Genomic DNA, 59882 nt, shown 5'->3' with positions numbered 1-59882 from the left:
TCACCAAAAATCTAATATTTCCCCATACTCATTTTGAGTATCGGGTATACAAATGTTAAAGAAAAATTATTTTTTTTTTTTTTATTTTTTTTTTTTTTAACTTTATAAAAACATTTGTTGCGGATGCATCTGCAGCTGGATTGGTACTCAGCCCCTTGGATATTCTCCATATGGACCGACAAATAAAAAAAAATACACTTATGGTAATCTCTTAGCATTAGGGACCATTAGGGTTCATGTATCCTTGCTGCACGTACAACGCAAAGGGCAATGAATCGCTCCAGCGTCATGGCAAAGTCTGATTCGATGTCGGTTTTTTTACACAATACCTTGCACACGGTTAGGAAGTATGTGCGCATTTTCTCTCCAAGATCACTTTCGAGAAACTCGTGACGATTAATCCACATATTTATGACGAGGAAAAACGAGCGCATCAGAATGAACATGTCATGGTATTGACCAGAGTTCGCCAGCTGCTGCCAGCTGACCAACTTTGCCATTTCGAATGCATTACGCGCATTTCCAGTCATTTGCAGTCTTGCTGGGACTTTGGTGTATCTGCTCAAGATGGTCAGAAGCAGGGCCAGGGCAACGTCACTGCCAGATCCAGATGAGAGCATTAAACGGGGAAAGGCCGCCTGCATATTCAAGAAATTTTCCAAACGCTTGTCTCCCACGCCTTGCACAAAGTTCTTATACAAGCCATTGGCAATAAATTCAATCTGGTCTGGATAAAGAATAGATACTAAATTGAAGACAGTATCTAACAGCGTGAAGCGTTTATTAATGACTATAAAATTATCCTGTTCGTATGTCATCATCATTATGGCCAGAATATATAAATCAAGCTTCTCTTCCAGATCAAAATCTGCCCAAACATATCTGGACAAAGTCGCCTGCAAATAGCTAAGCAGCTGATAGCAATCTGATATTTGCAGTGCACGTTGAAAGTAATCCTTTATAGTCGATTTGGCCAGGAATGTTTTCAAGTCCTCATGATCGTAGCTCTTTCGAATCTTATCCTCGTCTGATTCAATGGAAGAATCAAGTAATTCCGTCGGATTCATTGTAAAATTGTATAAAACGCGCCTCCCCTTGTAAACAAAACAAACGCAGCAGAAGAAGGATTAATGGCTGCATAAAATTTAAATATTTATATATCAGTAAAATCATTTTATTTTAATGCTTTATATGCTTATTTTGTTTAATAAAACATATATATGAATATAATGAGCGGACATACATGTGTTCAAATAAATCATGAAAAACGTGTTGAACCGTGCTTTGAATATTTTAACGGTGCGGGTAAGTGCGTGCTGGAACTTTTTACTTCAGTGCCACGATGAGTCGTGCCAAACTATTTCAGTCCTTGCCCATCTCTAGTACATATATATGTATGTGTGCTGCCCATAGCCCATTCCCATACACACACACATATACATACATTACGGCAAAGCAGAGGCTCCGCCATTTTGACGTGGCTACGTCGCCGACTGCTGCTTTTCCTATAAAAAGGCCGGCACCAAGCGCTCTCGGTCCATTATATCCATATTTTTGACCTGCTCGGACCACATCCTTTTCCTCTTACTTATTGTTATTTTTCTATTACTAATGGCATTCTTTAGCAGAGTGCTACGGCCATGTCGGAAGTATTTGCTTAAATTGAAATAAAATTAGTATCTGGTTGCGGCGGTTGCGACGGTTGCGGCGGTTGCGACGGCGGCAGCCGCCACCCAGGCTGGTGAGTTCTGCATCGTTATTAAGGGCCCCTCCGGAACACTGTGGTCTCTGGGACAGTGATTCCAGATTCTGAGCGTCAAAATATGCTATATCTTACAAAAATACAAGCTAGAACAAGCTACAAATAGATATATAGATTTCTAATTGTGTTATTATTTCATCTAATTCGCTATTACTCGAATCGGTATATTTATCGCTGGAACGTGTTGAATTTAAATATTTCCCGGTGATTGGTGGTTGTGGCAACATTTGGTATGACAGCGCAATCCATATTCGTTAAATTTCAAAAGAATTCTAGTCGTATACATCAAACAAGTAAATATTTCTAAAACAAACCATATATTTAATATTAAGTTTGATCTTAACGATATTCATTTGACTGAATACCCGTTCAATCACGGCATTTGACCACGGTAGACTTAAAATTCCAATGGAAAATAGAGCGATTTATTCGAAAGATTTGTTTTTGCCAGCACCTCCCCAACGCTTGACCATAGTGTTGGTATAATATTTAGAGCGATCGATTTTCTCATGGTAGTCGCACGCAATCCCTTCGGGAAATTCGGCTATGGGGTCGGATTTTATTTTATTTTAATGCTTTATATGCTTATTTTGTTTAATAAAACATATATATGAATATAATGAGCGGACATGCATGTGTTCAAATAAATCATGAAAAACGTGTTGAACCGTGCTTTGAATATTTTAACGGTGCGGGTTAGTGCGTGCTGGAACTTTTTACTTCAGTGCCACGATGAGTCGTGCCAAACTATTTCAGTCCTTGCCCATCTCTAGTACATATATATATGTATGTGTGCTGCCCATAGCCCATTCCCATACACACACACATATACATACATTACGGCAAGGTATGTATATGTGTGTGCATACCTTGCCGTCACAAGAAAAATTAGAATTACAGAAAACATTCGAGAAACAAACAAAAAAATCACAAAAATACAAATAAAAACCGAAATTTAATTAACTTTTTCAATGAAACGTAACACCTTTAGGGGGGTATAAAATGCATTAACAATTTGCATCTACTTGGGGGGTATAGGATGGTCTTTTAGTTCAACTTTCTCTCTTCCATCTTCATGCTCTTCTTTCTCCAAAACAAAATTGAATTTTGCATACGATTTCAGGGCACAAGGCATTGTTGGACAGAGTTGAGCGTTTTCAAGTGCGGTTGTTTTGAATCACGGGCTCCTGATTTTCCGTTTTTAGCATCCGCGCTGCGCGTGTTACCTGGAAGGGTTGCGGCGGTTGCGACGGTTGCGGCGGTTGCGACGGCGGCAGCCGCCACCCAGGCTGGTGAATTCTGCATCGTCCTATTCTCGATCTTGACCTAATAATTAACGCGTCAATTGCCCAAATCCTCGCCATCTAATGATTCATCCTGCACCGATGAGCTGTCGTCACCGCCGCCGCCGCCCCCACCACCGCCTCCTCCGCGCTTCGATGAAGGTGTGCCCGTGAGCCGGCTGGAGCTGAGGCCGCCGGTGCGTCTAAAGGAAAGGGAGACATACAAGTTTCAGGATTAGTATCAGGGTATACTATATATAGTATAGGATGGTTCTGGGTAGGATGGTAGACGTGCAGTGCATGGGGGAATACAGAAATAACAGAACAGAGATTGGAGTTGCACGAACTAAATTCTATTTAAAATAGGAGTTTGAACGGCATTAGTTCGCACTGTTGGATGAATTTGCTGGATGGTGTGTTCCTAACATGCAGAGAGATGTACACAGAGGTGTGGTTGCTAGGTTTTCTTTGGTTTGGAGTGGTTTCTGGTTCACATTCACTGGGTCTGGGTCTGGGTCTGGGTCTGAGGATCTGACTATGGATCTTGGCCAGCAGCACTTACAGCGCCTACGAGAAAGAAGCGAAAACAAACAAACATCCAAAACAATATAGGAAGAATCTGAATCCCGGAAGAGAGCGAAAGAGAGACATAGCGCTAGAGACTTCCCCCTTCCGTCACAAAACCCTTGATCGAACAGGGATCTGCACCTACCGTAGTTTAGTTTTGAGTGAGTTGATCTCACGGTTCATGGCCTCTGTGCGCTTCTGTGTCTTCTCCTTCTGCAGTTCCTCCTCCGTCTCGTCCAGATTGCGCTTGAGCAATTTGATGCGGCTATTCAGCTGTGGGAGCAAAACGAATCCTTTAGTATAACCATCCCACAGTCAGGAACGGTCGGGCTGCTTACCTTATCCATTTGCTCCTTGTGCTGGTCGACATGTCTCCGCTCGTCTTCGATGTTCATCGTCAGCTCCTTGATCTTCTTGTCCATCTTGCGGTTGGCCTTCTGCTGCAGCAGTCGCTCCTTGCCCTCGCTCTCCAGCTGCTCCTCCAGATTGGCGATTTTGGCCTCGAGCGTGGCGATGGTGGCCTTCACCTTGGTACGTTGTGCCGTCTCAATCTCGGCCAGCTTGGCCTTCAGCTCCTTGTTCTGGCGCTCGAGCAGGGCGCGTCCATTCTCGTTCTTGTGCGAGTTGGACTTCTCGTTGGCTAGCTCGGTGGTCAGCTGCTCGATCTGCAGCTGCGCCTTGCGGCTGCGGTCGAGCAGAACCTCCGAAATGGACTGCTCCTCCTCCAGCTCCTCCTCGAGTGTGGCAATGCGGGCCTCCAGTCGCCGCTTCTCGTCGACCATCAGCGATCCCTTGCTGGAACTGTTGGCAATCTCCTCGGCAAGCTCGTCGCGCTCCGTTTCGGCCGCCCGTCGGGCCCGCTCCGAGCTGGCTAAATCCTCGGTCAGCTGTAATACTTCTGCCTCCAAGGCCTTGACCTTGCGCTCGGCCTCCTTGCTCTGCGCCTGCAGCTCCTCCTTGGCCGCCTTGGCCTCCTCGGCGTCGCGAAGCGCATCCTTGACTTGTGCTTGCAGCTTCTTGGCGTGCTTCAGGGCATCCTCCTTCACCTTGTTATGCATCTCCATCGTGGTCTCGATCTCCTTGAGGTCGCCCTCCAGCTTCTTCTTCGATGCCACGGCGGCCGTTCGCTGCTTGCGCTGCTTGGGCGGTGGCCTTGGTGGCGGACTCCTCGTCAATGCGCATTAGGGTCTGGGTGAGCTCCTCCTCGCGCTTCAACAGCTGCGCCTGCATCTCCTCCACTTGGGTGCGTCGCTCATTCAGCTGCTCCCTAAGGTCCGCCACCTCGGTTTCCACCTTTCGCTTGGTGCGGTCCGTCTCCTGGCGCTGCTGCTGATCCTTGTGCATGCGCTCCTCGAGCTTGGCCTTCTCCTCCTCCTCGGCGAGCGTCTGGGAGAGATCGTTGGCCCGCTCTTCGAGCAGCTTCTTCTCCTTGAGCAGCTTTTGGTTCTGGTCGTCGGTGAGGGCGAGATCCTCCTCGTGCTTCTTGATCTTCCCGTCCAACTGGACCTTCTCCAGCTGCAGCTTCTGGCGCGCGGCCTCCTCCTCCTCCAGCTGCTCCTCGAGGTCCTGGATGTGCAGCTCCAGCTTTTTCTTCTCACCGCCCAGGGCCAATACACGCTCCTCCTCCTCCTGGACGCGCGTCTCCAGCTCCTGCATCATGTCCTCCAGCTCCTGTTTGCGAGCCATCAGACGCGAGCGCGACTCCTCCGCCTCGTCGCACAGCTCAGTCTCGGCCTGCAGATGTTCGGCTAGCCTGGTTTTCTCCACCAGCGTCTGCTGGTACTTGCGCTCGTACTCCTGGGTGTTCTTGGCCAGCGTGTCGAGCTTCTCGCGCACCTGCTTCAGCTCATCCTCCTTCTGGACGAGCTTCTCCTCCTGCTTGGTGACCTCCAGCAGGGGCTTAACCTTCGTGTAGAGGCGCCACCACTGCCAGTTGCGGAGCTTGAGGTAGGCGGCGCAGTTGCGCTGAATGATCCGGATGGCATGCAGCTGCTGGAGCCGCTTCTGGTAGTTGCGGCGGGCGAGGAAGCCGCGACAGAACGCCTGGAAGTTCACGATTAGGTCGGAGATCTTGAAGTCACGCTCCTCCTCGAGATGGGCGAGGACGCCCGCGCGGAAGAAGATCTTCGACTGACCGACTCGATACAGATTCGAGTCGAGTTCCAGCGCCTGGATCATCCTCTCGCAGGCCTTCTTGCCGTCCATGAAGCCCTTGGCGATGACGTTCGGAGTGAGCAGCTCGTACCGCTGGCGGAACTCCTGGAAGGGTATGCGATTGGGGAAGCCTTGGCGACAGATGCGTATGCCCTCGAGGACGCCGTTGCAACGCAACTGGTCGAGCACCAGGGGGGCATCGATCTTGCCGGCCCGCTTCTCGTGGTTCGGTATGATACAGCGCACAAAATTGGGATTCGTGTTGCGCAGCGTGTCCATCAGCTTCGCCAGCTGCTCCTTGAATAGGTGGGACACGGTACGGAACATGCCCTTGCGGGTGCGTGCCCCGAACGTGGTGTCGGTCAGGGCCTGCTGTGCCATGCCAACGATCTCCACATCCTTCCAGATGTTCACCACAAACGGATCCTGCGAGCCCTGCAGCAGCGACACAATGTTCTCGTTCAGCGGATCCATGTTCTTCATCAGCCACTTGGTCGCCGAGTAGTCCACCCGTCCGGCATAGTGGACGATGGCAAAATCGGCCACGCCCCGGAAGTCGGTCTTCATGAACTTCGGATGCATCGAGTGGGCCGAGACGAGCTTGTCGACAAACGTCTTGTCGGTGGCCTTGGGGAACCAGCACTCCTCGTCGAGCAGGGCCATGATGCCGCCCGGTTTGTCGATCAGGTCAATGGTGGGCTGCAGATCGAGCCCAAAATCAATGAACTTCCACTCGATGCCCTCGCGCTGGTACTCCTCCTGCTCCAGGATGAACATGGTGTGGTTGAAGAGCTGCTGCAGCTTCTCGTTCGTGTAGTTGATGCACAGCTGCTCGAACGAGTTGAGCTCAAAGATCTCGAAGCCAGCCATGTCGAGGATGCCGATGAAGGAGGCCCCCTGCCGCTTGGTGCGGTCCAGCGACCGATTGATGCGATTCACCACTTGAACCACTTGAGCCACTTGAACATCCGCTCGTAGCAGGCCTTGGCAATGGCCTCCACAGCGAGCTCCACCTGCTCCTTGGTCTGGGCCTTGCTCTACTGTACACCCCCCCCTAGACATTGCTAGATCTCTGAAGAACCTGCAATAATCCCATTCTCTTGTGTCCTCCCGCTACTCAGGGTGAACTGGAGCAACAACTGCTGCAAGCGAATCCCATACTGGAGGCCTTTGGCAATGCCAAGACCGTCAAGAACGATAATTCATCGCGTTTCGTAAGTCACACACACACACACGTTTCGATAGAGACTCTTCCAGTAATCCTTGTATTTGTGATCCTTTTTGTGCAGGGCAAATTCATACGGATCAATTTCGATGCCTCTGGTTTCATCTCGGGCGCCAACATCGAGACGTACCTGCTGGAGAAGTCGCGGGCCATCCGCCAAGCCAAGGACGAACGTACATTCCACATCTTCTATCAGTTGCTAGCGGGCGCCTCGCCGGAGCAGCGCGAGAAGTTCATACTCGATGATGTCAAGTCGTATGCATTCCTGTCGAACGGCAGCCTGCCAGTGCCCGGTGTGGATGACTATGCCGAGTTCCAGGCCACCGTCAAGTCGATGAACATCATGGGCATGACCTCAGAGGACTCGATATTCCGTATCGTGAGCGCCGTCCTGCTGTTCGGAAGCATGAAGTTCCGGCAGGAGCGCAACAACGACCAGGCCACGCTACCCGACAACACAGTGGCCCAGAAGATTGCCCATTTGCTCGGCCTGAGTGTGACGGACATGTCGCGGGCCTTCCTCACGCCGCGCATCAAGGTGGGCCGCGACTTTGTCACCAAGGCCCAGACCAAGGAGCAGGTGGAGTTCGCTGTGGAGGCCATTGCCAAGGCCTGCTACGAGCGGATGTTCAAGTGGCTCAAGTGGTTCAAGTGGTGAATCGCATCAATCGGTCGCTGGACCGCACCAAGCGGCAGGGGGCCTCCTTCATCGGCATCCTCGACATGGCTGGCTTCGAGATCTTCGAGCTCAACTCGTTCGAGCAGCTGTGCATCAACTACACGAACGAGAAGCTGCAGCAGCTCTTCAACCACACCATGTTCATCCTGGAGCAGGAGGAGTACCAGCGCGAGGGCATCGAGTGGAAGTTCATTGATTTTGGGCTCGATCTGCAGCCCACCATTGACCTGATCGACAAACCGGGCGGCATCATGGCCCTGCTCGACGAGGAGTGCTGGTTCCCCAAGGCCACCGACAAGACGTTTGTCGACAAGCTCGTCTCGGCCCACTCGATGCATCCGAAGTTCATGAAGACCGACTTCCGGGGCGTGGCCGATTTTGCCATCGTCCACTATGCCGGACGGGTGGACTACTCGGCGACCAAGTGGCTGATGAAGAACATGGATCCGCTGAACGAGAACATTGTGTCGCTGCTGCAGGGCTCGCAGGATCCGTTTGTGGTGAACATCTGGAAGGATGTGGAGATCGTTGGCATGGCACAGCAGGCCCTGACCGACACCACGTTCGGGGCACGCACCCGCAAGGGCATGTTCCGTACCGTGTCCCACCTATTCAAGGAGCAGCTGGCGAAGCTGATGGACACGCTGCGCAACACGAATCCCAATTTTGTGCGCTGTATCATACCGAACCACGAGAAGCGGGCCGGCAAGATCGATGCCCCCCTGGTGCTCGACCAGTTGCGTTGCAACGGCGTCCTCGAGGGCATACGCATCTGTCGCCAAGGCTTCCCCAATCGCATACCCTTCCAGGAGTTCCGCCAGCGGTACGAGCTGCTCACTCCGAACGTCATCGCCAAGGGCTTCATGGACGGCAAGAAGGCCTGCGAGAGGATGATCCAGGCGCTGGAACTCGACTCGAATCTGTATCGAGTCGGTCAGTCGAAGATCTTCTTCCGCGCGGGCGTCCTCGCCCATCTCGAGGAGGAGCGTGACTTCAAGATCTCCGACCTAATCGTGAACTTCCAGGCGTTCTGTCGCGGCTTCCTCGCCCGCCGCAACTACCAGAAGCGGCTCCAGCAGCTGCATGCCATCCGGATCATTCAGCGCAACTGCGCCGCCTACCTCAAGCTCCGCAACTGGCAGTGGTGGCGCCTCTACACGAAGGTTAAGCCCCTGCTGGAGGTCACCAAGCAGGAGGAGAAGCTCGTCCAGAAGGAGGATGAGCTGAAGCAGGTGCGCGAGAAGCTCGACACGCTGGCCAAGAACACCCAGGAGTACGAGCGCAAGTACCAGCAGACGCTGGTGGAGAAAACCAGGCTAGCCGAACATCTGCAGGCCGAGACTGAGCTGTGCGACGAGGCGGAGGAGTCGCGCTCGCGTCTGATGGCTCGCAAACAGGAGCTGGAGGACATGATGCAGGAGCTGGAGACGCGCGTCCAGGAGGAGGAGGAGCGTGTATTGGCCCTGGGCGGTGAGAAGAAAAAGCTGGAGCTGCACATCCAGGACCTCGAGGAGCAGCTGGAGGAGGAGGAGGCCGCGCGCCAGAAGCTGCAGCTGGAGAAGGTCCAGTTGGACGGGAAGATCAAGAAGCACGAGGAGGATCTCGCCCTCACCGACGACCAGAACCAAAAGCTGCTCAAGGAGAAGAAGCTGCTCGAAGAGCGGGCCAACGATCTCTCCCAGACGCTCGCCGAGGAGGAGGAGAAGGCCAAGCACCTGGCCAAACTGAAGGCCAAGCACGAGGCCACCATCGCCGAGCTCGAGGAGCGCATGCACAAGGATCAGCAGCAGCGCCAGGAGACGGACCGCACCAAGCGAAAGGTGGAAACCGAGGTGGCGGACCTTAGGGAGCAGCTGAATGAGCGACGCACCCAAGTGGAGGAGATGCAGGCGCAGCTGTTGAAGCGCGAGGAGGAGCTCACCCAGACCCTAATGCGCATTGACGAGGAGTCCGCCACCAAGGCCACCGCCCAGAAGGCCCAACGTGAACTCGAATCGCAGCTCGCCGAGATCCAGGAGGATCTCGAGGCCGAGAAGGCGGCCCGCGCCAAGGCCGAGAAGGTGCGACGCGACCTCAGCGAGGAGCTCGAAGCACTCAAGAACGAGCTTCTCGACTCCCTGGACACCACGGCCGCCCAACAAGAGCTGCGCTCCAAGCGCGAACAGGAGCTGGCCACGCTGAAGAAGTCGCTGGAGGAAGAGGGTGTGAACCACGAGGGCGTCCTGGCCGACATGCGGCACAAGCACTCGCAGGAGCTGAACGGCATCAACGATCAGTTGGAGAACCTGCGCAAGGCCAAGTCCGTGCTGGAGAAGGCCAAGGGTACGCTGGAGGCGGAGAACGCCGATCTGGCCATCGAATTGCGCAGCGTCATTCTGTTTGATTCTGTTTGCAGGTGAAATTGGCCGAGATCGAACGCGCACGATCGGAATTGCAGGAGAAGTGCACAAAGCTGCAGCAGGAGGCGGAGAATATCACCAATCAGCTGGAGGAGGCCGAGCTGAAGGCATCGGCAGCCGTCAAGTCGGCCAGCAATATGGAGTCGCAGCTGACGGAAGCGCAGCAGCAGCTGGAGGAGGAGACACGCCAGAAACTGGGCCTCAGCTCCAAGCTGCGCCAGATCGAGTCCGAGAAGGAGGCGCTGCAGGAGCAGCTCGAGGAGGATGAGGAGGCCAAGCGTAACTTTGAGCGCAAACTGGCCGAGGTCACCGGCCAGATGCAGGAGATCAAGAAGAAGGCTGAGGAGGATGCCGACCTGGCCAAGGAGCTGGAGGAGGGCAAGAAGCGGCTCAACAAGGAGATCGAGGTGTTGGAGCGACAGGTGAAGGAGCTGATTGCCCAGAACGATCGCCTGGACAAGAGCAAAAAGAAGATCCAATCGGAGCTGGAGGATGCCACCATCGAGCTGGAGACGCAACGCACGAAGGTAGGTCCCTGGCCCTCGTCATAGTTCCTTGAAGGACTCCCTTTGCTTATCCCCAATCCCAATCCCTCATAGGTGCTCGAGTTGGAGAAGAAGCAGAAGAACTTCGACAAGACCCTCGCCGAGGAGAAAGCCATATCAGAGCAGATCGCCCAGGAACGCGACACTGCAGAGCGGGAGGCGCGCAAGAAGGAGACCAAGGTGCTGTCGGTGTCCCGCGAGCTGGACGAGGCCTTCGACAAGATCGAAGATCTCGAGAACAAGCGCAAGACACTCCAGAACGAGCTAGACGACCTGGCCAACTCCCAAGGCACCGCCGACAAGAACGTCCACGAGCTTGAGAAGGCCAAGCGCGCCCTGGAGTCGCAGCTGGCCGAGCTGAAAGCACAAAACGAGGAGCTCGAGGACGACCTCCAGCTGACGGAGGATGCCAAGCTGCGTCTCGAGGTCAATATGCAGGCCCTGCGCTCCCAGTTTGAGCGCGACCTGCTGGCCAAGGAGGAGGGGGCGGAGGAGAAGCGGCGAGGACTGGTCAAGCAATTGCGCGCTCTGGAAGCGGAGCTCGATGAGGAGCGCAAGCAGCGAACGGCCGCCGTGGCATCGAAGAAGAAGCTGGAGGGCGACCTCAAGGAGATCGAGACCACGATGGAGATGCATAACAAGGTGAAGGAGGATGCCCTGAAGCACGCCAAGAAGCTGCAAGCACAAGTCAAGGATGCGCTTCGCGACGCCGAGGAGGCCAAGGCGGCCAAGGAGGAGCTGCAGGCGCAGAGCAAGGAGGCCGAGCGCAAGGTCAAGGCCTTGGAGGCAGAAGTATTACAGCTGACCGAGGATTTAGCCATCTCGGAGCGGGCCCGACGGGCGGCCGAAACGGAGCGCGACGAGCTTGCCGAGGAGATTGCCAACAGTTCCAGCAAGGGATCGCTGATGGTCGACGAGAAGCGGCGACTGGAGGCCCGCATTGCCACACTCGAGGAGGAGCTGGAGGAGGAGCAGTCCATTTCGGAGGTTCTGCTCGACCGCAGCCGCAAGGCGCAGCTGCAGATCGAGCAGCTGACCACCGAGCTAGCCAACGAGAAGTCCAACTCGCAGAAGAACGAGAATGGACGCGCCCTGCTCGAGCGCCAGAACAAGGAGCTGAAGGCCAAGCTGGCCGAGATTGAGACGGCACAACGTACCAAGGTGAAGGCCACCATCGCCACGCTCGAGGCCAAAATCGCCAATCTGGAGGAGCAGCTAGAGAGCGAGGGCAAGGAGCGACTGCTGCAGCAGAAGGCCAACCGCAAGATGGACAAGAAGATCAAGGAGCTGACGATGAACATCGAAGACGAGCGGAGACATGTCGACCAGCACAAGGAGCAAATGGATAAGGTAAGCAGCCCGACCGTTCCTGACTGTGGGATGGTTATACTAAAGGATTCGTTTTGCTCCCACAGCTGAATAGCCGCATCAAATTGCTCAAGCGCAATCTGGACGAGACGGAGGAGGAACTGCAGAAGGAGAAGACACAGAAGCGCAAGTACCAGCGCGAGTGCGAGGATATGATTGAATCGCAGGAGGCCATGAACCGTGAGATCAACTCACTCAAAACTAAACTACGGTAGGTGCAGATCCCTGTTCGATCAAGGGTTTTGTGACGGAAGGGGGAAGTCTCTAGCGCTATGTCTCTCTTTCGCTCTCTTCCGGGATTCAGATTCTTCCTATATTGTTTTGACATTTTATTGTTTTGGTTTAAGCTCCATCCAAGTGGCCGAGACCGAAAAGGCCAAGGCCTATTCGCCCAAAAAGGATGCCGCACTCATTATGAATTGTGAGGGTCTGCATTAGGTTTCGAATCGTTTCGCTTCTTTCTCGTAGGCGCTGTAAGTGCTGCTGGCCAAGATCCATAGTCAGATCCTCAGACCCAGACCCAGACCCAGACCCAGTGAATGTGAACCAGAAACCACTCCAAACCAAAGAAAACCTAGCAACCACACCTCTGTGTACATCTCTCTGCATGTTAGGAACACACCATCCAGCAAATTCATCCAACAGTGCGAACTAATGCCGTTCAAACTCCTATTTAAAATAGAACTTAGTTCGTGCAACTCCAACCTCTGTTCTGTTATTTCTGTATTCCCCCATGCACTGCACGTCTACCCAGAACCATCCTATACTATATATAGTATACCCTGATACTAATCCTGAAACTTGTGTGTCTCCCTTTCCCTTAGACGCACCGGCGGCCTCAGCTCCAGCCGGCTCACGGGCACACCTTCATCGAAGCGCGGAGGAGGCGGTGGTGGGGGCGGCGGCGGCGGTGACGACAGCTCATCGGTGCAGGATGAATCATTAGATGGCGAGGATTCGGGCAATTGACGCGTTAATTATTAGGTCAAGATCGAGAATAGGACGATGCAGAATTCACCAGCCTGGGTGGCGGCTGCCGCCGTCGCAACCGCCGCAACCGTCGCAACCGCCGCAACCCTTCCAGGTTACACGCGCAGCGCGGATGCTAAAAACGGAAAATCAGGAGCCCGTGATTCAAAACAACCGCACTTGAAAACGCTCAACTCTGTCCAACAATGCCTTGTGCCCTGAAATCGTATGCAAAATTCAATTTTGTTTTGGAGAAAGAAGAGCATGAAGATGGAAGAGAGAAAGTTGAACTAAAAGACCATCCTATACCCCCCAAGTAGATGCAAATTGTTAATGCATTTTATACCCCCCTAAAGGTGTTACGTTTCATTGAAAAAGTTAATTAAATTTCGGTTTTTATTTGTATTTTTTTGATTTTTTTGTTTGTTTCTCGAATGTTTTCTGTAATTCTAATTTTTCTTGTGACGGCAAGGTATGCACACACATATACATACCTTGCCGTAATGTATGTATATGTGTGTGTGTATGGGAATGGGCTATGGGCAGCACACATACATATATATATGTACTAGAGATGGGCAAGGACTGAAATAGTTTGGCACGACTCATCGTGGCACTGAAGTAAAAAGTTCCAGCACGCACTAACCCGCACCGTTAAAATATTCAAAGCACGGTTCAACACGTTTTTCATGATTTATTTGAACACATGTATGTCCGCTCATTATATTCATATATATGTTTTATTAAACAAAATAAGCATATAAAGCATTAAAATAAAATAAAATCCGACCCCATAGCCGAATTTCCCGAAGGGATTGCGTGCGACTACCATGAGAAAATCGATCGCTCTAAATATTATACCAACACTATTGTCAAGCGTTGGGGAGGTGCTGGCAAAAACAAATCTTTCGAATAAATCGCTCTATTTTCCATTGGAATTTTAAGTCTACCGTGGTCAAATGCCGTGATTGAACGGGTATTCAGTCAAATGAATATCGTTAAGATCAAACTTAATATTAAATATATGGTTTGTTTTAGAAATATTTACTTGTTTGATGTATACGACTAGAATTCTTTTGAAATTTAACGAATATGGATTGCGCTGTCATACCAAATGTTGCCACAACCACCAATCACCGGGAAATATTTAAATTCAACACGTTCCAGCGATAAATATACCGATTCGAGTAATAGCGAATTAGATGAAATAATAACACAATTAGAAATCTATATATCTATTTGTAGCTTGTTCTAGCTTGTATTTTTGTAAGATATAGCATATTTTGACGCTCAGAATCTGGAATCACTGTCCCAGAGACCACAGTGCTCCGGAGGGGCCCTTAATAACGATGCAGAATTCACCAGCCTGGGTGGCGGCTGCCGCCGTCGCAACCGCCGCAACCGTCGCAACCGCCGCCGCCAGATACTAATTTTATTTCAATTTAAGCAAATACTTCCGACATGGCCGTAGCACTCTGCTAAAGAATGCCATTAGTATTAGAAAAATAACAATAAGTAAGAGGAAAAGGAAGTGGTCCGAGCAGGTCAAAAATATGGATATAATGGACCGAGAGCGCTTGGTGCCGGCCTTTTTATAGGAAAAGCAGCAGTCGGCGACATAGCCGCGTCAAAATGGCGGAGCCTCTGCTTTGCCGTAATGTATGTATATGTGTGTGTGTATGGGAATGGGCTATGGGCAGCACACATACATATATATGTACTAGAGATGGGCAAGGACTGAAATAGTTTGGCACGACTCATCGTGGCACTGAAGTAAAAAGTTCCAGCACGCACTAACCCGCACCGTTAAAATATTCAAAGCACGGTTCAACACGTTTTTCATGATTTATTTGAACACATGTATGTCCGCTCATTATATTCATATATATGTTTTATTAAACAAAATAAGCATATAAAGGATCTACAAATAAGAGAGCAGATACTGTGATGACACCACCGTATTAGTACATTCACCATGACATCACCTTATTACTAATTTCACCACGGTCGCGACTGCGCTGTTGTCATTCCGGATTTTTCGTCCCTTCGAAAAGCACACACACCCGTCCGTCGACATACATATGAATGCATGAAAATCCACCCTTTACTGCTACGTAGAAAAATGAGAGAGAGGGAGAGAGAAGTTGTAGCATCTACACCATGATGGAATTATACAAGGTGGTCTCGTCGGAAAAGGGCTATGCCTTAGCGTATGCTAGCTATAAATGCGAGTGAAAGGCGCATAGTAGTGAGTGTGAGTGAGATGGCATATGTTGATTAACCCTTAACAGACCCGTGGTGTTTAAAATTTTAAAATAAAATGACTTCACTTATATATTAATATTTAAATTTTTTGCAGGCATTAATACTTTTTCGTCAACATTTTTAGTTATATTAAAATGTATCTTCTAGATAATATATAAATATTGCTTCTAATTCTATGTTATTTTTTTATATGCTATAAATATAATATAATTTGCAATATCTAATTTGGTTGTTTTCGGGACACAAGGGTTAAGGGTTGCAAAAAATTTCCTCCACGAACAACCTTCCGCATTAACAAGCATGCAAATTAAATAACTGCGGTAGCGGATTGCATTTTTAAAAAGTTTTTATTTAACTTCTAAGTTTACAGATATAGATTTAAGTTGAGGGTCACAAAGGATTCCGGACAAAGGGTTTGCGCGATCTTAGTTTTTAGCTCGACTTTTCGGTGTCGCTTCTGGATCAAGACTGACTTGAACTTTTTGATCTTTGCATCGTCGATCCCTTTCGGGAATAGTTTTTCTATAAACATTTCAATTGATTTCGCCATCCCGAGTATTGGATTTAGTCATCCAAAGAGAGAACTGTAAAATGCCTAAAGTGCAGGATCTGCAGAAAGCCGGGTGTGAGATTGTTTATGAGAAGCCGGGTGTGGGCAAACATTGGTTTTCCATTTAGGCGAGTGTCAAAGATTGGGATTGTGGCGGGAGCCATTGAGATTGTACATCTTAGAAATCAATTAGGCGGAGGCCCAAGATTGAAATTGTTTTCGTTTTGGAAAGCCAAAGATTGTTTACAACTCGTATAAGAGCTCAATAGAATTGGGTACGTTAACTTGCATGCACTCACCTTTATCGTCACAAAATTCTATGGAGTTGGAGAATGAGGAATTTGTGTTTTGGGGATATTTACGTGACCGCTGAGGATCCGTGGTGGTTCCGCGCGCAACGGACCAAGTGAATGGCGATGCGACTGCGCATAATGACCAACTCTCTTGTCCTTTCCACAAGAGCTATTACAGCTTTTTCAAGGGGTCTTGTATACACACTGTGGGCACGTACTACGTCGGAGCTGCAGACAGTCCGTTGGGACAGGTTTGTATCCAGATCTGAGTTATTTTATTGGGGAATTTATTGGAGCAAAAGGGAATTGATGACATCTTTGAATGCAATCACCGATTTTACGAACTTTTTTGTCTATTTAGTAGATATGCAAAACTAGTCACTAAACTTTATAGATATCGAGAATTTGTTTTAGGAGTCTGCCCACATAGCTGCCCCGCGGGGAACTAAAGTAAACAGTTCAGAATTCTAATACAAACCCAACATATGTAAATATCTATGTAAGTTACATTTTAGTATTATTAAATCCAAAGCTTGGAGTTTTATTGTGGATCCGAAAAATTTCGGATTTTGTTCTCGCTCACTCTCCTTTTGATTTTCTGGTAGAGAAAAAGAGGAAGCCACACACAAATTAGCTATTTTGTCGCTTTTCCTTCTTCCTTTTCCTTCTATCTTTGATTGTGTGTGTGCCTACACAACAGCAAAAAACCAAAACGCTGACTAAAAGCATTATTCGTAATGATCGAAGGGAATAAAAAAAGCATGAGTACATGTAGTTATGATTTTATGAATACTGCGGATTCATATATATTTACATATGTAGGTAGGTCGATAAGCAGATTGTAGGACATGATTTGTAGAAAAACATATAGACACACATCTTTATTCGAATATAATAAATGACAAGTTGTTTGGTATAAAAGAAAGTGAGACAAAAAAAGTTGTATATGTATATGTAAGTATAAGTAAGTGTAACTAGCGCCAAAGAACGTTCCACAGTACAGCCGAAAAGTCCTTTTCTCGTTCGCGCTCTCGCTTCTGCCTCTATCTATCTCTCTCCTCCTCTGTCGTCGTCTCCTATATACTATAGGAGGATACTACTCGTACTCGTATATATGGCGTATATATGGGAAGCGGCGACGCCGTACAAATGCTTCGAGATTACAGATTCGACTTGAACACTCGCTGAAATGGGTTTGGGTATTGGTGGGGTAGTGGGGACTGCGGAGTGGACGCTGCTGCTGCTGGTAGTGGCACTTAGATGCCGCGGTAGGACCGATGGGCCAGGAAGGCACTGATGAAGTAAAGAACGGCATTGACCAGACCCAATACACCGGCCACCATGTAGCCGTCGTGCTTGACATCGCGCAGCCGGATCAGCAGACAGATGGATGCGGCCAGGATCAGTATGGCAGCGACGCTGTGGTAGATCAGCTCCTGCAATAATACAACCAATACGGGCCCAATGAAAACATGGCAAAGATCAATGCAAGGACTTGCGCCACTCACGTAAATCGTCTTGGCGATGATGCCCCCCGTGCTGAGGGAGGTGAGGCAGGCGAGCAGTAAGCAGAACGTCCCTATCATAAACGTGGTGGCCATCAGGTAGAGGAACAGATCCTGCTGTCCCGAATAAAAGTAGTTGCGGTATCCCTGATAGTTGTAGGCCACTATACCCACAATAGCAGCGCCAATGATCTGTTTTCAAATAGGCTCGTTAGACTCTCCGATGAGATAGTTGTGTATGTATTGTATGTTTTGGGATATGTCCGGGATCGGTCGGCATAACTTACCAGCTCAAAGAGCTTCAGAATTCCCGGAAAGGACTTCAGGTAGCCCGTGTTGAGCACGATGTACGAGGTGTTGGTGGTGCTGGTGGTGGTACGTGTAATGGTCACTGAGTGCGACATCTTGGCGTTATTTTCTTTCGGGGGTTGTACTGGGGATATTGGCCTTAAGATAGGGATCTTCTGCAAAATAAGTTTTTTCGGAATATTGAAAATTTTTCAGTAAATATAGTAAATACCAACTACCAATTAGAACCCACATCACCGATTTGATTTACGTTTCAGGCGGATGCCGTGTTCAGAGAAGTTTGAAACTTTACGAAAGCTTATCCTTATGGATTGAATATCGGGTACTATCCAAATGGTTTTATTTCAATTTAATAAATCGTTTAGGTTTCAGGACCTAAATCCTACCATCCGGATACAGTGGTTTTTTGCACGTCTCCCAACTCGTACTCGTACCTGCAAGTATTCTCTTCTGTGGCACACATTGTCCCACATTTACGAGTACACTTGTGGCCGATCGTATGGACAGCTGTTACAGATCGAATGCCCTTGCCACGCCCATCGATCGGCACAGTTTCAGAATGTTTTCGGGATGCTGTTGTCTGTGTGGGTGTGCTTGTGTATTTTTGTTCATACGTTTGTTGTTGTTTTCGTTTTGGATTTTTTTGTTTTTGTCTAATTTTAAAACAAATTTCAATGCCGGCCTCGGGCGAAAGCGCCAAAAGCGTTATTGAAACATCGCCCGCCAGTGGGAGAATCGGAGAAAATGTATTTACTTGACACACAGATATCCTCCTCCTCGTCCTCCTTCGCCACCGTCAGTCTTTAGGGGATCTGCGCACATCTACTATATCTTTATTGGGTAGACACATACGTGCAAAGATATGCCCATATATTCGTACTAGTAGGAGTGGGCACACATGTACATACATTCAGATGGGGTGACGTCATGAACTTTATGGTCTGCTGCCTTTTGTTCGTTGGAAAAACTGAGAAAAGCTCCCAGAAATGGGGACGCACACGCACACGCACACTCTAGTGTCTGAGGAGCGAACCAAAGACAAAAAGGTACAAAGTGGATATACTCTTCCCCGAATTCCCGGAAAATTCATAGTGAATCGAACATCACGTATCCCATATAGCCCTCTCTATTGCTCGTATGTGTGTTTGGGATGACTCAAATTTCATTGGGGATGGTGTTGGGGAGGGGTTGGCTGTTGATTTCAGACCTTCCTCAAGCTCTCGGAGCGAAAATCCGCGGCGCATTAATCAAGGCAGACGGTGACGCCATCACATCGAGTGACGCAATAACTTACAGCACAGACTGGTCTGACGGGGGCCCAGAGCCCCGGAGCCCCAGAACCAAAACCAAATCCGGCTATGATGAGACCAGACGAGAGATGCTAATCGCAATAAACCAGAGGGAATGGAATGGGATGGTCAAGGGGTGTGGCCATGGCCATTCCATGGCATTCCAAAACATTTTGCCCGAAACAAAAAAAGGAGCATTCTACTCGTATCATCCATCGAGTATGCTCGAACTTTGGGAGCATGTTGATTAGGCACCAACGGATTTCCGCTTGGCATACGAAATCGAAAAGGAGTGGGGAGGGGAGGCATGTAGGAATGGCTGGGAACAACGCCAACGGCCCAATCCGTTCCATGATATCATGTCCAAATTATGCATGCAACAGCAGCAACAAGTTGTCGGTCGGGTCGGGCCTATCAAATGAGTTGCCCAAATAAATTCTGCCTGCCATTTGTGTGTGTGTTGAGTGGAGTGGAGTGGAGTGGAGTGGGGGGAAGTGGTGCGAAATCGAGTTATATCTTTTCTTTGCCGGAAATATCTTCTATCATTTGATGGGAGACGAGACTAAAGGGTGCCGCCGACTAGCGGTGGCTGCCGCTATCGATTTGCCGATAACTGTCAATCAGTTTGTGCCACCTTTTCCGTGGGGTGGCGGTGGGGCTGGAATGGTCTGCTCTGCTGATAACAGGAGTGACTGCGACGCTGCACCGAAGCGCAGAATCGTACTCATGTTCCGATTCGGAAAATGATATCATCGCTTCTCTATCGGACGAGCGCACAGAGCTCTCCTCCCCTACCACACCACGATGCAGTTTTATGGCAAACAACATAATCGTAAAAAAAAAAAAAAAAAAAAAAAAAATCAAAAACAAGCGAAGGAACAACAGAATTCAATAGTTTTCAGAAGGAGCGGGGCGGGGGCCCCAGAAATCGCGCGCGTTTATCAAAAATGTTCCCCTTAAATTCCACATTCGCACTCATACATATGTACACCATTCAAATACATATGTATCTTTCGATGAATATACATATGTACCTACATATACTTATGGGAGGGCATCTTAGTCTTACTTTTTGGATACTCGCTGTTCTGCGGGGGCTTTTCGAAATTTCCAATTTACTCTCGGGGTTTTCGGGGCTGTCTTGTGTGTTGGCGCGCGCACGTTGAAAACGAAACTGAAAAAGCGTTTCGCTTTTTTTGCCAGCAAGCGAGCAGCAGCGGAGCTATAGAGCAGCCCCAGCCCCAGCCCCAGCGTCGCAGCCGACGCTGGCTGCGTCGTGTTCGAATGAAAACAAAATCAAGCAGAAGGCTAAAGCGGTTACTGCCACCCGACTAGACGATGCCCAGCAAAATCTCATGAGCGAGAAAGGACCGATAAGGCTATACACGAAGCCCATCCATGACTCAAGCAAGGTTAAGATAAGTCAACCATACTCAGCCTTAACCCTGATCGAATATCATCAACGTACATACCAAAGATATGTATGTACATACATACGTACATAACCTTCTTGAGGTTTTAAGGCATAAGAGCCATTGAGCCAATTAAATTTACCTATAGTCAAAAAGTCACCTGAGAATGTCGAACATACTTTCGACCTTTCGCCGCCTACAGGGTATCATCTCGAAAGCACAACAAGTTGTGGGCCCCCGGCCCCTGTTGAAAGGCGTCGTCCGCATTGACTGACTGGCTGCCTGTCTATCGCTGACGCGCTGACGTCGTGATGTCATCGTCGAACGCTCGCCGTTCGCCGCTGGCGAGTATCTGTCTGGCTGTCCTCCGGGCCCGGGCAGCCTTCCCAATAAATATCAGTTATGGGTTTCAATGCATTTTTGACGGCCTTAAACGCGCCCCCGGCACGCACTCTGCGGTGTAACTGTTCCTTAATGGGGCCCCAAGAGCCACCCCGCCCAGAGAGAGAAGTTGCGCGGACAATTGCACTTATTATTATTAGTATTATACGAGCATTCTGAGTCAGCGGTGCCTGATTGCCATAGAGAGAGAGAGTGGTTGACTGACGGAGAGAGTGCCGGTGAAGAGTAGGTGAAGGCCCTGGAAGCTAAGCGAGTGAGAGAGAGCAACAAGAGCTTTGCTGTGCTGTGCAGTGGTGTGGTGTTTGCTATATCTATGAGTAATGCAATGCTCGGCAATGCCTGCGGCGATGTCGGCGCTAGTTCAAGGAAAACACGTTGACACGACGCGATGCGATGCGACACCCAATGGCCCCACCACCTAGTACTGATCAGGAGGTGGGAGGGAGCCAATATCTGCAGTACAGATCAAATGAGTAATCATCTCCACGTACGTAGAAAGAGGTTGGCCGGCCAGGTGCCTAGATAAAATACCGTTACCATTTACCGTTAACGAAATGAAACGCTTTCTTTCTGGGTTCTCAAATGTTTTATTTCCATTGATCTCTCGCTGATTCTGATGAATGTTTGACATGCGATTAAACGCATGTACATATGTATGCATGCATGTATGTTTATGATGTGTTGAATGTGTATGTATGAGTGGCTGAATGTGGACGCATTTCGATGTGGGTTGGGTGCGTGCTGGTGATGGCTTGTTTGCTAAATGCATATTTGCTTAGTAAAATTATTAATCAAATCCTATTCTCAGTACAATTTTGTTTAACAAATCGTTTCGATCTACATCCTTTTGTTGTTGTTTATTTCTTTGTTCATTTTCACCTTGTGCTGCCCGGCTGTTGTGGTTGTGTGTGTGTGTGTGTGTGTGTGTGGGAGCAATAATTAAGGCTAAATTTATATTATATGTAATTGCTTTCGTTTTGGGCTGCGCTTCCTATCTATCGAGCATTAGTTCAACTAGATCGATCGACAGTTTGTTGCTTGGGTTGTTTTTGCTTCTATAAAGAATGTGTGTTGTTGTCAATAGTGGAAAACATTCTATTCGTTCTCTCATTTCATTCTTTAGGTATGGCAGTATGGCATAGGGAAAGCTTTTATAAACAAACAAAAATTCAGCTCCGAGCGAGCAGCTACGAAGCGCCAGCAGCAGGGGCAGTGGCAGAGGTATTGCTCGTGTGTGGCCATCCTGCTCTGTCTCGTGTGTGAGGTGTTCTAGTGTGTGATTTTATGTGTGTGTGTGTGTGTGTGTGTGCTTAACTTGTTTTTTTTTTCAAAATTTCTGTGTTTTTTCTCCTGTCGCTGCTCCAAAACTGACTTTAACCCTTAGTCGAGACCATCGTCGACAAAGTCCGCCGATTCCTTCTTGGCGGCCTTCGGCTCGCTGCTATCACTGGCCTTCTCTTTTTCCTCATTTTCCTGGCCAAACGGTCCGGCTCCAGCTCCAGCACCACCGAAGCCAGCTCCAGTTGGGTCTCCACACGGGAAGAACTGCTTCATCAAGTTGAAGATCTTCGGATTGGAGGCATACTTGGAAATGTTGGCCGGATTGGCTAGGATATCCTGAATGGCGGCAGCCATCTCAGGATCCTTCATCATGCCCAGCATCTCCGCTATTGAAGCGCCGCCGGGCATGCCGCCAGCTCCGCCCATGTCTGGGAAACAACCTGGGAAGCCACCGGGGACACCACCACCAGCTCCTCCTGGAAAGCCGCCGCATGTCGAGCCGGCCGAAGCCTTTTGTTTTTCCTGCTCTTTGCGTGCCTTGTTCTGGGCACGCAGACGATCCTTAACCTTACGCTCGGCCTGTTTGCGCTCCTGCTTGACACGGTGCTGCTCGATCTTTTTGGCATTGGGCGTCACCTCGCGCAGCCACTCGTCGGTCTCCTCGTCAAAGTCCAACTTGCAGGCCTGGCGCAGATCCTTGGCGGCCTCCTCGAACTGGCCCAGCAGGCGGTGGGCTCGTCCGCGGAACTTGTGGCCGGCCGCCGAGTCGCAGTTAAGTTCGAGTGCTTTATCGCAATCACGAATGCAAGCATTGGGCTTCTTCAGCTTGAGGAAGGCCTGGCCACGCTTGGCATAGTAGAGGGCATTGCCTGGATTCAGCTCAATGGCCTTGGTGTAGAGGCCAACGGCCTCCTCGAACTTTTGCTCGCCATAGGCCTTGGCCGCCTCGCCGCGCACGTCGCCGGCCTGGTCCATCTCCTCTTCGGTGGGCTCCTTCGAAGAGTCACCCATGGGCTGGGCTGGATCAAGGTCGGGCTCGATGACGCCTGTGGAAAGGAGTGGAAAATGATAGCGGTGGCTGGAGCAAAGATCAAAGATTGTTCCGACAATCTGAAAAGTCATGTGACTCTGCAAAAAAATGCTAGGGCTACCAACGCACCTTCCATATCCAGCTCAACATCGGACTCGGACTGCGACACAGTCTCGTCATCCTCGCTGGCATCCGAATCGATGCTGACTCCCTCGGAGTCTGGGGTCGAGACACCAGCACCAGCCGATTTCGATTTGGGACCGGCATCGCCGCCGAACGGGCATTTTCTGGAAATTTCGATTAGCAAAAAAAAAGCGAAAAAAATTGTATGTGCGAAAAATGTGCGGAATGCGCGAACGTGGAGGGGGCCACAACCACAACTTACCCGCCTGCAGCGGCGTCCGGCATCTTGAAGTCGCCTGCCGGAACCTGGCCGCCAAACTTCTCAATAAAATCCTTGACAAACTTAAGTTGCGGCACATTCAAAACCGTGGGATTCGAGTCCACGAACTCGATGAAGCTCTTTAGCTTCACCAGGTCATCCTTTTCCATAGGCGCGGCCATTTTCGTTTTTAATTTTCAATGATTTTCAAGTTTTTACTTTTTACTTCTATTCAGTGTGACTGCGTACTTATCGATCAAAAATACACTCAGAAATAAACCGATTTTCAAAATATACCGATGAAAAAACGTACTTAGCCCACTTAAGCCCCCTTTATTTGAACAGGATAACAACTTGAGTTAAATTGCGGAAAATAACAATAGATCTAATAGGCTAAGCACTCTCTGTCCATGATATGAAATCATATTTTGACATTCGATACAGGATAAAATAATTTTCTTCCGTAAAAAATAAAACGAACTTAGCCCACTTAACCCCCCTTTATTTAAACAGGCGAACATATGTTTCTAGGTTGTTACTTAATTCTCGTTTTAAATAATTACGTACTAAGCCCACGGTGACGCAGACACAATGGCAGCCGCAGCCACGCCCCCGGATACAGCTAACGCGATCGAGAAAGCCCCCAAGGAAGTGGACATCTACCGTGATACCTTCATCCGTTACATGGGTAAGCGCAGAAAATACAATTGCAAATCGAAACTAGCCTCAAGCCCAACCCTGTGCGTGCCTCTGGTATTTCAGGCTACAGCAATGAGATTGGCGAGGCTTTCAGACCCCTGGTGCCCAAGTCGATTGTGGCCGCCTCCTATGGCATGGCCATTGGGTACGTGTGCACGGACACCTTCGACAAGTCGCTGCGCCTGCAGAGGACCGGTGCCTCCAATCGCGATTTGGCCATCTTGGCCGGGGACGTGTTTAGCTGGCAGATGATGGCCTCTGTGATCATTCCGGGCCTGGTTATAAATCGGTAAGCGTGCAGTTCCATGGCTCTGGGTCTCTACATTCTTCCGCACTACACTTCTTTTCCAGAATCACCTGGGCCAGCCGGATGATGCTAAGAAAGGCACCAGTGGGTATACTGAAGACGGTGCCAACGCTGATAGGACTGGCGAGCATTCCACTGATCATCCATCCCATTGACAGCCTTGTGGATCGCATAATGGACGAAACCTACCGTAAGGCTGTGCGGTAGTGAAGGCAAGGCCTACCGCTCCGCGTTCCCCATTCAAACTTCTTGTTCCGGTGATAGTCTCTAGCTCTTAAGTATTTCCAAATGCCACATGCGACATGATACATGCCACTCTGCTCTGCATCGTAGATGACAGCTAAGCCCTTGACCTAAATGCAATTTGAATCGATACATAGATATGTATATATTTGATAAATTTACGTTTTATTGCAACTGAGACAGCACGGACATATTTGTGTTGGTAGGGTGTGGGGGGGTAGGGTGGTAAATGTACAATATACTTTAAAAAAATAACTTTTCTCTATACACGCTTGGGGCCACTGGTGGAATGCCGCTCGATTGGTGGACTGCATCTAGTTCTCGTCCTCGTCGTCGCTGTCGATCAAATAGGGACTGTCCAGGGCACCCAGGCCGGCGGCCACGCCGCCCTCGTTGGCCGTTGCCAGCTTGGTGCGGAGCATGTGACCGGCCTGATAGTTGTGAATGATATGGTCAGCGTCGCCGATGACCACCCCAAAGATTCCCAGTTCGGAGACCATGTCCACAATGGTGGGCGGCATCTCGGCGCCTGGACGCACCATGTAGCCCTTGGTTAAGGGCGGATGTATGAGGTCCATTAGGATCCAGCCCGAGCGCTCAACGCGCGACATACGCTGCAAGGCAGACAGAGAAGAGATTAGGGAGGATTATCTTGGATCAGGGATAGTGATCAGATCTCACCTTGAGGGCGTCTGGAATGTCCAGCCCATAGACATTATTGCCACCGCCCTCGCGTTGCGGCTTGAGCACAAACTTCTCGGGTGTGCGCAGTGCCATCTCGTAGGTGGCATTGCCTGCATCGTTGTCGTCCAGCGAGTAGAGACCAGTAAAGATCTTGCCTACCGCCTTGATCTCCTCCGGATCGTTGATGAAGCGTTCCAGCACCGCCGGCTGGGCCAGTGCCTGCTGTACTTTCTTTGTCCCCGCTAGATGGTACTGGATGGACGGGCACTTGATGGCCAGCGATGTCTCCATCAGGTAGCGGGCATCCCACTCGTCCTGCGAGTGATAGTGTCCGGGCTCGTAACCGGCACGGAAGTAGATCACAGCTACCTCAAGGCCACTCCTGAAAGAGGAAAAAAACATTAGAAAGAGGCGGAGCTAAAGGATTATTACGTACAGCAGGAGTTCCTTGTTCAAGCCGAGTTTTCCCTCGCGATGAACATCGGTGAGGGTGCGACGCAGCACCTTGATATGGGGATAGGTCTCCCGTATGTAGAACTCGTGGAAGCGCTGGTCGCAGATGTTGTAGGACACATCCTCGATGATGAATAGGATCACAGCCTGCGGCTTGGCATAGATGTCCCAGGCCTTGACCATCCCGTCACAGAGTCCAGCCAGGGCGTTGTTATTGGGCATCTATTGGAAGGAGTTATCAGACGAATTAGCTAGATATATATTCAAGGCAAGGTATACGGGGCACGGGGATACTTACTTTCGGCAGCTTGTCGGCATGTCCCAGTTCTCTCAGCACAAAACTGATTTTGATCGAAGCAGACAGAGCGGAGGCGGAGAAGAGAGACGAGAGAGAAGGCGAGATTAGCATAATTCTGTGCCCAGACCAGGGACCAACAACAACAGCAACAGACAACAAGAACAACAGGGTTGTGGGGGACAAAGTTAGTTACATTTACACCGCAAAGAACACAAAGAACTCTTGGATTAGAAGATACTCAATGGTTTGGATGTGTAGATGGGTTTACGTATGGTTGCGGTTGAGGGATAGATATGGGATAGAGGCGGGTTTTAGATATAATAGATTTAAGCTGCTCAGAAGCCCAGATGGAAGATGGAGAATGGAAGATGGAAGGGTGCATAAGCTAGGCATGAGCGCATGAAGAGAGTAGGAGACAGACTAAAGCCATTGTTAGATGTTTGAGGGGGCCGCCGCATGCAACAAAAGAGGCAGAGACAGAACAATAGAAGAACAGCAAAAGACAGGGAGAGAGAGATCTATGATAAGCTTCGATCTATGGAGATTCTACGATGGAGATTCTACGGATGAGTGTGGGTGGTGCGTGAGTGGCAGTGCTTGGAGGGAGGGGTTAGAGTGTTTGTTGCAAGTGTAAGTGCAGGTGTGTGTGTGTGCTTGTATACATCGTTGTTGTTTATTTCTTTGTTCATTTTCACCTTCTGTGTTCTGTGTGTGTGTGTGTGTGTGTGTGTGTGGGAGCAATAATTAAGGCTAAATTTATATTATATGTAATTGCTTTCGTTTTGGGCTGCGCTTCCTATCTATCGAGCATTAGTTCAACTAGATCGATTGACAGTTTGTTGCTTGGGTTGTTTTTGCTTCTATAAAGAATGTGTGTTGTTGTCAATAGTGGAAAACATTCTATTCGTTCTCTCATTTCATTCTTTAGGTATGGCAGTATGGCATAGGGAAAGCTTTTATAAACAAACAAAAATTCAGCTCCGAGCGAGCAGCTACGAAGCGCCAGCAGCAGGGGCAGTGGCAGAGGTATTGCTCGTGTGTGGCCATCCTGCTCTGTCTCGTGTGTGAGGTGTTCTAGTGTGTGATTTTATGTGTGTGTGTGTGTGTGTGTGTGCTTAACTTGTTTTTTTTTTCAAAATTTCTGTGTTTTTTCTCCTGTCGCTGCTCCAAAACTGACTTTAACCCTTAGTCGAGACCATCGTCGACAAAGTCCGCCGATTCCTTCTTGGCGGCCTTCGGCTCGCTGCTATCACTGGCCTTCTCTTTTTCCTCATTTTCCTGGCCAAACGGTCCGGCTCCAGCTCCAGCGCCACCGAAGCCAGCTCCAGTTGGGTCTCCACACGGGAAGAACTGCTTCATCAAGTTGAAGATCTTCGGATTGGAGGCATACTTGGAAATGTTGGCCGGATTGGCTAGGATATCCTGAATGGCGGCAGCCATCTCAGGATCCTTCATCATGCCCAGCATCTCCGCTATTGAAGCGCCGCCGGGCATGCCGCCAGCTCCGCCCATGTCTGGGAAACAACCTGGGAAGCCACCGGGGCAACCACCACCAGCTCCTCCTGGAAAGCCGCCGCATGTCGAGCCGGCCGAAGCCTTTTGTTTTTCCTGCTCTTTGCGTGCCTTGTTCTGGGCACGCAGACGATCCTTAACCTTACGCTCGGCCTGTTTGCGCTCCTGCTTGACACGGTGCTGCTCGATCTTTTTGGCATTGGGCGTCACCTCGCGCAGCCACTCGTCGGTCTCCTCGTCAAAGTCCAACTTGCAGGCCTGGCGCAGATCCTTGGCGGCCTCCTCGAACTGGCCCAGCAGGCGGTGGGCTCGTCCGCGGAACTTGTGGCCGGCCGCCGAGTCGCAGTTAAGTTCGAGTGCTTTATCGCAATCACGAATGCAAGCATTGGGCTTCTTCAGCTTGAGGAAGGCCTGGCCACGCTTGGCATAGTAGAGGGCATTGCCTGGATTCAGCTCAATGGCCTTGGTGTAGAGGCCAACGGCCTCCTCGAACTTTTGCTCGCCATAGGCCTTGGCCGCCTCGCCGCGCACGTCGCCGGCCTGGTCCATCTCCTCTTCGGTGGGCTCCTTCGAAGAGTCACCCATGGGCTGGGCTGGATCAAGGTCGGGCTCGATGACGCCTGTGGAGAGGAGTGGAAAATGATAGCGGTGGCTGGAGCAAAGATCAAAGATTGTTCCGACAATCTGAAAAGTCATGTGACTCTGCAAAAAAATGCTAGGGCTACCAACGCACCTTCCATATCCAGCTCAACATCGGACTCGGACTGCGACACAGTCTCGTCATCCTCGCTGGCATCCGAATCGATGCTGACTCCCTCGGAGTCTGGGGTCGAGACACCAGCACCAGCCGATTTCGATTTGGGACCGGCATCGCCGCCGAACGGGCATTTTCTGGAAATTTCGATTAGCAAAAAAAAAGCGAAAAAAATTGTATGTGCGAAAAATGTGCGGAATGCGCGAACGTGGAGGGGGCCACAACCACAACTTACCCGCCTGCAGCGGCGTCCGGCATCTTGAAGTCGCCTGCCGGAACCTGGCCGCCAAACTTCTCAATAAAATCCTTGACAAACTTAAGTTGCGGCACATTCAAAACCGTGGGATTCGAGTCCACGAACTCGATGAAGCTCTTTAGCTTCACCAGGTCATCCTTTTCCATAGGCGCGGCCATTTTCGTTTTTAATTTTCAATGATTTTCAAGTTTTTACTTTTTACTTCTTCAAAAATACACTCAGAAATAAACCGATTTTCAAAATATACCGATGAAAAAACGTACTTAGCCCACTTAAGCCCCCTTTATTTGAACAGGATAACAACTTGAGTTAAATTGCGGAAAATAACAATAGATCTAATAGGCTAAGCACTCTCTGTCCATGATATGAAATCATATTTTGACATTCGATACAGTATAAAATAATTTTCTTCCGTAAAAAATAAAACGAACTTAGCCCACTTAACCCCCCTTTATTTAAACAGGCGAACATATGTTTCTAGGTTGTTACTTAATTCTCGTTTTAAATAATTACGTACTAAGCCCACGGTGACGCAGACACAATGGCAGCCGCAGCCACGCCCCCGGATACAGCTAACGCGATCGAGAAAGCCCCCAAGGAAGTGGACATCTACCGTGATACCTTCATCCGTTACATGGGTAAGCGCAGAAAATACAATTGCAAATCGAAACTAGCCTCAAGCCCAACCCTGTGCGTGCCTCTGATATTTCAGGCTACAGCAATGAGATTGGCGAGGCTTTCAGACCCCTGGTGCCCAAGTCGATTGTGGCCGCCTCCTATGGCCTGGCCATTGGGTACGTGTGCACGGACACCTTCGACAAGTCGCTGCGCCTGCAGAGGACCGGTGCCTCCAATCGCGATTTGGCCATCTTGGCCGGGGACGTGTTTAGCTGGCAGATGATGGCCTCTGTGATCATTCCGGGCCTGGTTATAAATCGGTAAGCGTGCAGTTCCATGGCTCTGGGTCTCTACATTCTTCCGCACTACACTTCTTTTCCAGAATCACCTGGGCCAGCCGGATGATGCTGAGAAAGGCACCAGTGGGTATACTGAAGACGGTGCCAACGCTGATAGGACTGGCGAGCATTCCACTGATCATCCATCCCATTGACAGCCTTGTGGATCGCATAATGGACGAAACCTACCGTAAGGCTGTGCGGTAGTGAAGGCAAGGCCTACCGCTCCGCGTTCCCAATTCAAACTTCTTGTTCCGGTGATAGTCTCTAGCTCTTAAGTATTTCCAAATGCCACATGCGACATGATACATGCCACTCTGCTCTGCATCGTAGATGACAGCTAAGCCCTTGACCTAAATGCAATTTGAATCGATACATAGATATGTATATATTTGATAAATTTACGTTTTATTGCAACTGAGACAGCACGGACATATTTGTGTTGGTAGGGTGTGGGGGGGTAGGGTGGTAAATGTACAATATACTTTAAAAAAATAACTTTTCTCTATACACGCTTGGGGCCACTGGTGGAATGCCGCTCGATTGGTGGACTGCATCTAGTTCTCGTCCTCGTCGTCGCTGTCGATCAAATAGGGACTGTCCAGGGCACCCAGGCCGGCGGCCACGCCGCCCTCGTTGGCCGTCGCCAGCTTGGTGCGGAGCATGTGACCGGCCTGATAGTTGTGAATGATATGGTCAGCGTCGCCGATGACCACCCCAAAGATTCCCAGTTCGGAGACCATGTCCACAATGGTGGGCGGCATCTCGGCGCCTGGACGCACCATGTAGCCCTTGGTTAAGGGCGGATGTATGAGGTCCATTAGGATCCAGCCCGAGCGCTCAACGCGCGACATACGCTGCAAGGCAGACAGAGAAGAGATTAGGGAGGATTATCTTGGATCAGGGATAGTGATCAGATCTCACCTTGAGGGCGTCTGGAATGTCCAGCCCATAGACATTATTGCCACCGCCCTCGCGTTGCGGCTTGAGCACAAACTTCTCGGGTGTGCGCAGTGCCATCTCGTAGGTGGCATTGCCTGCATCGTTGTCGTCCAGCGAGTAGAGACCAGTAAAGATCTTGCCTACCGCCTTGATCTCCTCCGGATCGTTGATGAAGCGTTCCAGCACCGCCGGCTGGGCCAGTGCCTGCTGTACTTTCTTTGTCCCCGCTAGATGGTACTGGATGGACGGGCACTTGATGGCCAGCGATGTCTCCATCAGGTAGCGGGCATCCCACTCGTCCTGCGAGTGATAGTGTCCGGGCTCGTAACCGGCACGGAAGTAGATCACAGCTACCTCAAGGCCACTCCTGAAAGAGGAAAAAAACATTAGAAAGAGGCGGAGCTAAAGGATTATTAAGTACAGCAGGAGTTCCTTGTTCAAGCCGAGTTTTCCCTCGCGATGAACATCGGTGAGGGTGCGACGCAGCACCTTGATATGGGGATAGGTCTCCCGTATGTAGAACTCGTGGAAGCGCTGGTCGCAGATGTTGTAGGACACATCCTCGATGATGAATAGGATCACAGCCTGCGGCTTGGCATAGATGTCCCAGGCCTTGACCATCCCGTCACAGAGTCCAGCCAGGGCGTTGTTATTGGGCATCTATTGGAAGGAGTTATCAGACGAATTAGCTAGATATATATTCAAGGCAAGGTATACGGGGCACGGGGATACTTACTTTCGGCAGCTTGTCGGCATGTCCCAGTTCTCTCAGCACAAAACTGATTTTGATCGAAGCAGACAGAGCGGAGGCGGAGAAGAGAGACGAGAGAGAAGGCGAGATTAGCATAATTCTGTGCCCAGACCAGGGACCAACAACAACAGCAACAGACAACAAGAACAACAGGGTTGTGGGGGACAAAGTTAGTTACATTTACACCGCAAAGAACACAAAGAACTCTTGGATTAGAAGATACTCAATGGTTTGGATGTGTAGATGGGTTTACGTATGGTTGCGGTTGAGGGATAGATATGGGATAGAGGCGGGTTTTAGATATAATAGATTTAAGCTGCTCAGAAGCCCAGATGGAAGATGGAGAATGGAAGATGGAAGGGTGCATAAGCTAGGCATGAGCGCATGAAGAGAGTAGGAGACAGACTAAAGCCATTGTTAGATGTTTGAGGGGGCCGCCGCATGCAACAAAAGAGGCAGAGACAGAACAATAGAAGAACAGCAAAAGACAGGGAGAGAGAGATCTATGATAAGCTTCGATCTATGGAGATTCTACGATGGAGATTCTACGGATGAGTGTGGGTGGTGCGTGAGTGGCAGTGCTTGGAGGGAGGGGTTAGAGTGTTTGTTGCAAGTGTAAGTGCAGGTGTGTGTGTGTGTGTGTGCTTGTATGTATACGTGTGAGTGTGTGATAGATAGAAGAGCGCTTAATACTTCTGCAGCTGCACCAAGTGTGTGGCAATGCCACCGAAACTGGAGGCAACCGTGTTGATTTCGACCTGCTTTATGGCACAGCCCTCGTACACGTGACCCAAATAGTCGGAACGCAATAGGCCGATGCTATAAGCCTGTAATTATGATCGTTATACATTATATATACATATACATTTCACAGCAGCAATTCCCTTAATTCTAATTCTAAACTTAAGCCAAATCAAAATAGGTAGGTAGAAAAAAAGTAATGATCAATCAATCAAAATGTATATTGTTGCGCACCGTCCTCCACAGGCTATATAATTCATAGAGAGAGCGAGAAAGAGATGAGACATAGATATAGATGTAGAGAGAGAGAGAGAGAGAAAGAGTGACAGAACTGGCGATTGTATGGCGATGGGTGGAATGAGGGTTACATGAAAGCTTTGCAGATTTATGTTAAAACAACTGCCAAAATATCTATATATTTAAGAAGAAAAAACTGCCTGTTTCTGTTTCGTTGGGTTCTACAGTAATAGCAACCACGCCCCCCCCACGATTACTTCTGTTTTGTGTTTGTTTTTGTGGAAAATCCGATAAGGCCCGCAGCTGATCCGCAACGGGTGGCCATATTTTGTTGTATTTTAATTAAAAACCAATTGCCAGAACAGAAACAGCAACGTATATTATTTATACCGAACCAAACCCAACCGAACCCCTCCTCTGTTTGTCTTATCGCTTTACGTTTGAGCGCTTAAACGCTTCAGCAAATATAATAATATATCAGCTGGCATTCTATCTATTCTATTCCAATCTAGTACTCGTGTGGATAGTATCTCTCTAGAGTGGGGACAGGGGAAGGGAGGGGAGGGACTGCTCGTACATGCACACTTCAGGAGATATATAGTAGATATATGTAGTATCTCTCTGGTCATGCGGGGAGGACTACTTACAGACACAAAGAACGGCACAGAAAACATGAATTAGAATTGGTAAAAACTTGGATGATCTGGTTAAAGCGGTGTCGATTAGTTAGCTTCTTTGATCAGAAGATTAAGCAGGGATGCTGGCGGTCGGGCGTCGGGTAGGCAGTATAGAAGGAGGAGGAGCGGAAGGCAGAAAGCGGTAGGCAGCAGAGCAGGCGGCAGAACAACATTACTCAGCATTCTGTTGGGGGGACTCAGCCGAAAAGTAGTAATCAAATTAGTTAGCAAATACATGTAGAAAATACAAGTCAAGTTATACATATGTTCATGTGTGTTTAAAAGTAATTAAGACTCGAACAGAATGGAAGGAGAAAAGGAGGCTTTAGCCTCCTTCGATTAGGCTACAGGACACTACAAAGGCAGCACAAAAACACACACGAGGCAATGTGAGAAAAAGACTAACAAATTCCGCTGTGACAACAAACGGTCTACGGTTTTAAAAGGATCAGTTATCATTGATCAATGATCAGTGGGTGTGTGTGTGTGTGATCGTGAGAATGATATGCTCTATAGTCTATGGGCAGTGGATGATTGATAATGGAGTGTGGATGTGTGAGGGTGAGGATTTGTTGGGTGTCAGTGGTGGGGGTGGGGGACAGCACCTTTGTACGGTTTTACTTGCTGGTCCCAAATGGCCAAAGCCCGAAGCTATCGTATTGATCTCGACCTGCTTCCAGCAGCAGTAGGCCGCCGTCTTTCGATCCTTGGATGCCATGGTAGCGGTGGTTATCCCAGAGACTGTGGCCCGACTCAGATGTATATCCCGCTTGGCCTTCTCCTCTTCCGACCTCGCTTCTGCCTTGGACTTGGCCTTGCCTCTTCCGCCTCCTCCACTTCCAGTCCCAGCAGCAGCAGCAGCAGCAGTATCCGCTTGACCATCCTCGCCAGCCTCTCCTCGCAGCAGCAGGGCCTTGGGCGAGAGCTCCGGGCATCCGGACTCTAGCATTAGGTCGCTGCGCAGCATCCCCAATGATGTTCGCTTCGGATGGCGATTGTTTGATTGATTTGTTGGTTGGTTGAGTTGATTGATTGATTGGTTGATTGGTTGATTGGAGCAGTGCACAGCGATGCAATGAGGTACGGATAATGGAGCAACAAATTGTGGTTGAGATTGATTGATAAATTTGGACAGATTTCGGTTTGATTCGGTGGGTGTGTCGGGTGATTGGTGGTGGTAGTGGTAGTGGCGGTGCATTGTGCGGGTTAGATTTTGGTTGAGTTGAGACGCCGAGAAGAGCAGAATATATGTGAAATTAATTTCGTATTAAATAATAAAGTGTGAATACATATTATTCAATAAATAAAGACAGAATTCTTGCTAAAACATAAACGAATAGAGTGAGAGAGAGAGCTACAGCAAGGAGCGGGGATCTGGAAGTCGGAAAAGGGACCTGGTCTTGGACTTTCTGGCATTCGCAGATCGATTTACAAGCTAACAGATTGACTGACGATAAGGAGGCCGCTTCTCCAGGATGAACGCATAAATTACGCCAGATTATCTGAAGCTTCCATTATGCACATGGCAATGGGTATGGCTATGACTTTGGCTGCGGGGCGATTTATGGATGGGCGATAAGATTACACCAGCCGATGTGCGAACGGATGAGGGGCCGCAATAAATTAATCGCCTGCCCCTAGACTAGCTCCAGCTCCTGATGGATGTTCACGCCTACACCTACGTCTACGGCTATGGCTATGGCTATGGCTATGGCTATGGCTATGATGGGGTGTTTACTGGAGGGTGGCTGTCTGTGCTCGAGTGTGTGTGGATGCGGATGGAGGGATGTGTTTGTGTGTGTGTGCGTGTTTGTGGGTGTGGATGGACGCAACGAAGCAGAAGACGGCGTCTCACCTGTGTGAAGCCATGTGCCAGCACTTTCCGATAGATGTTAAACAGATTGGCGGTGAACTCATCCACCTTGATAGTCTCCGCTAGGGTGGTGGTGATGAACTCCTCATCGTGGGCCACATTGTGCATCAGGCGGTTGATGATCGGCTGCAGGCCCACCGCCTTCTCGAACTCCTTGCGCGGAAACGAGGAGGGGACCAGCACAAACGGAGCAAACTATTACACATACACAAGGGGGCATACAATTAGATAGGGCAATTGGATCAACACCGCTGGCACTCTGCACCACTCTACTCACGTTCAAGGAATCCGGACTGAAGCTGGTCTTGGAACGCATGGCCGCACCGTGCATGATGGCATAGTCCTTGGCCTTGCCCGTCACCTCGATCAATTCGTCCTCGGGCAAAGGCAGGTGGATGCAGTTCCGCAGCACGGGTGTATTGGGATCGACGGACATGGTTCGGCTTCTGACTGTGGCTGCGGGACTGGTCTGGTCTGGTCTGGGGACTGGCTGCTGCTGCTTCTGCTGGCTGAAAGTACACAATCGATGGTCAGCAACTCTCGAATACTCCGATGGCGGCAGGGAGGACCTCACAATTGCGCCTGTTCGCCGGGAATGCTCGCTGCTGAATGCCAGCAGTCAGTGTGTGCTTGTGCTTGGATAGTGCTATCGCTATCTCTTCCGCTGACTCGTATTTCGTCACTGGTCGCAAGCCCTGGCTGCTACGCTGCACTCTCTTGCTTGGGTCTTGGCTGTTTCTATGGTTACACTCGTCGTCACTTGCGATCGGGCACACGATAATTTGGGCTGATTTTTGTGGATTGTGTAGTTTAATTTACAAATTAAATTTAAAACAATACAATTGACGGGAAAACTAAAACAGAATTCTTCAACAAAACCAAAATACAAAAACCAATATTAGGGATGGGCGATAGTCGACCCAGCTGACTTGTCACGAGCATGAGCACGACCACTAATCTACCCGCACAGTACATACATATGTAGATGTGCCAGTTCATACACCGAACATGTCGAAAACGAACTTTCTGTATTAGATCCCAGTGACATCCTTCGATCTGTCCATCGACAACAAGGACATTGACTATGGCAGCCAAGGGAGCGGCTACGCGGACTACTAGACTCCAGATAGATATCGTTGTTGTTAGGTTTAAGGATATATAAGGATTTAGATAATAGATACATATATTTATTTATTTGTACCAGGCTAAAACAATTGAAAATCATCCTTGCAGTATCCTGTATGGGGGACACTATCCCGATTAGAAAAAGGCGTGGCACGCCCAGATCGGTTTACAAATAGGGGGGAAAGGAAATATTTTTTATTGGGAAAAATGTGCTTGATCGTTGATAATTTCGGCCCACAAAAAGCCGAGAAAATTAAATATCTATGTTTGGGGTTGTTATAGTCCTTACCGAAGGATCAAGGAAATTTTCCAGATCACGGTCAGGCCACAAATAAGGGAGAAAACTAGATATATACATACATACATATGTCTGGAGAAAAAAGTCCTTGATCCCTGGTCCTTGATAAGCAATGCATTAGAACATAGGAGCTATTTCGAATCCAGGAAAACGTCGCACATTCCGCCAATCTTCGGAAGGCCATATCTCAGATAAATAGGGCCAGATCTGTGAAGGACCCACTCTCCCATGATCGTGAGTGTCCAGACTGTCGATCGGCATCAAAATCTCGACTTTGAAAATAAGGCCGATTTTTTGAAAATTTAATGATGGTTACATCATGATTTTTTGCGAAAATCGTGAAAAAATGGATGTCCTTTTTCCTGGTGGCAGTCGATTGGCAGGACTCTCCCCATCACGAAAAGACATACCAAGCCCCGATCGGCTGCCGTATTGCAGAAATATAGCGTACAGAAAAAACCAGTATTACAAAGAAATGCAAATCCGAATCTTCGGAAGGCTATATCTCTGACAAATAGGGCCAGATCGGTGAAGGACCTACTTTCCCAGGATTGCGAGGATTCAGACTGTCGATCGGCATCAAAATCTCGACTTCGAAAATGAGGGTTCATCATGATTTTTTGCGAAAATCGTGAAAAAATGGATGTCCTTTTTTCTAATGGCAATCAATTGGCAGGAATCTCCCGATCACGAAACGGCATGCGACCAGATTGGTCGATAAATAGACGAGATATAACCAAAAACTTAAAAAACTGTCATTTTGGTCGCAAGTTGAAGATTGTTGTTTCACAAAAACAAAAATCGTTACAGAAAATGAGTGTTTTCTAATTTTAGATGTTGAACAATTCACAACAACAACTGACCCTAACAAGCCAGTTTTGCTTGATTTTTTTCTCCGCTATTTGTGGCCCGATCAGTGTGCTGCCTTCCTGTGATCAAAAAAAAATAACCCGACTTAATGGAGCCCTTATCAAGGATCCAGAATATTTTTCCCAATCAAGCCTTTTAGTATTTATTTATTTATTTTATTATTCGACAACGGAATCAAAATAGTCCTTAACCAACTTATCTCTATCTTCAGCAATAACAAAAACAATAAACCACAAAATAATACATGAAATAGGAAAAAATCTATAATTAACCGTCTGATGGCTCTTTTCCCCTGGCAAAAGTCAAGCTGACAACGCATTGTGCTGGCGAAAAGCCCAACAGATGGGCTAATTATTACCATAGTTTGTCCGGTGGAGATCAACCACAAAGGGTGCATTGGTCCTTAGGCGCCTTGCAGGCGTAAAGGGAGGAGAGATGCACGATGCGAAATCTCCGAATTTTCTGGATGCCAGGATAGGCTACAGCTTCAAAACGTGTAAGTGAATCAGTATATTATTGTATAAATATTTTGTTAAATATATCTTCTTTCACAGAGGACTTACATATGTACCCTATGCTTTACCTCAAACCGAGTCTTATCCGATTTCTCCCCGACAGACGGAGAAGAAGCCATCGTCATCCTTCATCCTGGCCATCGACAACAAGGACTTTGACTTTGATCTCGTTGTTGTTAGGTTTAAGGATAAACTTTAGATAGTAGATATTCATGTTTTCACTTGTCACTAAGCTAAGTTATGATGAATAAAACTATTAAAAAATGTTCCTTGCTGTTTTCTGTACGGGGGAATCTATACTGATTACAAAAAGGCGTGGCATGCCCAGATCGGTTCACACATAGCGGCCCACAAATTGACCCACAAATAGCAGAGAAAACTGAATATGTATGTATGCATGGGGTTGTTGGAGTCCTTACCGAAGGATCAAGGAGATTTTTCTGATCATAGCGGGCCATGGCACGTCTCGATCGGGCCATAAATAAGGGAGAAATGGGATATTTATGTCTGGAGAAAATATCCTTGAACCTTGGTCCTTGATAAGGACTCCATTAAACCAAGGATATTATTCCAAATACAGGAAGTCGTCGCACGTCCCGATCGGGCCACAAATAAGGGAGAAAAGAAGATATACACAAATTGGCCCACAAACAGCAGAGAAAACTGAATATGTATGTATGCATGGGGTTGTTGGAGTCCTTACCGAAGGATCAAGGACATTTATCTGAGCCATGGCACGCTCCCATCGGGCCACAAATACGAGAGAAAACAAGATATACATGTGTATGTGTCTGGAGAAAATATCCTTGATCCTTGCTCCTTGATAAGGAATGCAATAGATCAAGGATGCTATTGCCAACACAGAAAGCCGTCGCACGCTTAGATTGGGCCACAAATAACGGAGAAAACAACAAAAGTTGTTGTTGTCTATTGTTATACAACAAATTTTTATTGTTGTACAACAAAAACCCTAAACCTGCGATCGCTCAAATGGCCAAAATCGAGAATTTAAAATCTGGGATACCAGGCGAACAGAAATCATCAGCAAGCAATTTTAGATAGTTAACAAACGTGTAGCATACTTTTGGGGTTTGCGAAACGGTGAAAGGAAAAAATACAAAAAATTAGAAAAAAAAGACCAGCGACCTTCTGCTGATTTCTGTTTGCCTGGTATCCCAGATTTGAAATTCTCGTTTTCTGCGATTTGAGCAGTCGCAAGTTGAGAATTGTTGTTGTAGAACAACAACAACAACTTTTGATGTTTTCTCCGTTATTTGTGCGCCAATCGGAAAAATGTTCCTGATTTGTTGGAGTCCTTATCAAGTACTAAGGATCAAGGATATTTTCTCCAGACATATATATATCTTGTTTTCTCTTGTGTTTGTGTCCCGATAACATCCTTATTCTGATAGAGTCTTTAGCCAGGACCAAGGATAAAGGATATCTTCTCCAGACATATCTGGTTTTCTCTCGTATTTGTGGCCCGATGGGGGCGTGCCATGGATTAGATAAATGTCCTTGATCCTTCGGTAAGGACTCCAACAACCCCAAGAATACATATTCAGTTTTCTCTGCTATTTGTAAGCCAATATGGGCGTGCGATGGCTTTCTGTGATCGAAAAAATGTCCCTGATTTTATGGAGTCCTTATCAAGGATCAAGGACATTTTCCCCCATCAAAATAATTAGTTTTCCCCTCCACGCCTTTTTGTAATCAGGATAGATTCTCCCGTACAGAAAACAGCAAGGATAATTTTTCAATAGTTTTATTCTTCAAAACTTAGCTTAGTATAACTAAATAAACAAGTTTGTAACATTTGTATCTACTATCTAAATAAATGGACGCTTATATCCTTAAACCCAACAACAACGATATCTATCAAGAGTCTAGTAGCCAGCGTAGCCTCTCCCTTGGTTGCCATAGTCAAAGTACTTGTGGTCGATGGCCAGGTCGACGGATGACGATGGCTTGTTAGGATCGGATCTTGCCAGGGGTGCACTTCTATCCTGCTGGGATACGATTCTGTCATCTTGGCATCGAGGCCCTTTCTGCAGGAGCCGGCGGGGAGTTCGCGATGTTAGCTGGTGAGGCGCCTGGAGTGGACAGCCGTCAACGAGCGCACACTCGCTCATATGAACCGCACGAACAGAAGGGGGAAGCCCCTGATAAACGATGGTGGCCATAACGGTGTAAGCGGAAACTCATCCCAGATCATTGGAGGGGGCGACCTGCAATAACAAAAGGAAGAGTTAAATAAAGTAAGCCAATAAACAATAACTTAAGAAGAAGAAATAAGATGAACACAGTTGAAGGATAAAATGGACCTACAAGAGTAATTATTAATCTTATTATTAGTATTATTTATCGTGGTTTAACCACTAACCATGCAGTATATATGTAGATGTGCCGTACATACAGCGAAATGTCGCACATCGAACACAGAAAACTGGATCCCAGGGTCTTCGGCTCTGGCGTTCGGCTACCGGGGCGCCATCATGAGCCAGCCAGCCATAGTCATGATTGCGTCTCGTCCGCCGCTGCAGAAGGACCCCTGTTCGACTGTGGGATTGTTGGTTCTCACCCACGGGAAATAAGGTCAGCAAATCAAATGCTGGGCATCAGCTTCGAGACACTTAAGTGACTCAGTATATAATTGTGGACATATTTTAGAATATATCTTCCTTCACACAGGACTTATATACCCTACTGTTTTCCACAAACCGAGTCGTATCCGATTTCCCCCAGCCAGACGGAGTACTATCCAAGCATTACCTAGGCGTATTCGATTCAGACTGAAACCTATCCCAACCAGGCAGAATCGTAACCCAGCAGGACAGAAGCGACCTGGCCATCGACAACAAGGACTTTGACTATGGCAACCAAGCGATTGGCTACGCGGGCTACCAGATTCTAGATAGATCGTTGTTATTAGGATTAAGATAGATACACATGTTGTTGACTTATTTCTTTACTATACTAAGCTAAGTTTTGATGAATAAAATTATTGAAAAATCATTAATGTAAAGACTCGGGGAAATATGACTGGCTGGGGTTGTGTGACGTCTTACCAGAGGATCAAGGATAGCACCTCCCGGTCTGGCTCTATTTGTCAAATATATAGCCTTCCGAAGATTCGGATATTCATTTCATTAAGATACTGGTTTTTTCTGTACGCTATATTTCTGCAATGCGGCAGCCGTTTGGGACGTGGCATGCCGTTTCGTGATCGTCAGAGTCCTGCCAATCGACTGCCACCAGGAAAAAGGACATCCATTTTTTCACGATTTTCGCAAAAAATCATGATGTTACCATCATTAAATTTTCAAAAAATCGGCGTCATTTTCGAAGTCGAGATTTTGATGCCGATCGACAGTCTGGATCCTCGCGATCCTGGAAAAGTAGGACCTTCACCGATCTGGCCTTATATGTCAGAGATATAGCCTCCCGAATATTCGGATTTGTATTTCTTTGTAATACTGGTTTTTTCTGTACGCTATATTTCTGCAATGCGGCAGCCGATCGGGACGTGGCATGCCGTTTCATGATCGTCAGAGTCCTGCCAATCGACTGCCATCAGAAAAAAGAACATTCATTTGTTCACGATTTTCGCAAAAAAATCATTAAATTTTCAAAAAATCGGCCTCATTTTCAAAGTCGAGATTTTGATGCCGATCGACAGTCTGGACACTCACGATCATGGGAGAGTGGGTCCTTTACTGATCTGGCCCTATTTATCTGAGATATGGCCTTCCGAAGATTGGCGGAATGTGCGACGTGTTCCTGGATTCGAAATAGCTCCTTGGTTCTAATACAAGAACTAGCGATCAAGGATTTTTTTTCTCCAGACATATGTATATATCTTGTTTTCTCCCTTATTTGTGGCTTGATCGGGGGGGCCATGGCACACCGTGATCAGGAAAATTTTTTTGATCCTCCGGTAAGGACTACAACAACCCCAACCATACATATTTAATTTTCTCGGCTATTTGTGGGCCGAGGCGTGTGGGAGGCGTGACCTCCTGTGATCGACAAAATGTCTCTGATTTAATGTATTCTTTATCAAGGACTTTTTTCACAATCAAAAATATTTCGTTTTTCTTGCTATTTGTGAACCGACCTGGACGTGCCACGCCTTTTTGTAGTCGGGATAGTTTCCCCCATACAGGATACAGCAAGGATGATTTTTCAATAGATTTGGCCTGGTTCAAATATATGTATAAGCAAGAGGAAAACATTAATACCTACTATCTAAACGTATAGAAGAGTATATAGAATAGGATGAGGAAGGCTTGTTATGCAAGGATCTAGCAAGGGGTGCGCTTCTGGCTGGGAACGGACTTGGTCTGTCTTGAATACGGCTCTGTAATCCTGTAATGCCACCGTCTGGCGGTGGGAAATCGATTACGGTTCGGATTCTAACAAATCGTAGGGTACTATGGCTGGCAGGCGCATGATCACGCAGCGTAGCCGAACGCCAGATTCGAAGACACTGGAATCTAATACAGAAAGTTCGTTTGCGGCATGTTCGGTGTTTGAACTGGCACATCTGTTGTACATCGGAGAAACATCGACGGCAAAATCTGTGTCATCGATGTTTTGATGTAGTATGTAGATATGAGGTATCTACATACTTGTAAGTATCTCGTCGATGTTTGGATGTATGTAGATATGATCCAAATAATGGATGTATGTATGTTCATATCTACATACATCCAAACATCGACGAGATACTTACAAGTATGTAGATACCTCATATCTACATACTACATCAAAACATCGATGACACAGATATGTTCATATCTACATACATCCAAACATCGACGAGATACTTACAAAAAAGATAGTTAGGCACCAACTCTGATTTGTTTAATGAAGACTATATTGTTGAACTACATATGTAAAATACATAAATATGTACATACATGTGTAACACAAAGCTCTACTTTGTTTGATATTCGTTTTAGTATTACTAACTAGCTGGACCGCTTATTATTACTACCGGCTATTATTAAGTACTTCTTTTAATTGTTTTTTTTTTTATAAAATATGGTTTAACCAAAGGAAAAAAAAAAGTCAACAATTTCCACTAAATTAATTTTTTTTACATGATACCTACAAGGTAACTACAGATTTGCTACGTGGAAACTACACATAGATGTAATGCTCAGCAGCGACACCTGACGAGGAAATCCAAATAATGTGATTCAAAATTGAATTGAATATTTGCGCGGTACCACAAGGTGCGGTGCTACAATTACGTACTCTTTTCGAGCAAATCTTATGATTTTTTGGGAATTCCATGCGTTTTAATTAAGATAAGATGGAAACGAGACAAGACGTATGTATATCGTTATGTGTCTGATGGAAGCGTAGCCCCATTTCGTGGATGTTTTGAAACAGCGGGCAGCTCAAATTCAAATAAATAAAGGCAAACGTGCAGGGCATTCGGGATTTGGCACATCTGGCTGCCGTAAATGATTGTGATAAGCAGTGGCCTCCCCCAGCCGCCATCACCCGTCCATCTCTGGGACGACAGCACATTTAGCGGCTTTCTGGGTCACAGCAGAATCGATTAACACTTTTACTTTATGATTACACTACACACACTCCTAAAATCGTGGCTAAGCGGACGCCTCTGGCGGGACTCCGCCCATGGCCGAGGCAGAGTTTGTGCTTGTGCATGTGCCACCATTTTGTTGCAACTGCAACATAGTGCAGGTGCAGCATCCCAAGCCACACGCACACATAGCCATATGCCATAGGTGCACAGGGGCTCTGGGATTGGTCTGCGGCTGTGATTTGCTGCTGCCTCGTGGGAAAAACTCGTTTTGTGGCAACTCCGCAAGGCTTTGCACTTGTTTTTCCAGTAGCAGTAGCAGGCAAGGGAGAGGCGGCATGCGGGAAAGATGCAAATTGGAAATGAATTTGCTTATTTGCGCCGCATTCTTGTTTTTTGGGTAATTTTTTGATTGGTTCGATTTCGGCATTCCTCAAGCTGCAAATAAAAATAAAGAAAAATTATGAATATCATTAACAGAAACTCTCACATATAACTTATTGATTTGTGCGGCAGAAAGGAAAACACAAAATAATATGCTCACAAAATTAATGCACGAATTAATTATAAATTCCGTTGGGCACACGGTGACCGCTGCTCGGTGCCGGCGATGCGAAAGCGGACAACATAAGCAGTTGATAAAACATCAGCAAATTCATGATAAATACTTGTGTTATATCGTTTTTTTCCTTTTTTTGAGGTGTCTTTTGCATTTAATTTGAATTTGAGAGGAAAGTTCTTTATTTATGGGTCCCTCTATGCGCCACAGGCGTTAGCCAACACTGGCCAGAGATGCTGTTACAAATGCAGTTATCGCGCGAAGAAAGTCCGTAGCGGCATGCAAATGAGAAGAAGTTAACTATTCGGTGTCCGCGATGTTTTGAGCCGCATTGTGCGTGGCTGTGGCTGTGGCTGCCACATCACATAATTGAATTCTAATTGCGTACTGATGGACTTTCTTGGTGCGTGCGTCAATTTCGATAGAGATTGGAGCATTGCAGGTGAGCGATCCGATCCCATCTGTGAGCATGTTCATGTACTTATGTATGTATGTGCAAGTGTGTGTGTCTCTTTGGGATGTTCATACAATGGTGTCTGCTATTAAACGAGCATGTACATATGTACCTCCACTGTATGCTGGCGTATCGCCTCTGGACAATGGACAGTTCTTGAGCTCCTCGATACGATCCAGAGATTGTGTGTGTTCGGTGGGGGGTTGTCTGTGTGTAGTGCAGCAACTGCCGTGGCCCTCCACCAGATTACAGGTCCAATGCATCGCACTGTGAAGCTGATGGGTGGTAGCACAGTAATCGATACTGCTACTGTGGCGATACCCATATATCGGATTTGAATTTGAATTTAAATTTAGTCAGACTTGTTATTGATTCAAATACAACAGACAACACTCGCAGTCCATTACAGCTCTTTCCTGGCCATGACTGGGAGGATCACCGATCGGAGACGCCTGCCACACACAACATACCCGACCATACCCCGCGCGCTCTATGCTTCGAGACCATCGTTTCCCATCTAATATCATTTTCGGTGAACTCTAGATGATGTCGATCGCGTTGAAGTCTACAAGAAATTGTGTGGAGTGCTGTGGTTTGTGCCTGCAATCAGCACTTGATATCAGGTCTCTCTGCCAAGAACAAGGTGTGTTCTTGTTACTGCCGATGTTACGGCTACTGTTACGGCTACTGCCACTGGTGGGTTCTTCAGATACTCGAACAACGTACTCGAACTGCTGCTACTGCTGCTGCTGGGGCTGGGTCTGAGTCTGGGGCTGGTTCTTCTGCATTTCGATCAACGTGCGAGAGGCGACAGCTTCTACATACAAATGGAGATGGACGCTGGACTCCAAATAGAGGCTGGGTCCCCGACTGGGGGGACTCCTACTGGGACTCCAACTCTGAGATGTTTGTGATTTAATGGCCTCTTTTTCCCCGCGATTATTATTCAAGTGTGCATTACCATCTCTCCCCCATACCCTAACAAGAAATATACATACAGTATACAAACCAGCCTTTCTATATCTCTTTGGGATCATTATAGGGGATACGATATTTGAGAGAGTATCTGTAACCAGCACTCCACCCAGAAGATGGGAATGGGATGGGACTGCCTGCCACTGGTCGTGGCAATGGTCAGTACTTACATACATATTATGGTGTGCTGAATAGTAGGAACCTCTTCTGGGGCCTGCAAATTTATGATGTTTCATTAGCATGCACAAGAGTGGAGTGGACAATAAATGGCTGGGGCCACAGCATGGACAATCCGCGGTCGCCACAGTCGAAGCTGCCAAAGAAACGTCCGCTGGTCTAACCAGCTCTGACTCTGACTCTGACTCTGACTAACTCCAGTTAGTCACTCAGTTCGGGTCAAGCTTTGATTTGGAATGCTTAGTGGCTTTCGTTGGCCTTTCATAATCTCCCCCCAATCCATAGGCGAAGCAAATTCAATAAATTAATTTAGTTTTTGTAGAAACTTTTGTACCGCAAAGAAATCTGCATAACTGCTTCATCGTTTCTGTCGTTTCTGTCGTTTCCCTCGTTTCGTTTCTTTTGGGCAAAAGGTCAATTTCGCTTTTTTCGGGTTTTTCGGCTGTGTTCGCCTGAACTTTCGCACCACGTGTGGTATTCCATCTCCATCCTTTGTGCTCGAATAAATCACAGATAAATCATTAAACAAAAAACACCTTTGAATGGAATAAAGGAATATCTTGGTTATAAATTTAGATGGCATACCACATGGTATAGAATTTCTATTTTAGGATACCCGGGCCCTGGCGCTGCTCCCCCAACACCCTCTTCCAGGCGGGGATCATCAACTTTCAACTCGTGGCTGTGACTGGCGTAGGGCTCAAGTGATTCATAGATGACCCACAAATGGCCCTTTGGCATGGCTAAATCAAAAATAGAAAAATAAACTTTCATCCGCCTTGTTTGGCAATCCCCTAGATCAGCGTTTGGCGGGGTTATTAATGATAGTGTCGATCCATTGACCCCCGGCCGAAAGCTGCTCCCCAAAACAAGTTCTAGAAATCTCGCTGCTCGAAAGAAAGCCACAGCCAGAGCCAAAGCCAAAGCCAAAGCCAAAGCCAAGACCTGATGCTGTCTGATGAATAATTCAGAGCCCTCCGGTTCGAGGAAACCGTTTTCGTATTTTTCTATATTTTGCTGCCATTTCTTTTCTTTTCTGGCAATTTTGGCAATTAGCTGTGGGTCAATAGGTCTGCGGCCGAGCTAATATAAGTCGCTACCAGAGCGTCGGACAGCTCAGTTTTAGACGCGAGTCGAAATGAGGAATAGCTGCGTTTGGGCCCTGCTGGCCATCATCGTGCTGTGGCTGGCCCTGGCCACGACCACGACCATGGCCGAGACAATGATCGAGGTGGACGAGAACGGGGACGAGTACGAGCTGAAGCGATTCTTCATTCAGGGCCGGCAGTTGGCCGGCGATGGGAGCAAGTCCCAGTGCGTGGTCACACGCCGCAAGCGCTCAAGTCGGGCGGTGGCCCTGCCACAGTCCGTCTCTGTCAGTTCGCAGCAGCTGAGCGTGGAGCAGGTTCCAGCGGTGGAGCATCGCGAGGGATCCGCCACGATCGGGGCGGATCTGGAGGCCGGCACCAAGCGGCGGTATGTGGCCTTCACGGGTGTGCATCTAGAACCAGCAGATGTGGAGGACGAGGACGATGATGAGGACGACGATGAAGAGGATTTCAACGAGGACGAGGATATCGACCAACAGGAGCAGCAGCACCCCAAGGCCCAGTCTCAGTCGCCGTCGCAGTCACAGTTTGTGCCCGCTGCCTTGGCCCTGCCTTTGGCCCAGTCCAGCGCCTCCCATCTACCCCATGGCGTCAGTGTGGTGGCCAATGCCGCTAGCCAGGCCAACGTAGCCGGAGATGCCGGCATTGTGGTCGTGCAGTCCCACCAGCCGCCCAAGGTCAATCCCGACACCCATGCCGTCTTCGAGCTGAAGCCCGTGAAATCGGATGTCGTGCAGGCGCCCATCCACTCCAGTGCCGTGACCACTGTCCAGGGCTACTATCCGTTTGTGGGCCCCCACTGGCAGGAGTATGGGCCAGAGGATGAGGACGAGGACGAGGATGACTACGATGAGGATGAGGACGACTTCTACTACGGCCAGGGCCTTGGCGGCTACTACAGGGAGCGCCCCGGCTACCATCCACTGGGCGAGTACGACGAGGAGATCATCACCGAGGACAGTCCAACGAGCACGACGGCTGTGTGGAGCACAGGCGTCGACGATGATGATGACATCCATCCCGTCATCAATCAGGCCAACACGAGGCCCAACAATAAGAACAAGAACAAGAATAAGAACAAGAAGAACAAGAACCAGAAGAATCAGAATAAGAACAAGCGAAACAAGAATAAGAAGCAGCAGCAGATGAAGCGGAAGGAGGAGCAGCAGCTGGGGGAGAAGGAGCAGGATCTGGAGCAGCATAACCACGACAACGTGGACATCAAGGTGCAGAAGCAGAAGAAGAAGCCACAGCATCAGCAGCAGGAGAGCTCCCTGGATGGGAACAAGAGACCAAAGAAGAAGCCATCATCCAGCAGCAGCAGCAGCAGCAGCTCCGTTTCCGTTTCGACTTCCTCCTCGGGAAACACTGCCGCCGTCGCGGTGATCAGTTCTAATGGAGATCTGGGATCCTCCCAGCAGAACAAGAAAAAGAAGAAGCGTCCCATTGCCGCCAGCAGCGTAAACAAGCGGAAGACCAGGCCCAGCAGTCAGAAGAAGAAGCGTCCGAGCTCCAGCAGCAGTGGCAGCATCTCCAGCAGCAACAAACGGAGACGCCCCCGTCCCAGCTCGAGCAGCAGCTCCAGCTCCAGCTCCAACAGCGTTGGCGGTTACCGCCGCCGTCGCCCCCAACAGTCGCTCAGCCAGCAGGAGCAGCTCCAGCTGCAGAAGGAGCGCCGCCGCCGCCAGAAGGAGAAGCAGACCCGGAAGCGCCAGCAGCAGCAGCAGAAGCGTCGCCGCCAGGAGCAGCAGCGCCGCCGCAGGAACCGCAACAAGAACCGCCAGTTCTACGGCGATGAGCCCATCATCAATTGCATCTACATCAACAAGGACCCGCCCACGACCACCACACAGCGTCCCTTCTGGAATATCCTGGGCCGCGATACGGGCAGCAATGACCCCACTCCAGCCCCTGTCGCAGGAGCAGTCGCAGGAGGAGCCGGGGCCACCGATGTGGATGCAGTGGATCCCGTGGCAAAGCAGGCCGTCCTTCAGGCGGTTAGACGCAACTTTGGCGACTTCGGCGGACGCAAGCGAACCAATTTGAGATTCGTCTCCTAAGTGGAGATCCCCCAGAGGTTCCCCAGGATGTTCGCCTTGGTGTTTTTTTTTAGTCCTAGCCTAAGTTCTTTTTTTTGTCGTATTTATTTATTTATTGTAATTGGAAGAACTTTTTGTGTTCGATGTCGATGTCGATGAAAGTGCTTATACCGGACGACACGTGGACAACTTTCGTGGGTGAGCCCGGGCGTGGGCTCGGGGCTTTGGAGGGTTCACTGCGGATGCACTCTGGCATTCATTATTGATTTCTCGGGCCACACGGGACACGGGGAACAGAACAGGTGTGTAACCTGAATCTGTCTCCTGATTCTTCCGCGCTCGCCTCGCCTCGCGTGTCCTGGGCCCGGGGCGAAGACCACCCCCGACAAAGGAGAGACGGGTCCGGTGCGGTCCGGTCCGGGTCCGTCCCGGATATATGCCTCACTGCACACGGGATAGAGCACAGACAGACACTCCCGCCGCACACACACACACACACACACACGCACACACTGAATTCTGAAAGTTTGCATTCATGCTGTGCCAGCGGTGCGCATACTTGCCGTGAGTCACTGTTCCATGGATCGATAGCAGCAGCAGCCAGGCAGCCAGGCAGCCATTCAGTTAGGCAGACAGGCAGCTGCATTGACTGCAACTTGCGGTTGAAAAAATTATCTAAAAGATACAAACCCACACACACAAACACAGAGAGAGATATGGGCGCTCTTTTCTGGTCTGGCTTCCTGCCCACTGCGAAACTTTCAGGTGCCATGCCCCATCCCGTAATGGGTATTCACATTTTGACCAGAATTTTGCACTCAACCAAAGGAAGCAATAGTTTTGGAGTTTATCACGTTGCATGCGATATAGCCCCTCGGTCGGTCCTAATACGAGTATAATCCGTATCCGTTCAGGAGTTACTGCTTGAAATATTCCTTCAGTGTGGAGGTTTACAAACGAGTATTCCGTTTATAGTCTTAATATTCAGTATCGGATAAGATTATTGTACTTACGTATGACACGTGAACCCGCATCTATATAAGAGCTTATGTAGGTTTCCTTAACGCTAGAACTTTTCTTGGTTTCAACGAAATCATAGACCAGTCTCTTCATTATTCGCAAAACTTTGATCAGCTTTCGTATGAGATGGGAAGTAGTTTCTAAAGGGTATGTAATGCTTCGGCTGAGCACTCTTTCTCCTGCTGTCTCTCGCTTTTTGTATAAATACAAAAAAGCGTGTGCACACAGGACACAAAAGGTACGGCCGCAGGGTGCAGAGCTGTGGCTCTCGTGTCACAGTCGATGGTAAGGGGGGAAGAGGAGAAAGTGGGTGCGGAAGTGGGGCCAGAGGTAGGCACGTACTTGGGTGTCGCGTTCAACCCAATCCCGAGGCCAACATTCGGCAAACGCTTTTAGCAAGTCATTCTAGGCGGGGGCTGGCTGGGGCTGTGGTGCTCTGGGGATACGACATGGTCATGCAAGGGATGAAACGGACTGTTGTAATCTGTTGTTTTCTCTATATGAGCACACATGCAAAGATGTAGATACATATCATGTGGGGTAGGGCGTGTTGGTGTCCAGTCTTTGCCGAGAAAACCATAAAAAGTTCCACTTTTCCAATGTAATACACCATGTAGAACTAGTCAGAAAGTGCTTCTGGATAACGATCAATGCGTAAGAAGAGAAACAAAACTTTATTATTTTATTTAAAATTATTGAAAATTCCCTCCAATTCCCAATCGAAAGTCCTCTTATATCTTCCATCGCTGTTCCAGCAATATTCCATTTCCATCTCTGTTTCTTTTTTTAATATCCGAATTGCTTTGCTTTTCTCACGCTTCTTGTTTTCCTTGGGTTTGGGGTTGGGGTTGGGGTCTAGGGTGTTGCTTTTTTTTTGGGCTGAGGGCCTTAAGGTTGAGTCTGATAGTCTGATATCCTGCGTCCTTTCAAACTTTATTTCGGCTTATTTTTTGTATATATTTTTCCCTTTTTACTTTGTTGTCTGAGAGCACGCAAATATTGACGCAGAACACACATAATTGTCTAAAGTTATCCTGGGAAATAAGACTGACTTTGTACACTCACGCGCTCATTGATATCTATAGCAGATCTGAAGAATAGCTTGATATCTAGAGCGGATCCAAATAACAAGAGCCAGAGGCAGCAGGGACTCCTACACAGCTGTGGTCAAGCGGGGTCAATCGTTCAGTCTGTTATCCCAACAGATTTATGGACACTTAATGACCTCTCACTCCTTCGTGGCCCGATCCCATCCCATCGCCGATCTGGCCAAGGTGTGAGCGGGCCCAGCACTCAATAGCAGATTGGTCGCGTCGCTCTGGACAGATGTTCTCCCTGCTGATCCCTTTTTTATGAGCGTGGGCTGCTCTAGACCTGGTTACGCAATGATTTGTCCGATTGTGGGCGTGCTCGTGCCTTTTGAAATCCTCATAAAAACTCGTCTGGTGATGGGGGGGAGCGGCGGAAAAGGTGCGTCTCTTTAGTCATAATTGGCTGCCTAATTGGTCCACTGACCAGGCGCTGATGAGGCGAATAAGTGAGTAGGTGTCTATAACGTAGGAACTTTCATTAGAATAAGAAACCTGCGCCAAGAGATCAGCATATCTGTCTCTCCCTCTCTCTGATCTTTTCAGCTGTCATCTGAGGGATGCTGCAAGGAGAGTCTGCGGCAGCATCAGATCAGAACCGATCATCAAGTTAATTATAAAGCGGCTGCGCGGCCTCAGCTGCCCGGGAGTGGCCCAGTGGCAGTGGCAGAGGCAGAGGCTCCCTAAGTCGCGTTAAATTGGAGCCGAGTCTGGGGCAAGGCACGAGCCACAAGAAACCGCAGAAATGCAGCTTGCAGTCGGAGCCAGACACAGAGCCAGAGCCAGAGCCATATGAGTGGGAAAAGGGTCCCGAAGAAAAGGAGTGAGTACCAGGAACAGGTACCGCATCATCATCATGATCATCGTGTACGGGAACGGGAATGGGAATTGGAACATTCATCCTGCCACAGGACAATGACGCTGTCGACGATGATGTTGCAGTTGCAGATCGGACTCCCTCCCCCTCTCACTGCTGCCCTGTAGGGGCACGTGCCCCTCGGTTCGTTTATTTACGATGCCTCGGATGTTGTCTGATGATGTTGCAAGGATGCAAGAATGCCTGCAACATGCGCGTGCCGTCTCTCCGAGGGATTCTCAATGCACCTGTTGGACCCATTATTTAGGGTCCCGCTCCTCGGAGCAGGAACAGGTTCATCGCCCGCCGCCGCCGCTCTACCTGTGCCTACAACCCCTCTCTCTCTCTCTCTCTCTCTCTCTCCCCCTGGCTGCCGCTATAGATGCGCTATGCAGCATCAGGATCGGTTTTATTTCGGTTTTATTAACCCCAGCGGCATGGAACAGTTGCCAACAGCCAAGGACATGCAGCAGCAGCAGCAGCAGCAGCAGTTGCAAGTGCAATCGTTGTTTTCCGATGCGATGGCATAGCGGAAAAAGAGCAATTCAAGGATAGCAGTGTATGGAAGCGGCTTGGAGGAACAACATTTGTCAATCGATCCTTAACTTCTTTCCTAGGAAAACCTCACTCTTGCCATAGATCCAACTTTAGGAACCCAGAAATACGAAGAACTGTGTCACAATTGTAGCTTTCAGATGAAACTAAATGGAAAAAAGTATTCAGTGATATATTTTATATCAGAATTCATATATAGAGAGGATCTTAGTAGAAGCGATATGAATTGATACAGTAAAACTGAAGTACTCGGCAGGAAAAAACTCTCTTTTTCGATTTCCGCTCGCGAATGAACTTTTTTTAAGTTTGCCAATTTAGAATTTTCTTCAGATTGTGCTTTAAATGTTAAGGCTTCTCGGTATATTTGTAGTGTCTTGAACCTTTTATACATTTTGAATGACTTTTAAAATCAAAAATTGCAAGCGTTCATCATAGAGTGGATATTAGACATGGAGCCGCCTAGAAAAGATAGTAACGCCTTCCATTCAGTCTTAGATCTATCGTATAGCAATGGCTTTTCAAGAATATATTCAAAACCAGAAAATATCCCTCATTTGTTCTGAATTCTAATCGCTATGATATTTTAGAGGTTGTGTGTTCCTCCAGCGGTATCCTTAGAGATATTCCATCATCGTCTAATCTTTAAGCTATTGGGCAGGGATAAGGATATTTCTGATGTCCATGGTTACGGCAGTAACCATATAGAGAAAAGGTTTTCCACCTTAACCCTCGGCAGAACCTTCTGTCTGTCGGCAGCAACTGACGCCCAGCAAAAAGGGAAGCCAAGGAGAGGGACATTGAGAGGGAGAGGGAAAGACATGTGCATGACTGCTTAATCTAATTTAGCTGCAATGTCCGGGGACGTTTTAATAGGAAAAAAAAAACAAAAAACAAAAAAATATAATAAAAAAGAGAGAGAGAAATGAGACGCAGAAGAAACAGAAACAGAAGAAGAGCCAACCCCATTGTCGTAAAGAAGAGGGCTGAGAAAAAATAAGGAAAACCTGCGGGAATGCCAGGACAGCACAAAGCCAGAGGCAAACGTAGAGGCCCAGTCCAGAGAGCAATTAAAGAAAACGAAACGATGACTGCCATCGTGGCGATGATGACGATAATGATGATGATAATGATGATGATAATGATGATGGTGAGGGAGAGGTAGACCTGCAGATACTCGTGGAGATGGAGTAGGAGATGTGTATGGGGCATGGGTATGGGTATGGGTTTTGGGTAGGAGGGACGCGAGCACAGTCAACCGCAGCGCCGGAAGTGCTGCACAAAGAGATAGAGATAGATAGATACGAAGATACAAAGATGAAGAGCAGGCCAGACCCCGACCAGGCCATCGTCGATTTGGGCAAGACCGGGACAGACAGGGGCGCCCCGAGATCTCAAGACCAAAGTCGGGGGCATCTTCCTCATTTATCCAGTCATTCATTTGTAGCTGTTGTTGCTGTTGCTGTTGCCGCTGTTGCTGTTGCAGTTGCATTTCGCGCTTGAGAGGGCACGTGCCCCTGTGCAGTCGTCGGTGAACCCACATGACATTTTTATACCCCGCAGCATGTGCCCCTCAAAAGGGTATATTGTGATCTTGTATTTCGATGCCATCTGATTGTCTGTAGAACTTTGCGAATCTTGAGCAATTTCAGAAGTACAGATTTGGGAACTGTATCTTTGACAGACTTACCAGACAGCATCGGGATCGTACAAAGTACTAGTACCATAAATAAAGTACCAGGTATCCCGAAGTCGTCGGCTTTAGTGTTCGCTCTTGTTTCTCCGCTTCTTGGCCTCAGCCAGTTATTTTTTGTACTTGCCCCTGGACATGGTCTTGAGCGCGAACGCTTCGTCGGGGATGGGATGTTATTCTCTTCGACAGGGGTCCAGCTGCTGCCCACTCGCTCTCTTAGAACTCTTTTTGAACACCCTCTTGGGTGACATTATGATAATGTAAAAACGATGTAAAAGTATCCGGCATACCGTGGAGATGCACCTCCACTCAGAGGTATCATACGGCGGTGCATCCGAGGAAGATTTGCAATATTGTTAAGCTGGAAATATTACCATGTTCGAACTTATTTCATTCTGGAATACTGTTCTGCAGAGCATGCCATATTTAAGCGATTTCTCTCATACGGTTTCTTTCTTTAGGTATTGTATTTAGAAGAGCATATCTGGATCGACCTTTTGTGGGTCGAAACTGAAGATTTATCTGGGCAGCAGAAGACAGCACAGAAGCCACCATCCATCCATTCTGCATCATATCCATTTAGGGCGGGTCAGGTGCATTGCTACGATGTTGGGGAACAGGGGGGCTTCATTTTGGTTCAATCAGCTTAGGAACCAAAACCAATAAAACACCTTGAATTGAGAGTACTGAAAGGAAAAGCGGCAGAGAAGCGGTAGAAGAAGTTGCACAACTGCCATAATTCGAGGAGTGGGGAAGCCCACGCGACGCTTCGCTTCCAGGGCAGCCCACATGCTGCCATACGTTGATGTGGCACTATCAAGATGATGACGAATGTCGCCTTACCAGAAATGACATCGAATCGGCGAGGTCTGGAGTGGTGTGTCCTTGCAGCTGGCTCTCTCTCTCTCTCTTTCTGTAATTTCTTTGGGTGGAGCTCTTGTAGCGCTTCTTCCCTGCCACAGCTCCTGCCGCACACAGTTCCTTCGTGGGCAACGCTTGAGCGACTCAGTTGATTTGGCATTTGTCCTTCTGCTCGTACATAATCTGGACTGTGGCCCGTGGCCCGTGGTCCGTGGCACACGCTGTCGCGTCAGCTGGAAGAGTTACTCGGTCCGTCGATCCTTCTTCGATCGACTTGACAATCGCTCTCCTTCGCAGCCGTTGCACGTTACACTACACGGCGCACGGCACACGACACACGACATACAACACATGCAACGCCTACCCCCATCCATGCCTTACCGCCTTGAGGCCTCTCCCTTTCCCCTGCTCTTGATAAGATAGACCTTCTGTCTTGGCGGCTGTCTTCGGTTCGCTGAGCAAATGGCGGGAAACCAAATCCACACACAAACACATGTCCACCACCTTATCAGCATTGCCTCCTCGCTTGGGAAATGCTCGACCCGACCCGATCCGAGCCTCTTTTTGGGATCCCATGCGGGCGGTGAAAAGCTCCAGCGATAAGCGGCGGCTTGGTGGGGCAGCTGGGGGCGTGGGAAAACGTGAAAAGCCAAAGGCCCGCTAAAGGTGGGAAAATACTCGTACTAGTACGCACTCGTACGTACTTTATCTGAAACAATAGGTGGTCGGAAAAAGCCAAAGAATGGGATTATCGATGTGGATTTCGGATTTTCGAATAATAAATAAATGGCCATATGCATATACATATATATTTCAACACTTTCAATTAATCTGTGGTCTTGGGAGGGTCGCAGTCAATGCCCAAATTCTTCCTGGCAACAGTGCGCGCCATCAACGCATTGCGCATTGAGCAGGCGTGCAGGACCTCGTTGTAGGTCCCGGTATGAAGACAGGACTGGTTCAAGAGCTCGATGGCCTTTTCGGGATTATTCCGCTTGATCTCCAGAGTGACCAGGATTGGATATGTCATGTGGCACCTGGGATCCAGCTCGATGGCCTCGTAGAGCATCGGGAGAACCAGCTCGGCATTGCCATGCCGCTTCAGCTCCAAGATCGCACGGTTGACCATCAGAACGGGATTCTTGGGCGCCAGCTCTGTGGCCCGCTCAAAGCACAGCAGGGCTTCAACGAAATCTTTCCGTCTGGCCAGCAGGCTGCCCCTCATCATGTAGGCATCGATACTATTCGGATGCGCCAATGGGACCTCGTCAAGCTTTTTGAGCGCAGTCTCCATGCGTTGAGGGTCGTTTTCGAGGCTCGAGAGATGGTACTCGGTAAAGTGCTTGAGGACCACGGGACTGACGTGGCCGGGGGCCAAGCGCGCTGCCATTTCGAAGTCCATCAAGGCAACCTCATAGTGCTCCAGCTTGCTCAGGATGAGGCCACGTTGGTGATAGACATCGGGATTGTCGCGAACCAGCCGCTCAGCCTGCTCAAAAGCATCCATGGCCTTGTTCTGTCTCCTTAGCTGAAAACAGAGGGCAGCACTCCGAATTAACGCATAGGCACGCAATTCGTTGTTCGCCTTGGCATCGCCAATCACTGCTTCGAAGTCCTGGTGGCACTCGTAGAAGGAGCCGCACAGCAGATGGAAGGTGCCGCGCATGAGCCGGGCCTCCGTCTTGTACTGGGACCAGTACTCCAATGTATCGATTTCCTCGGTGCAGGCCGGGATGACGTCCTCAAAACGCTCCTCACGGAAAGCCCAGAGAGCACGAGGGAACCCGCGCAGAACTTCATTCTCCTTCAACGGTCGAGGGAAGCTCAGCTTCATCAACGGATCTGCGATAAAGGCCTGCATATATGAGTTGATGCGGACCTTTGAGGGAAACAGTGAACCTCGTTGACGCATTATCTTCTTGGCATCGGCACGTGCCCCCTGCAGGAGGACTCGCTTCCAAAACGTTTGGATGCTCTCGTATTCGGGGCTCTCATTGGCGATCGACGAAACGCGGAACAGGGCGCGGGCAGCCTCAAGATCGTTCAAGCACTCCTGCAGCTCCCCGGTGGCGTCGTAGGCACGGGCCCGACTCAAGTACGCCATGCCGTTGCGACAGTCGAACTCCAGCGCCTTGGCGGAGTCCTCCTTCACCTTGGCCCAATTCTTGAGCACCACATGCCAGACGGCGCGGTTCTGATACAGGACGGACATGCCCCGGCAATGTTTCCTTATCTCCGTCTCCATTGCCATGCAATAGTCGCCGACATCAGCGACAAGGTGTCTATATTCCAGGTCATTGCTATCGCCGGCACCGTCTTTGCGCCCAAACGTCTCCACAGAGGCCTCCAGTTGGTTGTTTTCAGCCAGAATGGCAGATGCATCGGGTCCCTCGTCTGGAGGCGGCTGTTCTTCTTCCTCGGCCTTAGCCACAGCCTTGGGGCGCGGCGTGATCATCTTCTTGACCAAATATTTTCCAATGCCGTAGACCACGGGCGTGCCAACAATGAGCCCCAGCTGCCATTTGTGAAGTGTCATATCCATTGATGTTGAAACTAAATTAAACTCTTTAAGAAATTTTGAAAATATAAAAAAAATCGTTTTAGGAGTTAGGTTTCGTCTGCTCCGACTGTGGATCTTGTTTTCAGATGTTTTCAGAGCGAGCTCTAGACTTTAAATGAAATCGTACGGCCGCCTGTGTAAGCAATAAACTGAAAATTTTAGTTTTGATGGAGCTACTGACGATTTGTCTATGAATAGCAACTGATTCTTTCTCTGTCACTGTCAGTCTCCGTTTGAATTCCTTTCAGACTCCTTTCAGAGATAATTCTTGCACAAATTAATGATTACTTCATTGATGATTCTTGGATGAACTCATGGGAGATTCACGGTCGAATTGCCTTCACTCTCCATCCGTCCCTTCCTCCCTCCGCCTGGCGGTCCCCCTGCTTTGTACCAGTTTCATGGCTTGCACGTGATAATTGCCGGCCACTTGCATGGGATTTATATTCGGTTTCTGCTACTGTGTCTGTGTCTTCTTCGGTTTCGATTTCGTTTTCACTTTCGTTGTTTTTGTATTGCATTGCATTGATTATCTCGATTTAATTTATTATTTATACATATACATATACATATCTATATATAAAGGCAGAGACTCGTATTTTTCATCTGATTTGTAATACCAAAGTCTGTAATACTCTTGCTCGAGTGAGCCTAAAGAACGGCATTTTGGAAGGGAAGGTCTGCATTAAAGTTCAATGTATTCTTGGGGCTTTGAGCTAAAATTGGTAGATAGATCTGGTCTCGACCATATCCATCTACCAGGCTCCAACAGTCACTCCGTTAGAGAGCCAAAGACACACTCCAATGGCAGGAGCTCCATCCCATCGAAGACTCTGCGATCTTCGTGTTTAAGTCTTAGATATATGTGTTTGTACGTATAGCTACATTGTGCATATAAAATATATGGAATTTATAGTGCTGACCGAAAGTCTGTCTAGCGTAAAGCACAAAAGCACGAAATGTACGAAAGGTGGAAAACCGTTTCCTGGTCATGCTGTGGGCGGAAGTGGAAGGAAGTGCATGTGCCACAAGAGGAATGGAATGCACCACTCCACACTCCATGCTCCATCCATCTCTCTCCTGCTGGAAACTTTGGCAAAAATGTCAGATGTCTGGGCCAAAAAGAATCGGAGCGTTGAGTCGGCGTGCCGAATGCAATTATGGAGTGTCTGCTCTCCAAATGCCAGAGCCTTTGGGATTAGCCAACAGGAGAGAAAGAACAAACAGACAAGCAAACAGAGCCCGAAAAAGAAACAGAGCCAAACCCAGACACAGATGCTTCCCGCAGAGCGTGGGCGAGACGTGGGCCACACCCTGTCCCAGTCCCAGGCCCAGTCCCAGACCCAACAGCCACCCTTAATGGCTGCCGTTTAGTTTCACCTTTGCCCCCCGCGATCCCTGCACTCCCTCAGGGGCGGAGTGTGCGTTAAAAGTCACGATTAAGCGCCGCATCAGCCCACTAAAGAACATCCCCCAACTCCCCGGTCCCCGGTCCTCGGTCCACTCTCATTTCCCTGATGGTCCCGTTGTTGACTCTTCCGCTCGAGGTTTCGTCTGACCAACTTTTTTTTTGGGGGGTGGCTGTGGCATGGGCTTGGCTTTCGGGGCATAAACTGCATGGAATGAAGTAATTAATTGGGAAAAGTTCACTCCGCAGGTCACATCATGCGGCAAAAGGTCAGCGCCATCATTATCATCATCAGCAATGATGGATGCGTGGGGATTTATCAAACGATAACTTATGGCCGAAATCGGAAGGGATGAGCATTCGATTTGCAACGGAATTGGGCTGTAGAGCAGTTGGAAATGGAAGGGTCTTTAAGCCTCTATTCTGAATAATGCAGGATCTCTCTCTTATATCTATATAAATAAGTCTGATTTGATGAGAATATGTGTACATGACTTATACCGCTTGGAGCCTGGAAAAAAATACTGAAATTACTGAATATTTCCGTCCTTGTCGATAGACTGCATAGTATAGTATATTAAAAATCAAAACTGTAGCCAGGTATATGAAAGCTGAAAAGCAAATCCAAAATTATATCGAGTATTTATGAGTTTCAGCATAAAGCTTTCTCCTTATTCAATCTCTCTTCTTTCCCTACAAAAGAGTGGCCCCATAATCGAAGCATATAATTACTTAGGGGGAAATGTCATGGCATAGTTTCAACAGTAGCTCTGGGTCTGGGGACCCTGGGGAATGGGAATAGGTGATAGGGAGCACAGCTGGTTCTTCCGGCTCCTGCTGCTGCTGATTGCCGCGAAATATGTCTCACTTCAGACCATGAAAAAAAAAACGAAACTAGTTTGCGCCTGTAGAGCTTTGGATGTGGATGTGGTACGGGCCCTGGGACCGGGCCTAGTCCTAGTTCTTGTCCAACATGACATAAGAAAACAAAAGGCAACGCCCTGGACAATGGACCACTCACCGGAGGGACTGGGACTGCGACTGGAACTGCGAGAGAGATGGCACGAGAAGAGTGAGACAAAGACAAAGAGAGATGGTCGAGGTCGAGTTCGAG

At 48.4% G+C, this 59882-nt stretch overlaps 10 protein-coding genes and 2 pseudogenes across 15 annotated transcripts; 4 read left to right on the top strand and 8 right to left on the bottom strand.

Annotated features, from left to right (window-relative positions):
* Positions 1-227: 227 nt before the first annotated feature.
* Positions 228-1067, bottom strand: LOC117191261. The gene has a single exon (XM_033396178.1). The coding sequence runs from the start codon at positions 1065-1067 to the stop codon at positions 228-230; it is 840 nt and encodes a 279-aa protein (XP_033252069.1).
* Positions 1068-2698: 1631 nt separating this feature from the next.
* Positions 2699-6803, bottom strand: LOC117191253 (annotated as a pseudogene).
* A 39-nt stretch (positions 6804-6842) lies between these two features.
* Positions 6843-13285, top strand: LOC117186472 (annotated as a pseudogene).
* Positions 13286-16925: 3640 nt separating this feature from the next.
* LOC108165026 lies at positions 16926-20341 on the bottom strand. The gene is made up of 4 exons (XM_017301062.2): positions 20232-20341; positions 17852-18028; positions 17568-17756; positions 16926-17495 (listed from the first exon to the last, which is right to left on the bottom strand). Exons 2-4 carry the CDS (start codon positions 17966-17968, stop codon positions 17316-17318), a joined length of 486 nt encoding a protein of 161 aa, XP_017156551.1. The 5' UTR covers positions 17969-18028; positions 20232-20341; the 3' UTR covers positions 16926-17315.
* Positions 20342-21539: 1198 nt separating this feature from the next.
* LOC108159546 (hsc70-interacting protein 1-like) lies at positions 21540-23936 on the bottom strand. The gene is made up of 3 exons (XM_033386061.1): positions 23673-23936; positions 23417-23574; positions 21540-23303 (listed from the first exon to the last, which is right to left on the bottom strand). Exons 1-3 carry the CDS (start codon positions 23849-23851, stop codon positions 22357-22359), a joined length of 1284 nt encoding a protein of 427 aa, XP_033241952.1. The 5' UTR covers positions 23852-23936; the 3' UTR covers positions 21540-22356.
* Positions 23937-24146: 210 nt separating this feature from the next.
* Positions 24147-25096, top strand: LOC117186028 (mitochondrial fission process protein 1-like). The gene is made up of 3 exons (XM_033386064.1): positions 24147-24357; positions 24432-24657; positions 24720-25096. Exons 1-3 carry the CDS (start codon positions 24261-24263, stop codon positions 24880-24882), a joined length of 486 nt encoding a protein of 161 aa, XP_033241955.1. The 5' UTR covers positions 24147-24260; the 3' UTR covers positions 24883-25096.
* Positions 25063-27088, bottom strand: LOC117186027 (glutathione synthetase-like). The gene is made up of 4 exons (XM_033386063.1): positions 26354-27088; positions 26039-26277; positions 25600-25984; positions 25063-25532 (listed from the first exon to the last, which is right to left on the bottom strand). Exons 1-4 carry the CDS (start codon positions 26462-26464, stop codon positions 25233-25235), a joined length of 1035 nt encoding a protein of 344 aa, XP_033241954.1. The 5' UTR covers positions 26465-27088; the 3' UTR covers positions 25063-25232.
* On the bottom strand, positions 27050-29076 carry LOC117186026 (hsc70-interacting protein 1-like). The gene is made up of 3 exons (XM_033386062.1): positions 28855-29076; positions 28599-28756; positions 27050-28485 (listed from the first exon to the last, which is right to left on the bottom strand). The coding sequence occupies exons 1-3, from the start codon at positions 29031-29033 to the stop codon at positions 27539-27541; spliced, it is 1284 nt and encodes a 427-aa protein (XP_033241953.1). The 5' UTR covers positions 29034-29076; the 3' UTR covers positions 27050-27538.
* A 227-nt stretch (positions 29077-29303) lies between these two features.
* On the top strand, positions 29304-30252 carry LOC108159545 (mitochondrial fission process protein 1). Its single transcript, XM_017292929.2, has 3 exons — positions 29304-29513; positions 29588-29813; positions 29876-30252. The coding sequence occupies exons 1-3, from the start codon at positions 29417-29419 to the stop codon at positions 30036-30038; spliced, it is 486 nt and encodes a 161-aa protein (XP_017148418.2). The 5' UTR covers positions 29304-29416; the 3' UTR covers positions 30039-30252.
* Positions 30219-35951, bottom strand: LOC108159514 (glutathione synthetase-like). Of its 6 annotated transcripts, none has more exons than XM_017292877.2 (8): positions 35622-35946; positions 35330-35561; positions 35035-35247; positions 33785-34161; positions 31510-31552; positions 31195-31433; positions 30756-31140; positions 30219-30688 (listed from the first exon to the last, which is right to left on the bottom strand). In XM_017292877.2, exons 2-8 carry the CDS (start codon positions 35486-35488, stop codon positions 30389-30391), a joined length of 1716 nt encoding a protein of 571 aa, XP_017148366.1. In that variant the 5' UTR covers positions 35489-35561; positions 35622-35946; the 3' UTR covers positions 30219-30388. The 6 variants fall into 6 exon arrangements, with proteins under 6 accessions (XP_017148366.1, XP_017148376.1, XP_017148383.1 ...); XM_017292887.2 differs by having other exon boundaries at positions 35627-35946; XM_017292894.2 differs by lacking the exon at positions 33785-34161 and adding an exon at positions 32218-32351 and having other exon boundaries at positions 35622-35945.
* Positions 35952-46728: 10777 nt separating this feature from the next.
* Positions 46729-48874, top strand: LOC108151916 (probable serine/threonine-protein kinase mps1). The gene has a single exon (XM_017280834.2). It carries the CDS (start codon positions 46793-46795, stop codon positions 48749-48751), a length of 1959 nt encoding a protein of 652 aa, XP_017136323.1. The 5' UTR covers positions 46729-46792; the 3' UTR covers positions 48752-48874.
* Positions 48875-55626: 6752 nt separating this feature from the next.
* On the bottom strand, positions 55627-57342 carry LOC108158577 (mitochondrial import receptor subunit TOM70-like). Its single transcript, XM_017291061.1, has one exon. It carries the CDS (start codon positions 57340-57342, stop codon positions 55627-55629), a length of 1716 nt encoding a protein of 571 aa, XP_017146550.1.
* Between the last annotated feature and the right edge of the window lie 2540 nt (positions 57343-59882).

This window comes from Drosophila miranda, chromosome XL (genome assembly GCF_003369915.1).
Source record: "Drosophila miranda strain MSH22 chromosome XL, D.miranda_PacBio2.1, whole genome shotgun sequence".
Lineage (NCBI taxonomy): Eukaryota > Metazoa > Arthropoda > Insecta > Diptera > Drosophilidae > Drosophila > Drosophila miranda.
The sequence above is the reverse complement of the archived record's forward strand: the minus strand, read 5'-3'. Positions and strand labels throughout refer to the sequence as shown.

Bases quoted from the DNA above. Each gene is read 5' to 3' on its own strand.
- LOC108159546 (XM_033386061.1), bottom strand. From the start codon at position 23,851: ATGGCCGCGCCTATGGAAAAGGATGACCTGGTGAAGCTAAAGAGCTTC. The intron at 23,575-23,672 runs GTAAGTTGTGGT...CGAAATTTCCAG, and splicing joins CCGGACGCCGCTGCAGGCGG to AAAATGCCCGTTCGGCGGCG. The intron at 23,304-23,416 runs GTGCGTTGGTAG...TCCTTTCCACAG, and splicing joins TGTTGAGCTGGATATGGAAG to GCGTCATCGAGCCCGACCTT.
- LOC108159514 (XM_017292877.2), bottom strand. From the start codon at position 35,488: ATGTCCGTCGATCCCAATACACCCGTGCTGCGGAACTGCATCCACCTG. The intron at 34,162-35,034 runs GTGAGACGCCGT...CGCCATCCGAAG, and splicing joins TGGCACATGGCTTCACACAG to CGAACATCATTGGGGATGCT. The intron at 30,689-30,755 runs GTGAGATCTGAT...TCTGCCTTGCAG, and splicing joins ACATTCCAGACGCCCTCAAG to CGTATGTCGCGCGTTGAGCG.
- LOC108159545 (XM_017292929.2), top strand. From the start codon at position 29,417: ATGGCAGCCGCAGCCACGCCCCCGGATACAGCTAACGCGATCGAGAAA. The intron at 29,514-29,587 runs GTAAGCGCAGAA...CTGATATTTCAG, and splicing joins TACCTTCATCCGTTACATGG to GCTACAGCAATGAGATTGGC. The intron at 29,814-29,875 runs GTAAGCGTGCAG...CTTCTTTTCCAG, and splicing joins CCGGGCCTGGTTATAAATCG to AATCACCTGGGCCAGCCGGA.
- LOC117186028 (XM_033386064.1), top strand. From the start codon at position 24,261: ATGGCAGCCGCAGCCACGCCCCCGGATACAGCTAACGCGATCGAGAAA. The intron at 24,358-24,431 runs GTAAGCGCAGAA...CTGGTATTTCAG, and splicing joins TACCTTCATCCGTTACATGG to GCTACAGCAATGAGATTGGC. The intron at 24,658-24,719 runs GTAAGCGTGCAG...CTTCTTTTCCAG, and splicing joins CCGGGCCTGGTTATAAATCG to AATCACCTGGGCCAGCCGGA.
- LOC108151916 (XM_017280834.2), top strand. From the start codon at position 46,793: ATGGCCGAGACAATGATCGAGGTGGACGAGAACGGGGACGAGTACGAG.
- LOC108165026 (XM_017301062.2), bottom strand. From the start codon at position 17,968: ATGTCGCACTCAGTGACCATTACACGTACCACCACCAGCACCACCAAC. The intron at 17,757-17,851 runs GTAAGTTATGCC...ATTTGAAAACAG, and splicing joins TTCTGAAGCTCTTTGAGCTG to ATCATTGGCGCTGCTATTGT. The intron at 17,496-17,567 runs GTGAGTGGCGCA...GTATTATTGCAG, and splicing joins TCATCGCCAAGACGATTTAC to GAGCTGATCTACCACAGCGT.
- LOC117186027 (XM_033386063.1), bottom strand. From the start codon at position 26,464: ATGCTAATCTCGCCTTCTCTCTCGTCTCTCTTCTCCGCCTCCGCTCTG. The intron at 26,278-26,353 runs GTAAGTATCCCC...TCCTTCCAATAG, and splicing joins ATGCCGACAAGCTGCCGAAA to ATGCCCAATAACAACGCCCT. The intron at 25,533-25,599 runs GTGAGATCTGAT...TCTGCCTTGCAG, and splicing joins ACATTCCAGACGCCCTCAAG to CGTATGTCGCGCGTTGAGCG.
- LOC108158577 (XM_017291061.1), bottom strand. From the start codon at position 57,342: ATGGATATGACACTTCACAAATGGCAGCTGGGGCTCATTGTTGGCACG.
- LOC117186026 (XM_033386062.1), bottom strand. From the start codon at position 29,033: ATGGCCGCGCCTATGGAAAAGGATGACCTGGTGAAGCTAAAGAGCTTC. The intron at 28,757-28,854 runs GTAAGTTGTGGT...CGAAATTTCCAG, and splicing joins CCGGACGCCGCTGCAGGCGG to AAAATGCCCGTTCGGCGGCG. The intron at 28,486-28,598 runs GTGCGTTGGTAG...TCCTCTCCACAG, and splicing joins TGTTGAGCTGGATATGGAAG to GCGTCATCGAGCCCGACCTT.
- LOC117191261 (XM_033396178.1), bottom strand. From the start codon at position 1,067: ATGAATCCGACGGAATTACTTGATTCTTCCATTGAATCAGACGAGGAT.